We start from the raw sequence: 72,089 nt of genomic DNA, 5'->3' as shown, positions 1-72,089 counted from the left end.
AGTGTTGGAGTTCTAGGTTGGCTTAAGGATAAACTAGAATCACTTCTTGGTGGAAGAGATTGAAATTGTTGAGGCCAAAACTAATCAATAGGAACACCTGGGCTTCTTTCGGTTGGTCAAAATAAGCTATGGTTAACCGTTATGATTTCTCCATTGTGGGGAAATTTCAAACACTTATGGATTAGACAAGCAATAGCCTTCATGGAAGATAGCCAAGAGTAACCTAACTTCATACGGAATTGTTTAGATGAAGGAAGGACAACAAAGTTGGCATCTATAGATTTAGTGTGAATCTCAATAGGGAGTGTGATAGAACCAATGGTAGGACAAGAAAATCCATCAAATAACTTAATGACCACATTAGTATCATCATAGATTGGTTTATGCAAATGTAATGTGAAAAGATACTCCTCAGTGATGACATTAACCATGCAAGAGGGATCGATAAGCACACCACGACAAGGTTTATCTTGAATCTTCGCAACTATGTATAAAGGTCCATCAGGCACTCTAATGGTCTCGCTCGAGTCAAATGTGATACATTGATCTTGCGGTGTTTCTTGTTTCTCTACCATATTCACCAAATTTAGAGTCGTGGTAGTGAGATCAAAAGGAGAGAAAGAGGTATGTTTAGTCTCAATCATGTTAGAGGTATGCAAGGGTAAAGGATCAGTAAAAATATTAAGATTTTGATTAGGAGGAGCTACTGATTTGTTTCCCTTATCATTCACACCTGCCACAGATATAGTATTATTATCAATCAGGTCCCAAGTTTTACTTTTTAATGCAAAACATTTCTCAGTATCATGACTAGGTTGACGATGAAATTGACAAAAAGAATTATTATCAAAGTAAGGTGAGGCCACCTTAGAAGGGTCAACTGGTTTTATTGGAGGAAGTTTGATAACATTTCTTTGTAACAACTGAGACATAATTCTATGCAAAGATTCATTCAAAGGAGTAAATTGTCTTTCTCTTCTAAAAAAATTAGAAATAGGAGGCACACCAGTTGTAGCATTCACATTGTTGTTAATGATGGTGTCATTGAATTTGATGAAGCCTTTATTCGGTTTGAAATTCACAAACAGTTGTTGAGCACTCTCACCCTTATCACCTGGAGCCATAGAAGTAGATTGCTCTAGTTGATTCACGGTCAGTTGATAATTTTGAAGTGTTGCACAAAATTGCGGAAATGAAGTAAACTCAGAAAGGAGAAGTTTGTCCCTAATGTCTTTTTGAAAATTAAAAATGAAAATTATTTGAATATCATTATCAAGAACTAGAAAAGATATTTGAGAATACAAATTCTTATATCAACCAATGAAATCAGTCACTTTTTCTTTAACACCTTGTCTACAATGCATTAAATCAGTCAAAGTAACTTTAGGACCTATGTTCTTTTGAAATTGTTGAATAAAAGCATTTGCTAAATGTTGAAAAGAAGTAATAGAATAGGAAGGCAAAGAGCAATACCATTGTAAAGCCTTATCTCTTAGTGTTCTAGTAAACAATTTAGCAAGCAATCTTTTATCATAAGCAAAGTCTGTACACAAAGTTTGGAATGTTTTGACATGTGTTAAAGGATCACCTTTTCTATTATAGAGTTCTAGTTGAGGGACTTTAACATGTTTAGGAGGGACAACTCTAACAATCTCAAGAGAAAGTGGGCTCGCAACATCAAATGTGGGCACACTAAACTTGGATTGACTCATAGAAGAAATTTGTTGTTGCAATGATGAGACAATTTGGGAAAGGCTGTTAATGGTTGCTTTGGTTGAAGAATTTATGTTAGACATGTTTGATTGAGAAGGTGGTGTGATGTTGTTGAAAGAAGGTATTGATTGAGAATAAGGTGGAGGAACACTATGGTAAGTAGGCCTAGGCGACGATTGAATAGGAAATGAGACACCAAAATGAGGGATAAAATGATTGGATGAATTGCCCCCTTGTGTCACATTAAGTGGTTGAGAAACAAGAGGAATACTTATTGAAGGCATAGATAAAGATGGAGGATTTATTGAAGAAGAGGGATTTCCCCCATGACTAATATTTGTAGGTATAACATTTTGAGTTGATGTAGTCATGATGTTTAAGTGAAAGTAGGAATGCTAGTTATTGAAGTGGTCAAAGGAATAGAATGATTGATTTGTGTAGGAGGTTGTGAATAACATAATTTATTAGCACAACTCTTTATAGGCATGACATTAGAATTAACAATATGGGCAATGCTACACAATATATCAAACCTAATGGATAAGGCCACCTTGAATATGTTTTGAAAACTGAAATTGGTTGAAATTGATTGAAATTTACACAAAATCCAATTGAATTTGAAAATAAGGGTTTTGGATCTAACCATTGAATTTTTAAATTTTGAATTTTGGAAAAATGGAGGAAAATTGAAAGTTTGAATTTTAGGCAAGAAGACAAGGCTGAAAATAATTCCAAATCTGAAAATTAAATGTAAATTGAATTTTTGCACAAGTGGAAGTTGTTTTTTGAAAATTAGGGTTTTGACAATTAACCACTTAATTTTGTAAAATTGATTTGCAAATTGAACAAGACAAAGAAGAAATTGAATTTAATGCAATTTTCGGATCTAAAACAATAGATAACAATTTTTGCAAAAAACAAGTTCAATTCCAATTTGAACAACTAGGGTTTTGAATGAATTAACCACTAAGTTTTGCAAGAAAATTAAACTTGTAAACGAAAAATATGCAATAATGTGAAATGTCAAGCATGTAAGACGTCGGGTTCACCAAAATGTAATGGGGTAAAAAGTGATTAGAGGATCAAGTGGAAAGCTTTACCCTCCTCAAGAAAGGAGTGGAAATTTCACAAAGGATCCTCTTCAACCTCTCACACACATTACATTAAAAGAGGGGGTTGAATTCACTAGATCTAATATCAATGGAAAGATATTGAATGCTAAGTGATTTGACAATGAATTTGAGAAATAAAGTAACCCCTCTTTTAGAATGCACAAGTTGAATTAAGAAATTTGAGGCTAAGTATAAAGATGGTAAAGAAATGATTATAACTTGAGATAGAAATGCGAGATGAAGCTCTGAACCCAGAATTAGCAGTAAAATGCCAAGACAAAGCTCCCTATAAATTTAAGTGAAAGTTGTCAGGACCGGGTTGAAAGTGTACTTGGTCCTTCGAAAAATCCACGCACCGAAAAGGATTTTTTTGTCTCTGAAAATGAAGCCTAAACCTACAAGTACAGTTGCGCAACTGTAACCTACAAATAGAAAAGAGAGGAAATGTTGTTAGGATTGGGGGTTTGCCTTTGTGTCAAACCTCACTTTGGAATTAACCAAATGATGAAAAATACTTGCAAGTAAATGAAAGGAAATGTACGAAGTAGAATTCACCTCAAGAGAGGATGCAATTGAAATGTAGATAGAGTTGTTTGAAAGGATATGTGAATTGAATGCTTTGAATGTTGATAAGGATCTCCTCTTCAATGGTTAAATCCTTGACTTGAATGCAACACCTAGCCTTGAAAGGAGACTTGAGATGCTCAATACTTGAAAGGAATGCTTGGATGCTTGGATGCTTGATTTTGCTTGTTGAACTTATTGAACTTTATGAACTTCTTGACTTGATTGAACTTATGTGAATAGGAGGGGAAATTCTCCTTATATACTTGCCAATTTAAAGGGTTTGTAATTGATTTTCCATCTTTGGCCGACATAGGAAAACCTTTTTCCGCTCATGATTGACAAGTCTAATGCAAGGTTTAGGCCAAGGGGACCCAAAATAGGGCAAGGACAAGGGTGTGGTGCCCATGTCCTAGGAGGCAGGGGGGCCACGCCCCTGTCCTGCCCTAATTTTAGATAGAAAGTAGGAATAGGTAGTGCGAGGTGCAAGAAAATGCATGTTTTGTGAGGTATGAGCATGTCTCGAGTCTCCAGTCAGGCTTAGGGATTCACTTCACTAATGTGAAGACCCAAATGTGGTTGAAAATTGCAACGTCACAATTTTATGACGCTAGGGTATGTGTACAAAGATGGTTGTCAGAAAAGTGGACACCACCCAAAAAAAGCATGGAAAAACAAGTAGCACGTACGCGGTTCTAAAATTTGAAATGACCACGTACATGCTTAGGTTTGTTGTTCCCAAGCCTAGAGAAGGTAGCGCGTACGCACTGCTTTTAGGGAAAGTAGTGCGTACGCGCTACCTCTAGGAAAATGAGCGCGCATGCACTACTTATAGGAAAATGAGTGCGTACGCGCTAATAATCCCAAAAGAATTGTGTACGCGGTGCCTGTCAAAAAAAGTTTAAAAGAAAAAATTGGGTCTTATTTTCCTGTGAATAACACATTTTTAGTTTGTTTTTTTCTTTATTTTCTCTCCTAAACTGCGAACGGGGTGCTAGATTTCTCCTCCAGACACTATGGATCAAGGTTAGTTTTTGTTTATTTTTGTCTTTCTTTCCCGTTTGTTTTGATTAATTAAAAAAATAGGTTTTCAGGGCCCGAAACCTTTAACAAAGGAGATTAAAATAAGACACCAAAAAGTCCAGTGCTTAAGAACCTCATACAAAAAGATTGGCAATAAAAACCAGCAAACCAAAAGGATAGCTAAATAAACAACAACAAAGAAACAAAGAAGGCACTACATAGTTATTTTCTTCAATAGGTCCTCCGCATTTTTCACCAGCTCGTTGTAAGAGGCTGCGACAACTTTCAGGTCTTCTAGGTCCTTGTTAGGTTTCTTTTCCTTCTTTTTTCCTCTAGTACGGGTTCTGGGACCTTGAACTTCCCCTGTTCCTTCAGTATCCGGGTCAATATCCAGGATTTCCTTTTCTTCATCCAGTTTATTGATGATAGTGTTGGTGTTGTTAGCTAAAATCTTCAAGATGATTAGGCTCTATTCAGTAATGCTCTTCAGACACTCCTCAATTTTGCCGACTTCGCTAACTGTATCTGAGATAGATTGGTCATTAACGTCAGCAAGATTTTTCCTTTCCAGCAAATCCTTCTCTATTTTTTCAAACCTGGGGTTGAAGGCATCTCTTATGTTTTCGGCTTTAGCAATGGTACTTTTCAAGTCCTCTATGTAATTAGCCATGGTCTTCCCTTCCCCAGTATTGATGGTTTCCAAAATCAGGATTATTTTGCAGAGTTTTTTGTTTTTGTCCACAACTTTCTTGTAACCATGAGTAAGCCACCCCATTGTATCCATGAAACCTTGCATACCCTCTGGGGGAGGGTTAGGGGGGGTCAACTTTTCCAGAGGTTGTCTATTCCTTTTTAGGGGTGTCTAGGGTAGTAGTTGTGTCTTCAACCCTGAGAGCCTCTTCCATGGTCTCCTTCTCCAGAATCTGATCGGCTTCCAAGATCCTTACCTGCTTGTGGACTTCTGGTTCCTTAACAATCTCCTCCTTCTTCTTGTGATTTTTCCTAGTCTGGGTGTGAGCTTTTGTTTTCTTCTTCAGCAACCCTTGGGGGTTCTCCTCCTTAGAGTCGTCTGATACCTCCTCCTCTGAAGAAATGCTAATCTAGGATCTACCTCCTTCTTTCACGTTTGTTCAATTTGTTTTACATTTTGAATTTAATATTATAAATTTTGATTAGGTTTTTTCATTTTTTGTTTCAAAAACTAGATTCTTCTAATCCACAACAAGAACAACCAAATGCACCTCCTAAAAACCCACAAGATACACCGCCAATTCCTCCTTTTGACCGCACACCTGAAACACAAGAGCAATTAATTAATCAGTTAGGACAAAATACATCTAAAATCAATAGACTGATTGTTAAATTGAAAAAATCCTAACTTGAGCATCATCAATCCCTCGCCACTAGCCTAGAAACATTAGCTAGTGGTGCCATAGTTGTTTCCACATAAATTACCAAATGGGGAAACTTTAGAGATAGGTATCATCAATTCTATGCCGATGGGCTATCATACGAGGGAGTAAAAAACAAAAATATTAGTAAACAACAAATATGTTCCCTTTTCGTTGATCCCAAAACTGGTCAGTCATTACCTCTTAATGCAAAGAGGTTTCCCATACATTGGTGTACCAATGTGCAGATGAAGAATTTTTTTGATAGAGGTGGTGGATGGTCTTTGATGATCCACCTTGTAATAATTATGAGGTGCCATTATATTTTTTGAGAAAAGTATATTGTGAGTTTGTGCTCAATGTGCGCCCAAACTATTTTGACATGATAGAGCTCCATGGTAGAGGTAGTGGCTCTGCCCAAGATAGACCTGGAGCCTATAGGTGATTACCCACAGAGAGTCGTTGCCCCCTAGCACCCAAACCCGAGGTGCATCATGATGTCCCGGTAGAGCTGAAAGAGTCGATGGAGCTACAGACTCTTTAGGCGGCCACACCATTGATTGGTGCCATCATCCAGGATGGGACGTTGTTAGCACACCCTATTGTATTGGATGATGAGCCATGAGTTGCTCCAGGTGGCAACAAAGAGCCCATCCAGCATATGTGTGTCAGTTGCTTGGGGATATTCTCGGGGATAGATGATGCAGCTGGTGTAGATGGATCCACATCTCATCCATGCACGATTTGCGGGAGTAGATGTCAGGCCCGCATGACTGAGGATTTCGCACTGATAGATGAGTTGATGGACATGGCGTTTGCCCATGAGCGACAGACATAGGTGTGTTATTTTAAATTCATAGCATTTTATTTATTAGTCACTTTAAATTTGTAATTACATAAATGAATTTTCATTTATACATCGATTGAGACAAATAATATGCATTTGAGGATGCAGCAGCGGTATCCCACACTCCTCCCCCAGTTAGTATAGCTGCAACTTCGATGCCTGAGGTATAAATTTTGTAACATGTTAAAATAGAATAGTACACTTTGAATTCAAAAAAATACAAGATATACTAACTATCTTTAATGCTTGGTCCAATTTTTTGTTTGTAGGTGTTGACAGGGGACCAAATGTCCTAGATTGATGACATCATGCTCTCAGCGATTGATTTTGGCCTACAAGGCTATACGGTATCATATTTTGTACAACCATTTTTATGTATTGTTTTGATGGAATATGCAAGTCATTTCATTTTAGATTTTTAAAATTATGTTTAATATATTATCTATACTAATATCTCATGTTAATTTTGGTTTTTTAGGGTTCCCCCTTCGCGTCTAGGGATTGTCCTAAGAAAAAGAATTCCTTGAAGACGCCAAAATGTGGGAAGAAGGTAATTGAACACATTTTTAGTTGTACAATTGTTTGAAAATGTTGAAATAAAGTATCAATTGGGGTTTGTAGATTGATTAGTGTTTTTTGTCTATTTTACATGTACAATGGCCATTGAGCTATGTGGATTTGTTGAATGCACCCGATTCGCCCGTGGATCAAGAGAGGGCAGAGGTATGTATCTCTACTTTATTTTCTTGATTTCATGATTATATGCACGCGTACATGTGAACTTGTGATATATTATAATCTTATAATTTTTTTCATACAGGAAATATCCATACCTATTTCATCAATGGCAAACCCTCCTCCATGCACTAAAGAAGCAGTACACTTTTGTTTGATATATTACATTAATTGTTTTTAACCTACAATACTTATTATATTAATTGTATTTAATCTTTGAACATTTTTTGTATAGGTAATAGCGACAGTTTCTCCATCAATGGTGAGCCATTCTGAGTCCATTGGAGAAGCATCTCAGTCACAAGTACGTCATTGTTCTCTATATTATAGCTTTTAAGTGTTTTTGATATATTTATGTTAGTACATTGTATTAATTATACATTTAATCTACAATAGACCCCTTCACGGTATGACCATAACGTGGATCCATTTAAGTATGTCTTCAAGAAAACTCCTAAGAGTGACAAGGAGAGGAGAGCAAAGACATTAGCTCCTAGATCAGCCAATGAGGTAATCTGCATTTCAATTGCAAAGGAATTATAGTTAAATGCATAGTTATGTTGTTAATTGTGAGCTATTTTTTATAAAACAATTCTAACTTGGCTTTTGAATTGTGGTTTTGCAGCCATCTACAAAGCCGTGTACTACATCGAAGAGGCTTGATTTTGATGATCCACCACAAGTTTAGGATCATATAGTGTTAGTTTTGGTCATAAAATGACCAATACATGTAGATACTGAACCAAGGGAAAATATCTTGGTGCAAGGTTAGATTGTTAATTCAAATCAAAGCACAAAACATGGAAAAAAAGACATAAAACAACAATCTATGATATGTTGACAAGAGAGTTCTCTTGTTCCTCCGATATGAACTCTTGATGAAGCCAAGAATGCGCCTCTCCTTAGCTTGATTGGATTGGTCCAATGCAGATATGTGGTTGGCTCTCCAAAGTGTGCACAAATGAGGATGAAGATGGATAGATGGATGGAAGAGTGAAGTTGTGGATGAGGATCAAAGTGGCTAAATATGCAAGTGGGGATGATTTGGCTAGAGTTTGGGTATCTAGATGGATTTCACTAAGCAAATTAGCAACATGCACTTACAAGATTTGGAGATGATATATGAGGGAATGGAGTCCTCAATTTATAGGAAGAGAGGAGGAGAAATGAAGGGCTAGGATTGACCCAAGATGGAGGGTCAGGATTTCTTGTGAGTCAACACAAGGCCCAAGAGGAGGTGTGGAGACCAAGAGATATGCCTTAAAGGTATTTCTTGTCTCCACACTCCTCAAGGTTCATTGGGAAGACTTCCCAATGTGCCTAGGGAAGAACACGTGATAGGATATTCCTTGAGGGATAAAGATAAAGAATTAAAAATTCTTCAAAAGGGATGCTCATGGGGATTGGAGGAATAAGGAGGAATTAAAAGTTCCTTGGAGGATGGGATGTCTAGAAGAATGTGATATTTTGAAAATCTCACATTCACTTAGGAAAAGAGCATTTAAGGAGAGTAGTTGGATGGAAGCGACAAGGAGTTGACTTTGTGGCTAATCATGATGATTAGCCACTAGCAACTCATTAGGAGAGGGATTAGAGGAAAGATTAGGCGGGATTAGGGTAGATAAAATTTGTAGAAGGATTTGACTAGGAGAGAGAATGAGTGGAGGGAATTAAAAATTAGAAGAATAATGCTAAGTGAGTTTAGGGAGTTTCTAGAAGAATTTATTAGGTTAATGATGGATTAAGAAAAAGGTGATTTGTAGGAATCACTTAGGTTAACTAATTAATTGAAATTAATTAGTTAAGAGGAGGAATTTGAGGAGTTTTAATATTGAGGATTTTTAGAAGAATAAAAGGGGATTGATCTATTAAATAAATCAATCAACAGACCATAGTGACAATATTAATTATAATTAATATTGAGGAGGAATTAAAAATTGGCATAATTAATAAATTAATTATGTCAGGAACTTTAAAATAATTAAAATATTATTTTTAAGTGTCTATAGATATATTCTACATTTTTATTGTATATCGATTTGGACATAGTTGCGCCACATTTTTGTAATACTTGTATTGACTTGGCAGACATGCCTTTTATATATATATATATAAATATCGATATTTGATCCAATAAATGTGTATAGAGTTCATTATTTTGTATTCATTGTATTTTGTGGTTGTCCTTTTATAAATTTAATCCATCATTTGCCTATGTAATCAACAATATGAATATAAACAACAAAAATATATGATATAAAACATTGCAATTGTGGAATATGATTTGATAAAATTTCTAAAATGTTGAATTAACTCTAAAAAACTCCTTGTATTCAGTTCATTATTGTGTATTTATTCTATTTGGTAGCCGCCCTTTTATAAATTTAAATGAATATTTGCATATGTAATTAACAATATGAATATAAACAACAAAAATCGACAATATGAATATAAACAACAATATGTGTTTGGTGCGAGACCACCCTCACACTCGCAATGGTCAAATTGTGTTCATCTTGTGCACAAACCAATGTCATGAGAATTTTTGAGTGGGTAGGTTTATGCTAGGCATGCCCCTGTCGTGCATCTTAAAGTGTTAGAATGTCGAGAGTCATACCACACCGATGCGATCTCTCAAGTGCCCTGAGTCCAAAAAATTGTCAAAATTTGATGGATTGTTTCTTCAAATCCAGGACACATATGGTCAATCTATTTGAACCTGTGGGGTTGCGTGAGGCTCCTCTTATAATGGGCTATCTTGATTTTTGATGACTCAGAGCCATTTTCAATTGGTAGCATTTTTTCGCTTGCTACAAAAACCGTCAGTTGCATGCAATGCAAAGTTGTAGGATTGGCTATAATTGATTCAACTCATCATGTGCACAAACCGACATTACAAGCATGTTTGAGTGGGTAGGTTTATGCTAGGCATTCCCCTATCATGCATCCCAAAGCGTCAGAACGTTGAGAGTCATACCGTAACGAGGCGATCTCTCAAGTGTCATGAGTCCAAAAAATTGTCAAAAATTGACAGACTGTTTCTTCCAATCCAGGACACATATGGTCAATCTGTTTGAACCTATGGGGTCATGTGAGGCTCCTCTATAATGGCCTATCTCAGTTTTTGATGAGTCAGAGCCATTTTCAATTGGTAGCATTTTTTTCGCTTGCTACAAAAACTGTCAGTTGCATGCAATGAAAAGTTGCAAGATTGGCTATAATTGATTCGGTTCGTCATATGCACAAACCAACGTACGTCTAGGTGGGTAGGTTTATGCTAGGCATGCCCCTGTCATGCATCCCAAAGCGTCGAAACGCTGAGAGTCATACCGTACTAGGTGATCTCTCAAGTGCCATGAGTCCAAAAAATTATCAAAATTTGATGGACTATTTCTTCCAATCCAAGTCACATATCATCAATCTGTTTGAACTCGTGGGGTTGCGTGAGGCTCCTCTAAAATGGCCTATCTCAGTTTTTGACGACTCGGAGCCATTTTTAATTGGTAGCATCTTTTATCTGCTGCAAAAACCGCCTGTTGCATGCAATGCAAAGTTGCAGGATTGGCTAGAATTGATTTGGTTCATCGTGTGCACAAACCGATGTCACGAGTGCATTTGGGTGGATAATTTTACGCTAGGCATGCCCCTATTGTGCATACCAAAGCACCAAAACATCGAGAGTCATACCGTACCGAGGCGATCTCTCAAGTGCCCTGAGTCCAAAAAATTGTCAAAATTTGATGGACTGTTTCTTCCAATCCAAGACACGTATGGTTGATTTGTTTAAATCTGTGGGGTCACATGAGGCTCTTGTATAATGTCCTATCTCAGTTTTTGATGACTCAGAACCATTTTCACTTGGTAGCATTTTTTCGCCTGCTGCAAAAACCGTCAGTTGCATGCAATGCAAAGTTGCAGGATTGGCTAAAATTGATTCGGTTCGTCATGTACACAAACCGACGTCATGAGCGCGTCCAGGTGGGAAATTATACGCTAGGCATGCCCCTGTCATGCATCCTAAAGCACTAGAACTTCAAGAGTCATTCCGTACCGAGACGATCTCTCAAGTGCCCTGAGTCCAAAAAATTGTCAAAATTTGATGGACAGTTTCTTCCAATCCAGGACATATATGGTTGATCCGTTTGAACCTATGGGGCCATGTGAGACTCCTCTACAATGTCTTATCTCTGTTTTGACAACTCAGAGCCATTTTTAATTGGTAGCATTTTTTCACCTGTTGCAAAAACCATCAGTTGCATGCAATGCAAAGTTCTAGGATTGGCTAGAATTGATTCGGTTCATTGTGTGCACAAACCGATATCACAAGTGCATCCGGATGGAAAATTTTACACTAGGCATTCCCTTGTTGTGCATCCCAAAGTACTAGAACGTCGCGAGTCATACCCTATCGACGCAATGTAGAAGTTGCTTGACAACTTTTTTTGACAATTTTTTTGACAACAATGACATTTTTTCTCAAATTGTATCTAGTCTCAATCTATGACCCCTATGACCCGATAATGACTCAAATAATTCTCCATGATTATACAAGAATCAAGAATGCTCATGATTGACCTTATCACATCACATATACTCAAAACATAGTCACAAAATATTGACACACAAAATAGTCACAAAACATTATCACATATTATTCAAAAAATTGCCTCTAAATATGGTCAAATCAGCTCTTGGCTATTTGATTATACAAAAAAATGTCTTACAAATCATCTCATGGGCTTTTATACAAAATTTGGTATTACAATATGTGTGATTCAGCTCATCGCCATTTTAATATACAAAATTTGGCATGTACATATGTACAAATCAGCTCATTGCCATTTAAATATACAAAATTATGCCCCTAAACTTGTAAAAATCAGCTCATGGGCATTTATTTATAAAAAAAAATGAATATAGAACAATACATCGACGATTTATACAAAATTATCAAAATCATTCTACTCTGAGCCTTTAGGATCGGCTCTAACTCGTATTGTGTCAAGTATTGCCTCGTGGTCAGATTCACGAACTTTACATAAAATCTTGTTATGAGGTCTACCACGATACTTCATCAAATGAATATTTGTTGTAACAACAAGGTTAGAGAAATGAAGAATATGTCTGTGTGTTTCAAAGTCCTCGAACAACCAAGCATCATAATTCTTGATAGGGTATCTTTGAAGCCATGTTCCTATCACGACAACAAACCCTATTGGGTACACAATACCCTCTCCATCAATGATTGTGGTTGTTGTAAGGAAAGCAAGTGCAGAATTCGCTTCCTTAATGTCAATTCACAGAGGAGAAACAGACTAGTGTAGACAAAACTTCAACATTTACTGAATATTGTACAAGTAAAAATGCGCACAAAAAACAACACAAAGAGATAACACACAGAGTTAACGTGGGAAAACCCTTTCGGGAGAAAAAAACCCACCACCAGCAAATGATTGACTTTATTAATAGTATGTTAAAACAATACAATAGAGTCTCATTTGCAGATTTCCTTCACTCTGTTACACAATCATTCTAGACATACAAACAACCGGATCAAACTCTTCGCAGAACACACCCTCAGCTCTCAAGATTTCATCCTCTCATCCAACCTTTGGATTACTGTCGGTTTTCAATACCAAATGGCTCGGTGGTTCATCAGAGTAATGACCCCAATGGCTCAAAGTCTAACCATCTGCCTATGTCAATCTGCAATCATGAAAAACAATTATCCCACATGCAGTAGACAACCGTGTTGGTTCATATTCATTTACACCGACAGTCTCATACATAGTATCTAAGAATCGATCTTTTGGATCTCGGTTTGACCTCACTCCCACAATCGGTCTCCGCTCCATCGGCTATTGGCACAACATTCAAACGGTAAAGCCAATGGCCCGATGATACTCGATCGCCTAAGGCGACTCCATCGGGTCACCGGTATATCTTTCCAAAAGATACTCTGACCGCCGATGACAAGGAGTGGTCTTCATTGGGACATCGGAACAAGAGCATAACTACTATCCCAACCGCCGATACTGAGAACACGGACTCATCGGCTCATCAGACCAAGTTCAAAACTGTTATTCTGATCTGCATTGCTAGTCCGGTAAGATGACTTCATCGGGTCATCGGAACACAAAGAATAACAGTATGCCGATAAGCAAAATAATCGAGACCGGTAAAGCGAGCTTATCGGGACATCAACATGACATTCAAAATATCAAACCGATAGCCGATAGGTGACCCAAACCGAGACCGGTAGAGCGGGCTTCATTAGGTCATCGACATACTGCTGCATAAGTTATTCCGATACCCGATAGAAGGGAATACATCGGCAAGAGTCATGCCGATAGAGCTCACAAAATCCTTCATACTGTTTCATCAGCATCCCAATCAGTATGGACTATTGTCAATTGAATTTGAGGCACATTTTCCAACAAACTCCCACTTGACGAGGAATTCACTGGACCGAGATACCATTCCAGACATTACTGACAGACATGGGTACGAAGACCCATAGAATTCGAACACCACCTGAACTTGTGTGTGCTCACTGGTTTCATCAAGGCATCTGCAACATTTTCCAGAGTGTCTACCTTGTTAAGATAAACTTTTCCATCTTCCACCATGTCATGTACAAAATGATACTGAACATCAACATGCTTCGACCTGGCATGGAAAGTAGGATTCTTTGCCAAACAAATGGCACTCTGACTGTCACTCCAGACTTCAATCTGCCCCACATCAAAACCAATGTCAGAACTCAAACGTCTAAGCCAGACTGCTTCTTTGCAAGCATGTGTGGCTTCCATGTATTCTGCCTCTGTAGTGGACAAAGCAACTACAACTTGCCGCTTGCTCATCCAACTAACTGCTCCACCATTCAGGACAAAAACTTATCCATTGGTAGATCTCCTGCTGTCAATATCCCCTGCCCAATCAGAATCCATGTAACCACAAATGCTGAGAGTTCTTTTTGAATCCTTTAGATTACCATGATAACATAATGCAAAATCTGAAGTACCCTTCAAGTATCTAAACACTCTCTTTACAGCATCCCAGTGTGATCTCCCTGGATTCGACATAAACCTGCTAAGTACTCCCACTGGTTGGGCAATGTCTAGTCTTGTACAGACCATAGCATACATCAGACTACCTATAGAACTTGCATACGGTACATCTTTCATGTCTTCAATCTCTTTTGGAGACTTCGAACTGTCCAACACAGACAACTTAGTTCCCTGCAAGACGGGAACAACCTATGGTTTACAGTCAGACATATGAAACCTATCAAGAACATTGGTTATGTATTTTCTCTGGCTGAGCCAAAGTTTCCTCTTAGACCTATCTCTTTTGATTTCCATTCCCAGAATGTAATTTGTTGGTCCTAAATCCTTCATTTCAAATTTCATACAAAGCTGATATTTTAAATCTGAGATCATACCTTTTGTGTTTCCTATGAACAACATGTCATCTACATACAAAGCTATGATAAGAATCCTATCACCATCAATTTTGTAGTAAACACAATGATCGGCTTTGGATCTCACAAATCCCAAGGACAAAACAAATGTATCATACTTCTGATACCACATTTTGGGAGACTATTTCAAACCATACAAAGACCTCTTGAGTTTGCATACTAGATGTTCTTTACCTCTTTCCACAAAGTGCTTAAGTTGGGACATATAAATTTCTTCTTCAAGATCACCATGAAGAAATGTTGTCTTCACATCCATCTGCTCGATCTCCCAATCATATGCTACTGCAAGTGACAAGAGAAATCTAATAGACGTTAGCTTAGCTACAGGAGAAAAGATTTCCCCATAGTCAATACCTTCCTTTTGCAACCAGTCTTGCCTTATACTTGTCAATGTTGCCATCTGAACTATACTTCTTTTTGAATACCCACTTATAGCCTACAGGCTTTCTGTCTTTAGGCAATGGCACCAAATCCCAAGTTCCATTTTTATCCAATGATGACATTTCATCATTCATGGCTTCCAACCAGGAATCTGAATCAAGCATTTCAATTGCATCTTTTACAGTCCTAGGCTCATCAGTATCTGCAAGTATCGCATAAGCACAATTAACTTTCAACATAGAGTGACTGTACTTATTAGGTGTATACCTTTCAGGTTGTCGCCTCTCTCAAGTAGATCTTCTCAACTCTGGTGTTGAGGCTTCTTGAGGTTCACCAGGAGGCTCATTATCATGTTCTTCTTTAGAACTACTTGAACTACTTGAACTCTCCTCATCTTCAGGTATCTCTGGAGATTCTTCTTTGACTGGAGGTACTTCAACCTCAACTTCTCCTTTCTTTTCTATTTTGTGATCTAATGACTTAGGCTTTATTTCATGAAAAATCACACTTCTGCTGAATAAAACCTTTCTAGTCACTGGATTCCAAAGTTTGTATCCTTTCACACCAACTCCGTAGCCAATGAAGATACATTTTACTTCTTTGTTATCCAACTTAGATCTATTCATTTCAGGCACATGATCATATGCCTCTGCACCAAAAACACGTAGGTGCCTTAAAGAAGGTTTCTTACCAGACCACGCTTCCATAGGTGTTTTGTCAAACAACGCTGAAGTAGGAGAATGATTCAGTAGGTAACACATTGTAGCAACTGCTTTAGCCCAGAATGTTTGTTCCAACCCAGCTCCACTCAACATGCTCCTAGTTTTCTCCATTAGAGATCGATTCAATCTTTCAGCGACTCCATTTTGCTATGGAGTGTAAGGTACAATCTTATGTCTTTTAATTCCATGATCAATACAATACTTGTCGAAATATGCACTACAAAATTCACCACCATTGTCTGTTCTTAAACATTTAATCCTTCTCCCAGTCTGATTCTCAACAAGGTTCTTAAACTCATTAAACCGACTGAACACTTCTGTTTTACTTTTAAGAAAGTATACAAATGCCCTTCTTGAATAATCGTCTACAAAGGATACATAGTATTTAGACTTAGACAAAGAAGGTACATCCACTGGACCAAACACATCAGAGTGAACATTATCCAGAATAGCAAAATATTTATGAGAACTGGAATAAAACTGAACTCAGTTATGTTTTCCATAAATGCAGTGTTCGCAGAAATCAAACTCAAAACTACAATCATCAAGACCTTCAACCAGATTCTTATTCTTCAAGGATTTTAAACTTTTTTCACCTATGTGGCCTAACCTGTTATGCTAGAGCATTGTTTTCTCAGCAGGAAGTTTAGCTTCCAATGAGTTTGCATTATGTATCCTTACAGTTGTCTTATCAGACTTTTCAGAAGTTACATTACAACATATAGGTTCAACATTTAACTTGTATAGTGTACCAATGCGATCACCCTTTTCCAATACAATGGAACCCCTAGTCATTTTGCAACCACCAGACACAAAAGTAACTTGAACTCTAGCATCATTAAATTTACTTACAGAGAAAAGATTTCTTACCAGACCTGGTATATGAAGAACCCCATTGATTCCCTTCACTCTACCATCTGGAAACTAAATTTTGATTCTGCCTCTCCCTACAATCTCCAATGTAGAATCACTAGCAAGATATACCTTTCCACCAGCATACAGTTCATACTTCGAGAACCATTCCTTGTGGGACGTCATATGGAAAGATGTGCTAGAATCTACTAACCAGGTGTCATCTGTGGTAGGCACTGCCAGGACTACAACAAAAGCATCAGCATCACTCTGAGAAGACTCAGTGTCAGAAAATTTCTTCCTCTTCTTCTCCTTCTTGCAGTCCTTTTAGATATGCCCTTTCTCCCCACAGTTCTAACACTTCACCTTTGACTTCTTGCCTGGAGATTTAAAACTCTCTTGAGACTTGGACTTCTTTTCTTTCTTCTTGTCTTTGTCCTTCGATCTGCCTCGAACAGAGAGTGCATCCTTTGTCATCTCAGAAGACTTCTTTCTCATTTCTTCTAACAAAAGAGTATTAACCACCGTATCCATCTTGAACTGGGTCGTGGTACTACCAATAGCCATCACTAAGTGTTCCCAAGAGTCAGATAATGAACACAACAACAACATGCAACGTTCTTCTTCCTGAATGGACACACCAACAGAAGTTAACTGTGCAAGAACCATGTTGAATGCATTCAAATGATCTACCAATGATGTCCCTGCGTCCATCTTCAGAGAGTACAATTTATTCCTCAAGAAAAGTTTATTCACCAAGGATTTTCCTTGATAAATATCACCCAACTTCTCCCAGAGAAGATGTGCAGACTTCTCCTCATGGATGTTTAACAAAACAGAATCAACCAGACATAACCTGATTAGACCCCTTGCCTTCCGGTCAGCTAAATCCCAATCTTCTTGCTTCATGCCTGAAGGCTTAGAAGTTGCAACTACAGCACCCTAGAGATCTCTGTCGACCAGCAAGTCTTCCATCTTGAGTTTCCAAAGTTCAAAACTGGAACCATTAAACTTCTCCATGTCTATGCGTCCTGATGTACTCGTCATTTCAATCTGTAAAACAAGTAGACACTCTGCAAGACTCCCACTGAGATAGAACTGACACAAAAAACCAACCCAACCCAACAAGGATAACAAAACGGGACAGGCTTTGATACCACTTGTAAGGAAAGCGAGTGTGGAATTCGCTTCCTTAATGTCAATTCACAAAGGAGAAACAAACTAGTGTAGACAAAACTTCAACATTTACTGAATATGGTACGAGTAAAAACGCGCACAAAAAACAACACAGAGAGATAACACACAGAGTTAATGTGGGAAAACCCTTTCGGGAGAAAAAACCCACCACCAGCAAATGATCAACTTTATTAACAGTATGTTAAAATAATACAATAGAGTCTCATTTGTAGATTTCCTTCACTCTGTTACACAGTCATTCCAGGCATACAAACAACCGGATCAAACTCTTTGTAGAACACACCCTCAACTCTCAAGATTTCGTCCTCTCATCTAACCTTTGGATTACCATCGGTTTTCAATACCAAATGGCTCGGCGGTTCATCAGAGTAATGGCCCCAATGACTTGAAGTCTAACTGTCTGCCTGTGTCAGTCTGCAATCATGAAAAACAATTATCCCACATGCAGTAGACAATCGTGTCGGTTCGTATTCATTTACACCGACAATCTCATACATAGTATCTGAGAATCGATCTTTTGGATCTCAGTTCAACCTCGCTCCCATAGTCGGTCTCCGCTCCATCGGCTATTGACACAGCATTCAAACGGTAAAGTCGATGGCTTGATGATACCCGATCGCCTAAGGCGACTCCATCGGGTCACCGGTATATCTTTCCAAAAGATACTCCAATCACCGATGATAAGGAGTGGTCTTCACTGGGACATTAGAACAAGAGCATAACTACTATCCCGACTACCGATACCAAGAACATGGACTCATTGGCTCATCAGACCAAGTTCAAAACTGTTATTCCGATCTGCATTGCTAGTCTGGTAAGATGACTTCATCGGGTCATCGGAACACAAAGAATAACACTATGCCGATAAGCGAAATAACCAAGACTGGTAAAGTGAGCTTATCGGGACATCGGCATGACATTCAAAATATCAACCCGATAGCCGATAGGTGACCCGAACCGAGACCGGTAGAGTGGGCTTCATCAGGTCATCGACATACCGCTGCACAAGTTATTTCGATACTCGATATAAGGGAATACATTGGCAAGAGTCATGCCGATAGAGCTCACAAAATCCTTCATACTATTTCATCGGCATCACGATCAATATGGACTATTGTCAATTGAATTTCAGGCACATTTTCCAACAATTGTCAATTTTATTTTTGGCTCAACACAATGACACAAATAGTAATATGTTCCTTCTTCATTGTTCTCTTCTGCAACAACTGCATACATAACCTGCATTTTATAAAGTGTTAATTAATACCAAAAATAAAGTATGATGTACAACAAAATGAACCAAAAGGAATACTTGCAAAAAAATTAACTCAAAAAATCAGATACATGGTCAAAATCCACTGATGTCTTCATCTGGCTCAATTGTAGTGCTTTGGGAAATTGATATGAATCAATGGGAACCAACGGTCTACAGGACCATTTGTCAACCCACTCTTGTGATTCACATTCTTCCCACAAACAATACATGCATGAAGAGAAAAAACATACCATCTCTCTCGTATAAATTACCAGTGAACTTGAATTTGAACTCATAAATGAGTGCATGTCACTCGATCCTGCAACTGTACAACAATCTAGATAGTTTTCAATGTTAGATTCAGTGATCAACCAAAAATATCTATGAACCATTGACGTACGTGGATTACCTAGACCCATCGAAGACTTACACCATTGCACAATTATTTCTGCATCTATCAACTCAGCACCACCTTCGTACTTCAATTCTTCTATAGGTAGGGCTCTTTTCACACATGCTCCTTCACCATCATGCTCTCCCTTACCATGTCCAACCTCAGTGAAATCCAAAAATGTTGTACACCACTTGTCATATGCATCCTTGTCAACCAATTAAACATCCTTGCATTCTTGAATTGTGTGGTGCAATTATCTAACCATATTAAGTGTCGGTTGTATCGTATGTTCCTTTCCCTTAAACTATCATAGAAAACTTTAAAGCATCCTTGTACAAACTCCGATGAATGAGTACGATCATCACTTATGTAGAAGTGATACTCTCTTACAACCTTTCTATCCTCCTCTGTGCTATCATCTGCATGCATGAATGCTATGTGTACAAAAATAGAAACTTGTGTAGACTGATAATACATAGATTGCACTTTATTTTGAGGTTGTAGTGTATAATTTTCAACGAAATCAATGATAGAGACAATGGTGCCAAGAGGAAATGTGTCCTTACATAACTTGAATTGCTCATCTAACCATCGAGCTCTATGTGTATTCATTATGTAATCATAAACTAGTTTCTCTTGAAACATTTTCATAAATTCACCTACACATATATCATTTTTCACTAGCTCACATCTCTTCAAATGTTTTCCATCTTTAACTCCATATGTGACTGTCTTGTATTTTCTGAAAGAAACTAGTTTCGTACCAATTTCATGTGTTATCTCCAAATATACGCATCTTGGTAAACATTGCACACCACAAAACAAGACATCTTATAATAAATGCAATCATCATGTCTTTTACATAGCACACTTGAAATAAATTCTCTTATTGACTTAGGAGGTGCTTGTATATTGCATTCCTACAAAACATCGTTAGTGTGCAAAGTAGAACAAATATGATGAAAAATATCATAGTGCATGGAAAATTCAATATGCATCCTACAACAACACGTGGTGCATACATGATTAATCTTAATATAAAAAGGTTTTGCCATTTCAAAAAATCCTTGAGAAATTCTTATTTGAGGAAACTTTTGAAGGAATCTTTCATAAAATTTAGTTTGAGTCATATCCAAATAGTGTTTGGCATGTGGCTCATGATTTGTAGACCCAATTCACCTTCTAACAACATCTCTTTGGTTGGGCAAAACTCTTGTGTTGTCATGCCAAAATTTTTCAATTACTGTTCTTAGTGCTTCAACAACAACCTTGTCTTTGCATGGTAGTCTACTAGAGAATGCCCAGATGTTAAGTTCCTCTATTTTTTCCCGCCTCTTTAATGCTTTACTTAATGTTGTTCTACTAACGTTTAATGACTAACATTTTTTGCTTATCAAACGATCTTTTTTTATTTTCTTGCTCATTATGGTTGATGTAATGACACGTCGAGTAGCATTAGAATCTTTAGTACGTGATTTTGAACCAATAGCTTGATACGCATCAAATAGATTTCTCACAATAGTTCTTTCACTGTTACTTTCAGATGATCTTAGGCCTAGAATTTTCATTGTCTCTCTAAAATTCAAATTTTTAATCATTTGAACAATTAATTGACATCTTGCGGTTTGATTTAAGTTTTCAAAATAGTTTTGCCATATTCTTTTAACCATTCTCCTACAAGTTCGTTCATTCATTTTATTGGGCATTGGCTTCAATATATTCTCATCAATGTTAATTAGATACTTTGGTTTCCTACAAATGATTCTAGGAGGTGTTAACATCGGTGCATTATTTACATTCAATTCATCAAATAGAGGTGTATGTTCATCATTTAATTGATTATTCAATGCGGTATCTTCTTCAATTGCATTAGGTTCATACGGTAAATCAAATGTCTCTTCTTTAATTGCATTAGGTGCATTACGTTCATTTGGTAAATCGAATTGAGATGTTGAGGATGACATACCTTCTTCTCCCATTGTTCTTATGCCACGTAATTTCTTCATACGCTGCCTTTGTCTTTCCTTTTCAACCTCTCATTGTTCCATCGTTCCTCACTTGCTCTTTCCCATGGTTGATGTCGATTGTATTAAATATAATCATATTACATATATATGTAAACAAAAGTTCATAAACAAACAAATAACCATAAATATGCATCTTATCACTATTTTTTGGAATCAAATTATTAAAAAATCACAATACTATTGACAAAACTAATAAGAACAACAATTCAATCGTTTGAAATCATGCAAAAACAAAAAAAATCACTTACTTCTATGTATAAAATAGTGATAGAAGTGCAAACACAGTTCAAGTGGTGCCTTCAACGACCTCAAAAACTTCTTTTAAGGCCATTGAGGCTCTTGGGCAACTAAAACTATGTCTATGTACTGCATACGCATTGCACTAATAACCGCGTGAGCGTTGTTAGTCCATAAAATGTTGGCAAGCCCAACAGTATTTTTTTTCCCGTTCTGTACTAATAAGTAGCGCTTATGCGCTCCTAAGCCTAAAAAATGTTATCGCAAGGTAGCGAATAATGGGCTCAGTACCCCGTATGCGCTTACAAGTAATAAGTACAGCGTACATGCTCCTACGCCTTAAAAAAGTTATGGCAGGGCAGTGAACTAATAGGTTCAGTACCCCGTATGCGCTATTGGTAGTAGAAAAAATATGAATGAAAAGGGAGGGAGGGGGAGAGAGAGAGAGAGAGAGAGAGAGAGAGAGAGAGAGAGAGAGAGAGAGAGAGAGAGAGAGAGAGAGAGAGAGAGAGAGGAGAGAGAGAGAGAGAGAGAGGAGAGAGAGAGAGAGAGAGAGAGAGAGAGAGAGAGGGGGGGGGGGGGGAGAGTAGGGGGGTGAAAGGGAAGGAGGGAGAGAGGGAGAGAAGGAGGGGGGGGAGGGAGAGGAGAGGGGGGAGGGAGGGAGAGAAGAAGGGGTATGGAGGAAGGGAGAGGGAGAGAAGAAGGAGGGGAGGAGGGAGAGGAAGATAGAGAGAGAGAGAGGGAAGGAGGGAGAGGGAGGGAGAGAATGAGGGGGGGGAGGGAAGGGAGAGGGAGAGGAGAGAGAGAGAGAGGAGAGAGAGAGAGAGAGAGAGAGAGAGAGAGAGAGAGAGAGAGAGAGAGAGAGAGAGAGAGAGAGAGAGAGAGAGAGAGACCCTTAGAACACAATATGACCCCTAACAACATCTAAGGGGTCGTAGGGTGTCCTAAGGGGTCATATGACACTATATTATCCCTTAGCACACAATAGGACCTATAACAACACCGAATAGTGTCATAAGGGGTCACAGAAACACCATATGACCCTTTAGAACACCATATGGTGTTGTTATGGGTCATATGGTGTCCCGAGGGGTCACACGACATCCTATGACCCCTTAGGACACCATATGGTATTGTTATGGGTTGTATGGTGTCTTAAGGGGTCATATGGTGTCCTAAGGGGTCACAGGGACACCATATGACCTCTAATGACACCTAAGGGGTCATATGGTGGGCTAAATAAATGATATTTTATTTAAAGTTATGAATAGAACATCATACAATAGAACATCAGTAGTTTAGTTTTGATATAGCTAAGTTAGACCATTGTCAGCATAAGAGAAACTCCAAGTGAACAAACAATGAGGCTTTGCTAAAAAGAAAGTGTAAGAGCTTGACCTAACCCTAAGAGTACTGCCTAAGTTCTAAAACATATGATGCTATTAAATTTGCAAGGCTATAGGACTGATCTCGATTGTGACTATAGGAATTACACACTTGATTTCTTTCATGGGTATGTACCATTCCAAGCCTTTTGACAAGTGATGATCATCATATACTACCACTACCATGCATACAACAAACTTTAATTTCTTTAGGTGACAGGCATTGTGTAACAACATGGAAACTCTCGCATACCCACCACTATCATTCTCCAGGACATCATTTGTGTTACTCTCCCTCTTTCTCTTCCTACTGGTTGTTTCCTTTTGAAAAACACATTGTAGGTACTTTGACTCATCATGTTGCTTTGTTCACACTATTTTCCACATCTGCTCTGCTCATTAAAAACACATTTGAGAATAAAATTGCTGCAGGTTTCCTTGTTTGTCACGGTAATGCACCTGTGGTTCAATTTCAAACCCTATTCCTCCTATTCAATATACACACACAAATCCATCAGTCAATTTTATTAGGAGAGCATACATGATAAAAATCAAAGAGGAAGTTGCAGACAAGAAATAAATTCACTTACTTCTATAGAAGTGCAGACACAGTTGCAGTGGGGTATGGAGGGAGGGAGGGAGAGAAGAAGAGAAAGAGGAATTGGGTATGGATGAAGGGAGAAGGGGAGAGAGGGAGAGAGAGAGGGATGGTGTATAGAGGAAGGGAGAAGGGGAGAGAGGAGGGATGGGGTATAGAGGAAGGGAGAAGGGGAGAGAGTGAGGGAGAGAGAGGAATGGTGTATGGAGGAAGGGAGAAGGAGAAGGAGAGAGAGAGAGAGAGAGAGAGAGAGAGGCACCTTGTATGCGCTTGAGAGGGGGAGACAATACACTTATATGTGTATATATATACTTAATATATTATAGATTATAATATATATATATATATATACACACACACACACCCAAAATTTAAAGAAAAGTAGCGCATACACACTTCTTACACCATAAGTACCCTGCACGCGCTTTTTATACCATAAGTACCCCGTACGCACTTTTGACTGTTTAGGCTTGGAAATAGGCCTAGATGACAAAGCTACGGTTTGGAAGTTTGATTTCCCTCCATTTCTCTCATTTTTGACATGTTTTATTTTATCAACTTGGTTTATCGACTTTGTCAACATCAAGTTTACACTTCATCAAGTGGGTATTTCTATTGTAGACACCTAAAAGCTGCACAATCAATTAAGTGAATTTTATTCATTTAATTATTCTTAATTCTTTCAATTAATTAAATTAAGATTTAATTAATATCCCTATTCTTCTAATCACCTATTAATTAAATTAAGATTTAATTAATATACCATTCTTCTATCTAAGCCATTTAATTAAATTTACATTTAATTAAAATCCCCCTTCTAGCCCATTTAATTAAATTTACATTTAATTAAATCCCCCCACTTGCAAAATCCTACAAATGCAAGTTGCAACCACAATTGAAATAAATTAATTTTATTTTAATTAAATTCTATTTTCCCCACCCACTTGCAAAATCCTACATCTCCCACTTGCCTTCTAAATCCCCTTCCTAAATTCTTCTAGAACCTATCTAATCCTAATCAACTAGCCTAAAACCTCTCAATTATCCTCCTTTCCCTAAATTTGAGGATGTCACTTCTCAAATTTGGAGGAAAGTCTTCCAAAAGCAATAAAGCCTTTATGTCTTCAACAAGCTAACTTGTTGATCTTCCCCAAATTTGGAAGGACTCTTACAAATTTGTCCCCAAAGTCTTCATACCATTAATGGTTAACTCAACCCTCTAGCATGATTAGAGACTTTTTTCTCTTAACTCAACCTTCATCTAACCCAAGTGTCTCATCAAGCATTCATTGCTTTGACCATGGTTATCCCTTTAACCTTTGCCCAAGAGTTTACCTCTTGGGTAAAATCTTTAATCCAATGGATAACCTTAACCTAACCTTAACCCTTACCTCCTAGGGTAACCATGAGGTCTTCTCAAGCATTTAATGCTTCTTGCATCTCCTCTCAAGCAGTCTCTTGTTGACAATTGTCACCATTTCATTGGTGAGAATTGTGAACATGGATTGATTAACTTTCAATCCTAACCCTTGTTAAGATTATTCAATCTCAACCTTCCATTGCCCTATTTTCCCTATAAATAGAGCCCATTCCTTCTTCAAAAGGATGAAGTCTTTGTGCATCAAACTTATAGTCTCATAACATTAAGCATATTATCTCTCTTTGATAGAATAGCATGTTAGATCATTTTCATAGCATTCTAATCTTAGATATATCATGTTAGCTTCATCTTAGTATCATTTTCATACTAGTTTAAGCTTCATATCAATATCTTGCATCCTATCACCATCTAGTTTCATATCTAAATCATCACTAGGATCTTGGTTGCATTCCATTTAGATCTTAGAATCAATTTAATCTCATTCTTCTAGGTTGTCATCTTAAGAATCAAGTGCTCTTCCAAGCTGAGAGCCACCTTGAATCTTGAAGATCCTTGGAGATAGAGGAGCATGGAACAATATTAAAGAGTTTAGATTCATTTAACATGTTTTGATTGATTTCTAACTTCTAATGCAATGTTTCATGTGTGTGTTTGAATTATTTCCTCCTATTGCAGGTTGATACCGCTTTTCCCGCATGCATTTTTGGCGCCCACCATAGGGTACGTCCCCAAAAATAACATCACTTTTCATGCAGGTAGAAGACAACAATCATGCCAAAATATTAGAATAGCATGTTCAAAACTTTCTGTAGCGCATCTGTGCTAAACCTTAGCGCATCCATGGCACATATTAGCGCATAGGAACCATCTTTTAACACACCTGATCTTCCTTTTAGCACATATCCCTGTCTATTATTTCAGCGCATAGGAGTTCTGTTTTAGCGTGTTCGAGCCACATAATAGCGCATAGGTACTTTTTCTTAGCACATAGACATCATTTCTTAGCACATAGACATCATTTCTTAGCGCATCTGTGCAATACTTTAGCGCATATATCTGACAGAGGCAAAAATTTATAGCAAAGTCAAAAATTAGGCTTATGGGAGGACAAATATATGGAATATAACATTTAAGTATAAGTGACATTTCCTCTTCTCTTTTCTCTTTCTTACACTTTAAGTTATATTCCATATATATTGTCAGGATATTTGAGAGGGGTTTCGGACCTCTACGAGTTGTAATGCAAAATCTAATTTTTGGAAGATCCTCCAAATTTCATACTTAGTCAAATTTTAGGGCATTTCAAGATCAGGATTATAAAATTTATAACCAAGATCAGAATTTAGGCTTGTGTAAGCCCACACTAACATTTGATCACTGACTATGTGTAGGTTCTAATCTTTTTGTGCAGGGGAAGGAGTTAGTTTAGAGGCTTCAAGTTTCTTTTTTTACTTTCTTTCAACAAAAGTTGGTTAAAAAGAACTCACTCTCCTTTTTGCAAAAGTTAAAATAAACCTCATCATTTTATTTGGATGCATAAAATGAACTTCATTCCTTCCTTTTTGGTGCTTAAAAATAAAACTTCATCTTTTCCTTATTGCATGGTAAAAAGATCAACAAAGCAAACCTTTCATTCCTGCAAGTTAGGAAAAACATTTCATTTGGGGCTCTAAAAAGAACAAGCAAATTTACTTTCTGCAAAGCTTAAAATGAACCTCACCTTCCTTTGGTGTCTAAAAGGATCCATTTTATTTTGCAAAGGTAAAAGAATCTCATCTTTATTTTGTGCAAAGCAAAGAGGGAAATTCTTCCCTTCTCGCCTTTAATTTTTTTGACCAAATCACGATTTTCATTTTGTTGACCAAAATCACGATTTACTTTTGTTGACCAGGCTTATTTTTCAAAGGTTTTCAGAAATACACACTTTGCTATGAAGGGTTAAAAGGAACACCATGCTTTTTGGAGCAACATCTCCAAGTAGAAGTTAGCAAATCATTGTCTTGAAGGCTAAAAAGAACCTTGTTTGCCTCGTCTCGAAAGTGGAAGGTACATGCTCTCCCCTTAGCTGGGTGATCAAAAAGCCAAACCACTCTTAAGCTTTCTATACTTCAAGCATTTAAATCCTTTAGCAGGCCTGCCTTCTCGAGGGGTTGAAAAACTCTTAAAGCCATTTTTGGTCGATGTGAAGGGAACGACCTAAGTGGGAAACAGATTTGACACCAAGTGTTCCAACCCACTATAATCAAAAGTGGAAAGTGACAAAAGTCCTTTTCAACAGTTGCACACAGTGATTAGCCTTCCCCCAGTATCCTTGAGATACGTAAAACCTTTGTTCTAAAGGTTGGGAAGCCTCCTAAGGGAGTTTATCACTGACGACCGAACAAGAAGCCTGATTACGAACTTTAGCATAGAAACTTTGAACCGCCTCAGTATCCAAACATTGGCAATATCATAGTGCAAGGGTGGGGAAGAATCCGCCCCCAAGATTACTCACCATATATCTCCCAAGATAACTACTCAATTGTGAAGCAATTCACTTTAAGTTAATTTCTAGCAAAAGGCAAAAAAATGGGCGCTCCCTAGGGGGTGACAAGGTTGTTTGAGCTGACGAAGTATCGAGACTAGTGGGCTATGATATTGTCAATGACCCTTGAATAAAGAGTCTATTTGATGTGTCTTTTGTTGTAAATCAAACCAGTGATAACATCGAGGATTTGAACACATCCTCAAAAGAACATACACTCAATGTTTAGCATTAGGATGACCATTGTCTTCATGTGTGCTATGTATTCTTGTCACAAATGTTAAAATATCTTGCAAAGTATCCAACAATAAAACTCAAAAGTCAGTTCAAACAAGGAAAAATCATAAAGTGGAGAAGATTTCCAAATCCAACAAAACATCTTTTGAGATGGTTATCAACATTTCAACTATCTTTAGGAAAGAATTTCATCCAACAAGATTAGGGTAATATCAAACCAAGTAATCAAGAGTTTATCTATTTGACTTAGTAAGCTTGAGTATCCAAAAATAAAATCATCCATCAAAATCACAAGTGTTAAAAATTCCAAAAATCGCAGAAAAACAACCAAGTGAAAATATATCAGGGCAGTTTAGCGCATTAGAGCAACTTCTTAGTGCGTGGGGAAATTATTTTAGCACATTAGACCTTCACCTTAGCGCATTAAGTCTTAACATTAGCGCTTCATAGAAATCCAATTCTAGCAGTTTCAAGTAGTGCATTTTGAAAACAGTTTAGCGCATTGAAGCATCAGCTTAGCGCGTGGAAGCCAAACTTTAGCGCGTAGGGTTTAACAATTAGTGCATTCACGGCCCATGTTGGCACATGACCTTTTTGAACCAAGGAAAAAGCAAAATAAACCAGTTAGCACGTATCAGGGGGCAGCGTAGCGCATGAAGTCTTTTCTCTAGCGCGTTGAGAATTTTTTTTAGTGCATCTAGTCTCTGGCTTAGCACATGGTCAAAACTTAGAAAACCAGAGAGAAAAACAAGCCTTTTTGGAAAATTTTATCAAACTTATCGAGTATCCTTTCAAGTCCAATATCAAACGCAGTAATAAGAAATCAAATCAGCAACACCAAAGAAATCATTTCCAAATAAAATAAATCAGTCTTAGAACAAAAGTTGTCAAATCCAAAACTAGCTAAAGATAACACTTTTTCTTATCAAAATCAGGTTACATCATCACACTGATCAAAAGGTCTACCATCCAACAGATTCTATCAAACAAACAACATACCAAGTTTAAAACTTAAGTTGTCAAATCAAGTTTCCATATCAGGAGACTTTATCCATATCATTTGACACACTTTGTCGTGAGGGGGCATCTAAACCTTCATTTGATAAAAGTAGACTTAAGTTTCCAAACGAAGTATCTCAATCCAAACATCGAAGGAAACCATTTATCATTCGTGTATGACCACTCCTCATATTTTGAGACGAACAAGTCTTCATCAAAAAACTAAGTTAAAGAAGAGACAACCTAGTCCTAGGACCCTTATCAACAGGAGAAAATTTCTCTACATCAAACTATCAAAAATATCAACTTTTATCATTCGTATGACCATTCATCATCAAACCGAGAAAAATGAAACTTGGTCAAAGGAAATGAGTCTTAACATAAATCAAGATCAAGATATCATGGCTCTCCAATCTAATCTCATTTTTGATCAAGATCCCACCTATCAAGAATCTTATGATGATCCCCTAATCTTTTGGTATTCCATCCCTGATGATCCCCTTTCACCTCAAGAGAAGAGTCCCATTCAACATCCACCTCCTAAGCAAGAGCATGATATCCCTTCCATCTCCTCCAATAATCTAAGTCCAAATCAAGAGGAAAGCACAAACTCAAATGATCCTACTCCATGTCAAGATCAAGATCAAGGAATCTCTTCATCCTCCAAATCTATCTTAGGTCCTTTCATTCCAAATTCAATCTCTTCATCCTCCAAATCTATCTTAGGTCCTTTCATTCCAAAGTCAAACTCTTCTTCCTCCAAATCTATTTCAGGTCCTTTCATTCCACAATCAAACTCTTCATCCCTTCCATCCATCTTGGGTCCTTATCTCCCTCCATCACTAATCCATCATCTCAAATGATCCATAAGCAAGATCAACAAAGGAACACATCTTTGAACTTCTTTCAACCCTATATCTAAACATCTTTCCAAAACTATTCTTCTATCATTTTCTTTACCTATTTTGGGTCCTTATGTCCCAAAATTTTATTTTCCTCTATCTCTTCATCACTTCTCAAGTTGTGTACCAACACTCATTCCGAATACATTTCCATCTATCCTCGCAAAAATCTTCAAACATTCTATCTATTATCCAACACCTCTTTTCTATCCTTCAATCCCTATCATTCATCTGTGAGATAGGTGTTTGTGTCATTTTGTCACATACTTGCCCATGCTCGAATCTAATGTTCAGTCCCTTTCCTAGATATCTATTCATGAAATGCTTTAGAATCCGAGGTTGTTCCTCTTTAACATTTTCTTTGGTTGGGATACACACTCAATCCAGAAAAGACCCACTTATCGTATCTTGGTACTGACATATTTTGATTACTATATCTCATACACTTAATTGATTGTTCTAAATCATTGTGATCTCTTAAATTGAAGACATGGCTAGTGAAAAATCTAAAATCTTGCTTCAGTGCCACTGTAATTATCAGACCCATGTAAGTTTCATCACTTACAAGCCAATGCAAGAAAAATAAAGAGAAAAAAAGAAATATCAAAAGCATGAGCAAGAAAATGAATATCAAGAAAAGCAAAATGCAATGAAATGCAATATTAAAATGATTGGCTATGGGAACATGCAAGTAAATCCATCGAGGCTATGGACGCCTGGCTGGCAATGGAGCAATATTTGTGAGATTGCAGTGATAATCTCGTTGAGGCTATGGACTCGCTGGCAGTGAGGCTCTATCTAGTATGCTTTTGAAGTCAGGGTGACTCATGTAGCTAGCCATGTTGGATTCTGAAGATTACAATGATCATATGAGCTAGAACGAACCCACTTGTACACACATGGGTAATCAAAGACTAAGTACCTTGATCCAGTTTGGGATTCTTCTTCCCTTTTGAGTCTACTTCCTAGTTGCTAGAAATGTTTAGTTGAATTTCCTAGAGGTTCTAAGTGTGGGTTGGGTCTCTATCTTTGAAAATTTCAAGAACACTTATTTAGATGGTGCAAATTGTTAGGGTTTCAAGCAGATCCAAAGCAAATATGAACTAACAATTATATGCAGATTTAAATACAAAAGATAAAGAAATAAAACAGGACACAGATAACACAGAGATTTAACGTGGTTCACCCAGAATGGGTTACGTCCACCATACACAGCCGTCCAATCTTTCTTATTATCCAACAAAAATAGTACATCAACCTTACGATGCCTTAAGCATCCCAGCCGCTTATAACATGCGTTTTTAGGGCAACAAACAAAGTCGGCCTTTTTAGGGTTTTATTACAATGTTGGTTTTCATCAACGAAAAAATGGCAAAATTTTTTTTCTTGGGGGCTGCTGCCCCCGAACCCCCGCTTTTCTCAGGGGTTGCCGCCCCCGAACCCCTGCCCGGGGCCTAGCCCAGCCGCGGACCCCGGCGAGGATATGTGCTGAGTGTACAGTACTTTGCTGATCAGTCACCACATTTCAACACAAAATGTTGTGACAATCTTACATATCACTTTTTGCAAATGGAAACCTCTATGCTTGGGGGAAAAGTTCATCCACTCTATTTTTCCTAGCATATCTCCTATTATCCTTCCTCCAATATCCATTACCCTATCTAACTTCATCATTATCTAATATCTTGCTTCACTCTAATCCATATCCCTATTCCTATCTATTCATTTCTTCTATCATCCAATGCTATCTACTATCTTGCTACACCTCTCCCATTATCCTTCCTCCAATATTTATCCTATCTATTCATTGCTTCTATCATCCAGTGCTATCTGTGATCTTGCTTCACTCTAATCCATATCCCTTATCCTATCTATTCATTTCTTTTATCATCTAGTGCTATCTACAATCTTGCTTCACCTTATCCATATCCTCTTATCCATATCCATCTATCTTATATATTCATATCTTCTATCATCCAGTGCTATCTATGATCTTGTTTCACCTCATCCATGTCCTCTAATCCATATCCTCTTATCCATACCATCTATCCTAGCTATTCATTGCTTCCATCATCCAGTGCTATCTATATCCTATCTCCATCCATATCCCCTTTTCCATCCTTGATCTTGATTAAAACTAAGGACAACAAATCTATTTCCACCTCAATGGTCCAGTCATCCATTCATAATATCCCCTGTCTTTCTATACATTGGGGCAACCAAATAGATCTTTCTTCTAATCCAAAAACTCAAAAAAATTAAAAAATCCAAAAAACTCAAAAAATCAAAATATCCAAAAAACTAAAAAAAATGAAATATCCAAAAACTCAAAAAAATGAAATATCCAAAAACTAAAAATCGACAAAATCGACAAAATCAAATAAAAAATGAAAATCAAAACCTGAATGCATGACCCATCCATCAAATCAAATCAACAATAGGAAAACTCTCAAAGTCTGCAATCAAACTGATCACATGTCTTGTTAATAAATTCATTACTCGAAATCAACATCAACATCAAACATGTCTTATACATGGATAGGTACACTCGAAACTAGACAGATCTGTCTTATACGGGGTACTCACTCTTTGAAACCAGACATTCTTATCAATCATCGAGTCTTGATAATCAATCCATCTATCAACATCAAAATCAACATGTCTTATACAAGGATAGGTACACTCGAAACCAAACATATCGGTCTTATACGGGGTACTCACTCTCTGAAACTAGACATTCTTATCAATCATCGAACAAATCAAAACAATGACATAGATCAGTAGGATTGCTAGATTTTATTCTAGTTAGCCTTATCTTTATCAATTGATGGCAGTACATGTTTCAAGTCATATTGTACATATCATATCCACCCATCTGAGACATCACCAGAAATTCACAAAATGCTTATCAATCCTAGACATACTTAGTGTAGTCACTGTCCTTGATTTATCTGAATTAGCTATCCAAATTATATACCACCATGGCTTGGTGATCAACGTACATATCCTAGCCTCGTCGGGGGAATTTTGCCTTTAGGGTTTTCAACATCAGACCAAACTTAGCAAGACAAACAAGGATCAGAACAACCAACAAATTACAAATGACAATGCAAGAAGGCTAAACATCATGGAATTGAATTGACTAGAACTAAACAAAGATCTATTTGCAAGATGTTTTAATTGACAAGAATACATTCCAAATAGCATGCATGCTTACTTATAGTTGTTAATTTTTGCTTATCATATCTCCTAAGTGACTCAAGGATCTCTCAACGACTAGAGAAGAAAGGAAGGAATGTGATGTTTTATTTGTCTTCTATCTGTGAGTGAAGTCTTTTATCATGCAAATTTGTCTTATGACGTGATCAGGTAACATATCATTGAAGATATTTCGGATTTGTATGGGACAAAGGTTAACTCTTGTCTGTTTATACGTAAGTAATACTCAGGTCATCTTGGTTCAATTATACCTCGATGCTTGTGTCGTATTGCAATATCAAAATCCATGTAAGCTATACTCAGGTCATTATGGTTCAATTATACCATGGTGCTTGTATCAACTTTCAACAAATCAAGGCTCAATGATGAAAATAAAGGAAGCACTGGCACTTTGATCACAATAGATGAAAACATTGAGAACGAGAATGCATATTAAGCTTTGCATTAGATGCACATCATTATCATCTTAATCTTGCATTAGGTTGCATATCATCTTAATCTTGCATTAGTATCATTTCATTATCATTATCATTATCATAAACATCTCACAATATTATCATCTCATAAATCAAAGCAATGCATCATCACATTTTTCTTATCAAAATCAAGAGCATTATTATCTAAGCATCACCTCATCCTCATAGAATCTCATATCAAAACATAATGCATATCATTCATCATTGCATCCCTCACATGCATATCTATTGCATCATCATGGAATCTTTCTTCACTTACATATCTTCATCATTCTTCCAAACTATCTTCTATCATGTCTTATACAGGATGTATCTTTTCTGAAACCAGATGTTTTGATCAGCTCTTATACAGGATGTATCTTTCCTAAAACCAGATGTTTTGGTCGGTCATATACAGGATATATCATTCCTGAAACCAGGTGTTTTGATCGGTCTTATACAGGATATATCATTCCTGAAACTAGATTCTCAATCATCCATGTCTTATATAGGTGATATCATTCCTGCAACTAGATGCTCGATCATCCATGTCTTATACAGGTGATATCATTCCTGAAACTAGACGCTCTATCATCCATGTCTTATACAGGCAGTATCATTCCTGAAACCAAATGCTCAATCATCCATGTTTTATACAGGCGGTGTCATACTTGAAACCAGACTTGATCTTAATCTGGTCAATCTTAATCTCAATCCAATCAATCTAAGCAATCTTATCAAACCCATGCATGTCATCACTATCCACTCTTCTATCTTTCAAATAGCATTATTCTTCTTTCAAGAGATCATTCATGCCTTTTGTGCACGAATGATCTCCCAAGGGGGCATTATCATATCAAATCTCGACATCAATTTCATATCAGTTTCATATCAAATTTTCATATCAAATTAATTCTTCATATTTGGAGCATCATCAATATCGTTCATTAAATTTGGGGCATCATATCGATAAATTCCGATAGCATATCCGACAAATTTTCTTTGAATCAACATGTGCTCACATATCGATTCAAAGAGGGGCAAAATGTAGACACCTAAAAGTTGCACAATCAATTAAGTGAATTTTATTCATTTAATTATTCTTAATTCTTTCAATTAATTAAATTAAGATTTAATTAATATCCCTATTCTTCTAATCACCTATTAATTAAATTAAGATTTAATTAATATACCATTCTTCTATCTAAGCCATTTAATTAAATTTACATTTAATTAAAACCCCCCTTCTAGCCCATTTAATTAAATTTACATTTAATTAAATCCCCCCACTTGTAAAATCCTACAAATGCAAGTTGCAACCACAATTGAAATAAATTAATTTTATTTTAATTAAATTCTATTTTCCCCACCCACTTGCAAAATCCTACATCTCCCACTTGCCTCCTAAATTCCCTTCCTAAATTCTTCTAGAACCTATCTAATCCTAATCAACTAGCCTAAAACCTCTCAATTATCCCCTTTCCCTAAATTTGAGGATGTCACTTCTCAAATTTGGAGGAAAGTCTTCCAAAAGCAATAAAGCCTTTATGTCTTCAACAAGCTAACTTGTTGAGCTCCCCCAAATTTGGAAGGACTCTTACAAATTTGTCTCCAAAGTCTTCATAACCATTAATGGTTAACTCAACCCTCTAGCATGATTAGAGACTTTTTCTCTTAACTCAACCTTCATCTAACCCAAAGGTCTCATCAAGCATTCATTGCTTTGACCATGGTTATCCCTTTAACCTTTGCACAAGAGTTTACCTCTTGGGTAAAAGGTTTATCCAATGGATAATCTTAACCTAACCTTAACCCTTACCTCCTAGGGTAACCATGAGGTCTTCTCAAGCATTTAATGCTTCTTGCATCTCCTCTCAAGTAGTCTCTTGTTAACAATTGTCACCATTTCATTGGTGAGAATTGTGAACATGGATTGATTAACTTTCAATCCTGGCCCTTGTTAAGATTATTCAATCTCAACCCTCCATTGCCCTATTTTCCCTATAAATAGAGCCCATTCCTTCTTCAAAAGGATGAAGTCTTTGTGCATCAAACTTATAGTCTCATAACATTAAGCATATTATCTCTCTTTGATAGAATAGCATGTTAGATCATTTTCATAGCATTCTAATCTTAGATATATCATGTTAGCTTCATCTTAGTATCATTTTCATACTAGTTTAAGCTTCATATCAATATCTTGCATCCTATCATCATCTAGTTTCATATCTAAATCATCACTAGGATCTGATGAATACTAAGAGGGGGGGGGGGGTGAATTAGTATGCCAAAAATCTTTGCATTTAAACACTTTACAAGACTGACAGTAAACCAATAAAACAGTTTAGCAGACAAACCGGTTAGCACACATGCAAACCAAATAGAAAATAATGCATTCACCCACAAAAGCACAAACATCATAACACATGAGATTTTGACATGGAAACCCAAATGGGAAAAACCACAGTGAGTGGGAACTCACAAGTAACTATCTACAGAATAGGAACCAGACCAGTTAAGGTCTTACAATGTTCTTTACCAGAACAGATCCTGTTAGGAATCTCAATCTCTGTTAGGAGATAAGTCCGATTAAAGACTACCTTGCTAGAGGATTTTAGATCCACAGATGTTAACTACCTTGTTAGAGGATTTACAAAAGGCTTTTGGGCCTACCCAGTTAAGGGCTACAGACTTGTCAAAGATGTGAGTAATCAACAAGTGATTAATCTAGCTAATAGCACAAACTGCTTGGTTAGATCCTTGATAGCTCGTTCCTAATGCATTCCAACATTACTTCAGTCTTCTACACATTCATACTCTCTCTAACTCCTCAAACACCTTAAACCCTAGCCACAATATCCACTATCACAACAACAACATTATCAACAACCTAAAACCCTAGACATGATGTCCTTATAAAGGAATCTGATTTCATGTCGGTCCAATAGGATTACATTACAATTTCCTAGGTTCAATGAACCTGGACATACTTGGTAACACGACACAAAAAGCACCGTTAAATTGTTGGCACTATCAAACAATCGGTGGATGGTAACTCATCACAAAATGCTGGTTGGTAACTCATCACAGAGTATTACCGGTTCATACAAAATACTAGTTCAAGGAAAATGCCGGTTGCCGGTTTGACAAAAATGAAGACTGGGAAATATGTGTTCTGCCGCTTTGATCCTTCATGCCACTTGAGATCCTCGAACCGCTTGGGGTCTACATACTACTTCAGACTGAGAAACACATTCTACAAAACACCAATATTCTAACGACTATAATACAACATACCGGTTAGAACAAATACCAGTTGTGCTCTAACTCATACATATAAAGGGGATCTCAATGCAAGTGTGTGTCCATCAATGACAATCACAACATAAACATAAAAAATGCCAACAATCTCCCCCTTTGGCATGGATGGCAACACTTAGGAAAATAAAATTTTGACATCTAAGTGTTTTACAACAAAATCATGCCATTAGCAAAATTGCTCCTCCTAAGCATATACACTATCCTTTTGACAATACAATGTATAACAATTTTGCATAAAGAGCATAAACATTGAGATATTCAGAGCATATATCAAAATTTTGATTACCAGATACTTCTCCCCTATACTTCTCCCAAATAGAATTCTTCTCCCCCTTTGCCAACAATGACAAAGTATAGTTGAACAACCCTATTTTCATTTGATATTAAAATAATAAAAGTTTATGACAATAAGGAATAATACTTGTCAAAAATAGATTTAAAGTCTTGCAAGAATTGTTTCATCAATAAAGACCAGGACTCAAGTAGGGAGGTGGCTACTTCTTTCTCTGTCTGCATCTGGGAGACATGTTCTTCCATGGCATCGATTGTGCTCATCTCCTGTGTCACTGTTAAGGCATCCAGGTTTAGATAGCACTTCTGAAGAATTTGCAATCGTGGGAGTAGAACCAATTGTAGCTCCTGCAAATCTCTAGATCGGGTGCTGATCTCTTGCTCCATTTTTGCTGACTGGATGTGAAACCGGTGAACAGTTTTCCCATAAGTTGTAAAGGAATCATAAGGTGGCTTGAATGTGCTCATGTAGGACTGCAAGTCTGTTTGAAGCTTTTGCTTTTGAGCTAGCACATCATCATAGAACAGATGGGGTTGGTAGATCTTGCCGAGTAGCAGATTCCCCTCATCCAGAGCGTCCCTTATATCCTTTTGTTCTTTTTGCAGTTCAGACCAGAGCTCATTCAACTTCTTTACTAGAGCTGTATTAAGAGCTTTTTGATGCTCTTTCTTGACATTTGCCTCTGCTGCCTCTTCTAGGCTCTGCACCTGATCATCCACTACTATGCATAGGAGCTTAAGTTTAGCTAGTGATGATTCAGTGTTGGGAAGGTTAGTACCGGGTATCGAATCGGTAAGAGTGTTCACAGCCGCTTGAATTACATCCTGCTCCTTCTTCCTCCATATGTTTTCAAGCCGTTCTTGGGTAACTTTGATGCTCTACATTAGCTCCATTTCAGTTGCAGACTGGAGGTCGATAGGACTGGTGAGGTCAGCCGGTTTGGCTTGACTACCGGTTTCCTTCAGAGTCTCCATCTGGGTTCTCTTTTCCGCTTCTCTTTCCTTATCCTCTTCTACTTTTTTCTTCTCCGCTTCTCTCCTCTTCTCCTCTACTTTTTCTTCCTCAACCTTTTTCCTCTCAACTTCTATCCTCTTCTTCTCTGCTTTGTCTTCCTCTGCCTTCTTCCTTTCTGCTTCCTTCCGCTTCTCCTCTTCTTTCTCTTCCTCTTCCTTCTTCTTTTTCTCTGCTTCTCTCCTCTTCTCTTCTTCCTTATCTTCCTCTTCCTTCTTGTTCCTCTTTGCTTCCTTCTTCTTCTCCTGTTCCTTATCTTCATGTTCCTTCTTCCTCCTCTCTACTTCCTAATTCTTCTCCTGTTCCTTGTCTTCCTCTTCTTTCTTTTTCCTTTCATCTTCTTGCTTCTTTTTCTCTTCATCTTCTTTTCTTTTCTCCTCTTCCTCTTTTCTCTTTTCCTCCTCTTTCCGCTTCTCCTCATCTTCATCCTTTTTCCTTTGCTCTGCCTGTTCCTTTGCCTCTTCTTATCTGTCCTCAGCTTGCTTATCAACCTGTTTATCTTATTGCTCATGTCCTGTTGCCTCAGATGGTGTTTCCTGAGTAACATCCTCTATGTCCATAGCATCAACATCAATAGTGTCGATCGACTTAACAACCGGGTTTCCTTCATCATCAAATGCTTCATCTGGTTGGCTTCATCCACTCGATGCATTTTCAGATCTTCTAGAGAAAGGGTGTGTGTATTCTTGAGCACTTCTTTACCCTTCCCTTCAAGTAACAGGAGTCTTCTTCTTCACATGAAGAAGAGGCCTTTGTATTTGTTCATCACTTCAAATAGTTCTGAATTTGATACATTCGGAAAATGTTCAACAAAAACTTTTTCTCTCATTTCTTGTTCCTGCTCTATGGAAATGCACCATTTATTATCTAAGGATTTATACAAAGAATCCGGTGTCTCAGATCTAATTTCTGAAGGCGACTGGTCATTAACACATAAATACTGAATTATTTCTTTTTCCACCGCTTCCTTTTCATCATCATTAAAGTCATCAAAACAATCAATTAAATCATTCAATACTTTTCTCCTAATGTTTTTGATAGTTCTTTGACAATGTGTCAAAGGTTTGTAGGAGGAGATGTCAATATTTACCGGTGCCGATGATGTCGGTTCATTCTTTGTCTTTTTCTTTGCTTGACATGTCTTCTTTGGTTTTTCCTCAGACACAGTTTCTTCTGAGTCTGGAGAGGTATTCCTTGTCTTCCTCTTTCTCTCGAACACTTTAGCAGGTGCACTTCAGGTTTCTTTTTAGCCGGTGACCGCTTGGTCACTGCAAGACTGGCTGTAGTAGCCGGTGCCGATGTTGAAGGCATTGTTTTTGCCTTCTTCACTGAAGGTTCTTTTCCTTTCTTTGCAGAGGGTTCCTCAACTAGTGTTATACTTTCTAGGTAGGTGCCGGTTCTTTTTGCCTTTGGATCAAGCGTTGAGGCAATAAGGGTAGAGGCATATCCTTCTAGCATATCATTCATTACCTCATAGCCCATAGGCTCCACTTTCTCCTGTCTGGGCTCAACAACCTCCATTATGCATTGATCCACTTTAATGGTGAAACATATATCATCTTCATATTTATTGACAATATCCCCTGATATTCTCACCCTCTGACTCATTTTGCTTCTGAACTCATCAAAGTACTTGTTCAGAATTTTAGGGTAACTGGTACCAACTACTTGAATGCTTTCCTTGATTTGCTTGGTTACCGGTTGGTCAGCAAACCATTGGACATCACCTACTCCTAAAAAGTAGCCTTGGAAGTAAAAGAATAGCCCAACCAGTAATTGTCCAAACTTGAACCTTAAAGCATTATCCTATTTGATAGATTTCAGATTCAATAGGAGTTGCCTTTGCTTACCGGTGCATAGGTCAAATGATGCATCCTCCTTGATCATCTGATAAGCAACATTTACCACTGCAACCGATACATAGTTAATTCTACTAGCTGAGAATGCCCGGTATCCAATCACCATACATGCATATTTCACCAGATCGTCCTTGATAGAATTGACGATCATACCTCGTGAGTCGCTCACTGAACCGGTGAGATTGGACATTTCAGTTTTGCTTACCGTCCTTAGGGCTGACACTTCCCCTGTATTGTAGAAACCAGTGATGACATGAATTTATTGTGGTGTTATATCATGCGTTCTTTCCAGGTACATCTTGTCATCATGAACTCTGCTTAGAATGATCCTAATGTGATCATCTGTGAAATCCTCCAGAAAATAAACAACATTGTGGAGCTTCTTCTTCTCCAAGATACTATACTCTAGTTTGATCTTTTTATCTTGTCCACAGAACAAACCTAGTTGGGAGTGGATAGCTAGAGACCCTAGGTCTTTAATCTTTCAATCTATGTAATCAGAAATCCCTTCTTCTACTATAACACCAGTTGAAACTTGTGATAGGGCATTATACTTAGACTTGCATTGAATAAAACTTGCAGACTCGACAGATGCACTAGAATTGGTATGAGATGCGGAAGCCATGATAGAAACTTAAAAACTCGAGAAATGCCTTTTGAAACACATGAATTTAGGGCATTCAGATTCTCCTTCACTTCACACTCCATCAGTTGCAGAATCACCGCTTTGCATTCTTCACTTGGCCGTTTGCAATTTGAATTTGAATCTCCTTCGCGGTTTCTCAATTTCTCAAAATCTTAGCACAAATCACCTTTTCTTCGCTCAAAAACTCATAGTGAGAAATGATTTGAAAAATGATTTTAAGCATATTCCTCACCTACCGCCATTAATGCTCCTCCATTAGGGCGTAAACCCTAATTTTCCTTTTAACATTTTTGGTCTTCCGCCAACTAATAGGTATCACATACCGGTTAAGGTCTTTTACCGGTGTAAACTAGGGGTTCGAAACATTTCGCCGTTTGCTCCCCCTAAGCTTTTCTGAAGCTTAGTTTTCCATTTCCGTGATTTCCACACTAGGTGCAAAAACTGGTTCCTCTTGTAACACCGCTGGTTTCTTCTTCCAGGTTTTGTTCATGTCTGCTTGAACAGTGTCAACATCAATGTTTCCTTTCGGAATGACCGGTATATCATCAGATATGTTCTTTTTTGATCTATAGAATTTGGCAATGTGACCCGGTTTGTTGCAATGATAGTAGACCAATCCAGGTGCTCTCCAAGGTCCATTGTTCATGTTCCCATTCTTCCTTCTGCATGTTGCAGCAGTGTGACCAAGACCATGACAGATCATGTAGTTTTCTCTCCATCTAGTTGCTGCTTGATAGCCACCGCTTCTTGGCTGATGATTGAAGGCATTAAATCGGTTGTGATTCCAGTTCACAAAAGGTTAAGGACCAACTCCTTGGGTCCTCTAAAGATATCTCCCAGTGTTATTCATAACAGACCTGCATTCAGATGCTCTATGCCCAAACTTGTTGCATGCATAACAGTTACCATTAAATCTATAGGATCTAGGTTTATCATTTAGGAAATAAGGAAAATTGTTGTAAGCCTTACTCCTACACACATTTGCAGTATGTCCTTCTTTAAGACAGTTAAAGCAGACAAGTTTAAACTTTTGCTTACCTTTATCCTTTGATGTCGGTTGTTTCTTTGATGTTCCAGCATTTGTACCAGAGGTCTCACCTTCCTCATGAGTGAAATAACCAAGTCCTTTGGTATTCTTTGCCGGTTTGGCAGATTCAAGCTTTTGCTCTAGCTTGACAGTACTCTTGTTGAACTTAGCAAGTATTTCCTTTAACTCAGAGAGTTATTTGGAAATAGTAGCATTTGTTTCCATCAGGTTTTCATTCTCAGAGATGGCAATGTTCAGTTCCCCTTGCATGTCTTCCTTTTCCACTTTGCTCGCATGGAGTTGAGCAGTTAGGGCACTGATCTCTTGTTTTAGCTTGGAGATCTCATGATCTTTGTCCTTCACCAGATCTTCAGCTTTCCTCTGGTTCTCAAGCTCTTGACACATTCAGATAGTTAGTCCTTCCAACTCCTTTCTCAGGTTGGAGTTTGATTCATTCAACTTATTTACTTCTGCAATTAGGGCTTCCATGTCTGCTTCATTTGAAAAACTATTTTCAGATAGCTCCATCAACTTTTCAGCATGTTCTCTCCTTTTTTCCTGAGAGACCTTATATTTTGCCATAAGTTCATCATAGGCTTGCTCAGACTGAGTGAGCTAGTGAGTAAGTTCCCTTATAGAGTATTCCCCCATATCTCTTTCCAAGTGGTTAAACTTATAGAAAGGTAGGCTCTGATACCAATTGATGAATACTAGGAGGGGGGGTGAATTAGTATGCCAAAAATCTTTACACTTAAACACTTTACAAGACTGACAGTAAACCGGTAAAACAGTTTAGCAGACAAACTGGTTAGCACACATGCAAACCAAATAGCAAATAATGCATTCACCCACAAAAGCACAAACACCATAACACATGAGATTTTGACGTGGAAACCCAAATGGGAAAAACCACGGTGAGATGGAACTCACAAGTAACTATCTGCAGAATAGGAACCAGACCGGTTAAGGTCAGAATGGTTAAGGTCTTACAATGTTCTTTACCATAACAGATCCTGTTAGGAATCTCAATCTATGTTAGGAGATAAGTCCGAATAAAAACTACCTTGCTAGAAGATTTTAGATCCACAGATGTGAACCACCTTGTTAGAGGATTTACAAAAGGCTTTTGGGCCTACTCAGTTAAGGGCTACAGACTTGTCAAAGATGTGAGTAATCAACAAGTGATTGATCTAGCTAATAGCACAGACTGCTTGGTTAGATCCTTGATAGCTCGTTCCTAATGCATTCCAACATTACTTCAGTCTTCTACACATTCATACCCTCTCTAACTCCTCAACCACCTTAAACCCTGACCACAATATCCACTGTCGCAGCAACAACATTATCAACAACCTAAAACCCGAGACATGATGTCCTTATAAAGGAATCTGATTTCATGTCGGTCCAATAGGATTACATTACAATTTCTTAGGTTCAATGAACCTGGACATACTTGGTAACACGACACAAAAAGCACCGTTAAAGTGTCGACACCGTCAAACAATCAGTGGATGGTAACTCATCACAAAATGCCGGTTGGTAACTCATCACAGAGTATTACCGCTTCATACAAAATACCGGTTCAAGCAAAATGCTGGTTGTCGGTTTGACAAAAATGAAAACTATGAAATATGTGTTTTGCCGCTTTGATCCTTCGTGCCACTTGAGATCCTCAAACTGCTTGGGGTCTACATATCGCTTCAGACTGAGAAACACATTCTGCAAAACACCAATAGTCTAACGACTATAATACAACATACCGGTTGGAACAAATACCGGTTGTGCTCTAACTCATACATATAAAGGGGATCTCAATGCAAGTATGTGTCCATCAATGACAATCACAACATAAACATAAAAAATGGCAACAGGATCTTGGTTGCATTCCATTTAGATCTTAGAATCATTTTAATCTCGTTCTTTAGGTTGTCATCTTAAAGAATCAAGTGCTCTTCCAAGCTGAGAGCCACCTTGAATCTTGAAGATCCTTGGAGATAGAGGAGCATGGAACAATATTAAAGAGTTTAGATTCATTTAACTTGTTTTGATTGATTTCTAACCTCTAATGCAATGTTTCATGTGTGTGTTTGAATTGTTTCCTCCTATTGCAGGTTGATACCGCTTTTCCCGCATACATCTATAATTGCCACCATATTTTCACCCATCTTCTGAGCTTTCTAACCATATAAATTTTTTTAAATTTGAACAACAATAATATATTATTATTGAATTTCTTTTACCAGTGTCTCCATAGTTCTCACAGACATAGGTGCACTATTTTTTTAATAACTTTTGATATATTTATCCAAATTTTAAAAAACTTTATATATTATTGTAGTGCACTTGATTCATTACAATTTAAAAAAAATTTGTTTTTTTCGATTTGTTTAGTGCAACTTATGCTTCGCGCATGAACATGTACCTAATTTTTAGGATGTGCTCGATTGGAAAAATCATAAAAAAAAAAAACTCAACAAAAAAATACACATCTTCTAGTGCTCACTCTTAACTATCTTTCTGCCAAAGGATTTGTCAAAATACTAAATCTAACTATGGCTTTTTTGAAGCGCACGTCAGACACGGTGTTATGTTTTTCAAAAAAAAATCAGAGTCTATTTTTCATGCACGAAGGATTTGACCCCCTTAATCTTATCTAATTTTGAAAAAGTTTAGTAGTTTGGAAACTAGATTCAGAGTACTACAATATTTATTCTTTGGTTATCTTCATATCTTGAGTGGATGACTTTCAAATTTTGCCTCCAAGTTAATCCTACATGACACAAGGACTGAATACTAAGTAGATTGATTAAGTTTGGAATGTGTTTAACCCTCTTTTGTAGTTGAATAAGTAAAGTGCTGAAATTGAACGCAAAGTAAGTGGAAACAGTGAGCTACAAATTGGGGATTTCTTTGTGCACCTGGATTTGAGAAGTTTGAGATGATTTGGAGCTGTTGTGCTAAATATGCCAAAAGTTGCAAGGACCGTGTGTTCAGACCAGATCACCCTCCTATTGGTCCTTCAAACTTTTCGCACATCAAAAAGAGTTTTTTTGTCTCTGCAATTAAAAATTAAATTCCAGAAGTATAGTTATGCACCTTCTTCCTGCACATAGAAAGAAGAAGAAAGGGGTTGGGAATAGGGGTTTTCTTAAGTCAAATCCCGGTTTGGAATCAACCTTAGAAGAAATACTACAAATACTTGGAATAAATGATGTAAGGGTATACCTTCAGATCTGCAATAGATGATGATGATGTTGTTCTTGTTAGATGTAATCACATATGTTGTATGAAATGACATGAACATGACAAAACCCTAACACACACACATTCTTGCAAATGAATGATTTAATCATGCTCTAGTGGATAGATGAAAAATATGAATCCTTGAGGAAGGATAGATTATGATTGCTTGAATTCTTGATGCTTGAAAGATTGAGATCCAATTCTGCCTTCATGAATGTATATCGTGTGTTATCCTGTCAAATGAGAGGGAAGACATCCTTATATACCTGCCTGTCATCAAACATTTAATTTTTTGACATAGGCTGACATGGGGGATTTATTTCCCGCTCAAATTTGAGATAGGGCCTAGAGGCCAAGGGTCCAATTAGGGAGGACCAGGGCATAGCGCCCTAGTCCTACCCCAAATTGGGATAGGGACAAACGGTTGTGCAAGTTATAAGATGCAAATATGAAGTTTGGTTGCATAGGGGAGGCATAAACAGGTCTCAATCAAGCATGGGGATGAGATCGGTAAGGTGAGGGCCCAAAATGCAGTCAAAATTGCAAGTGGTGCAATTTTAGGTTGCTACAAATACAAATCCAAGTGACCTTTGGGAGATTGGTGGCCATCTAGTTCCATAAAACTGATATGTCTTTATAGTCATTAGATGCATATAAAGAACATATGCCAAATTGATCTTCTACAAATTTCAGAGTAACTCACACCATTATATTACAAGGGGAGGTACCATGTTGTTCAATGTTATAACCCCATTTAGGATGACTTAGAATAGCAGTACCCCCTTCCCTTTTTCATAGTCTGAGATAACAACTTTAGATTTTTCCTAGATGAAATTCATGACATTTTGTGCTTGAAAACCAACCACTTTGATTTATTTATAGGAAGTCCATATTAGGCCTAGAATTACAAAATTCTCTAACCACATACTTTATATCCTTAGATTCCAACCCTCTAACATTCTAGCTACATATGTCAAAATCCATTAAGATTAGGGAGGAGGGGGATTTTTTTAATTTTTATACAGCCTATTAAAACACTTGGGGATCTCTTTTCCCTTTTTATTTTCTTCTCAGAACCAAATTCTGAGTTAGCTTATTTGCCTTTGAGTTTCCTCTTTACCTGAGATCAAATTCTTATCCAGAGAAATGCTTTGCATACAAGAATCTTGAATTCTAGGGCTCAAACTTGCCACCACTATCTCTTTACCAAAGGCTTCATTACTAAGCTTGTGGGTAGAGTCTATGGCTTGTAATTCTTCCAACTCCATCTATGGAGAAGGACACAAAATTTGTTTGATTCTAGTAGCCTTGGCCTAAATTGAATCTAAGGCAAGTTGTTGAGAATTCTTCTAGGACTGAGTGGGATTATTCCTCTATCATGATTGAGGATAAGAGTGGGATATAGGAGAAACTTATCCTTTAGCATGTATAACTTCAATCTCTTCCTCAAACAAGGGGTCCACTAAGGACACAATGCACTTATTGGCCCTTAGGGTTTTTGAATCTTAAACTTCATAGGAGGATCTTCTTTTTCAATCATCTCAATATCATTAAGAAATTATGGGTTAGTCATATACCTATCAATCACCTTATCATTGGCTTTTGGTCCCTCTTTATATAGAGGTTGTTCTTTGTTTTGTTCTTTATTAACACTTTTTTTTACTTCATTGGGTTTGAAGGCCCCAATAGGTCTCTATTTGATAATAGGACAATATTTTCTAGGAATCCCATTCTTTTTACAATAGAATCAAGCATTTAGAATGCCCAAAATTTCAATATCTAATATATAAATCTCATTGTCAATGTTCATAAAAAAAATTGTTTGAAACAATAGCCTCTAGGTATAAAGTTAATCAAACCCTAGCATTTAGATGAGGTTGTGTGACTCTGGATTCCTCAATTTGCATCACATTGTCTATGAGCTCCAATATTTGTGGTAAAAAATTCTAGTATTGGGGTGGAACACATTTAATTTCAAGCCAATTGGGGGCCAACCTTGCTACCACCTCCTCCAAATTTCCTTTTGGAGTCTATGGGAAGTCCCTAAACAAAGTTTGACATAAATTCCAAATTTTTTTTTTAATACTCGTTCTTGCATATGGTGAGTTCCAAAAAAAAAACAAATAAGCCTTTCTAAACCATTCTGCATAAATTTACTTGAATACTCATCTTTTTTTTGGAAATCATACTAATCTAGTCATAAATAAACCTTCAAGAAGGTATCAAATTAGAGTCAAGGCAAACAAAGAACACAACCACATTCCTCAACCTAGTCTCTTTAGCTTTTAAATCTTTTTATCATGTCTTCATTTGGAGAAATGGAAATAATATTTGATGCAGAGGAAGACTCCTTACCATTTTTTCCTCCATTGTTGTCTCCTCCTTCGATAATGCCTTTGTTTCAACCTCCATCTAGTTAGTTTCCTAGAAAATTTTTGCCTCCTAATATGAACAATTCATGGCTAGTCATACTCCATGAAAGCAACTGTTGGAGGACATGGGGCCTCACCAGAGTCCACAACAAGGGCTCCTTTGTAGGATGATTTATGATGTGACAAAGATTATGTTTGATAGCTCTCTTAATATTATTATTATGCTTTGGTTTTTAGTAGTTCCTTATTGTCTATTGCATGTGATGTTGTCTGGAAGTATTTGTGGCATTTTTCTAAAGTTTGTTGCTTACAAATAGTGTGTGCACTCAGTTGCACTATCATGGTGTTTGGCTCTACATACTATCAAAGTTGTATGTTATGACTTGTTATATGAGAGTTAAGTTAAGCTAAATATGAAGTATCATATTTCAAAGTTTAAGAGGTTGAGCTTTAATAGACAGAAAGTTAGAGGTGACATAGTGTTTAATGTGCTAGTTGGATGCCTATGCTAATGTTCTCGATGGATGCACCAGAGGATTGTAAGGTGCACTAGCCAGAGGTAGTGTGTTGATGTTCATTGGGGCTAATAGAGTGTGTGATGAGTAACATGTATCATGTCTCTATTGTTGGATTCATGTGTGTGCTTTTGGTGTTGAACACACATTGGATGCTAAGAGGGGGGGGGTGTGAATCAACAAAAAATAAATTTTGGAACTCAATAGCACAATTAATAATTTTAATCAACTTAACCATACTAAGAATAATTAAACAAAAATAACATAAGGAATCACACATGAACACCAAAGATTTATACGTGGAAAACCCAAACAAGGGAAAAACCACGGTGGGGGTTTAACTCATAGTATAATTCACTATATATAAATGATTATAAAAGATAGAGCTAATTGCTCTGAACTTGCATGCCAAGGCTAACTGCTCGTGGGGAAAAATATAAAAAGGACTTGTAGACCTAAAGCTAACTGGACTTAGGGAAAGATACAAAATTACAGATATTAAAAAATGAATTATATAAATAGAAGCATCTCCATATGTTGATTACAATCATTTTTAAACCTCATACATTGCTCTCACTGAAATATCCAAATCACAACACTTACATCCACTGTCACTTTTACATTGCAATATCATCACATCGACATCCTTACAGGCATATCTCGCATATTCATTATAAAAAAACTTGCTTGTATCTCTCACATCCACACACACATTCTTTTCATAAAATCATCATATATATATCAAACCAGAACAAAAATCATTATCACCAAGTCAACCAAAAGATAGATTGTAACATGTACACACTTTTCTGACCCAAGATATACATCTGGACCAATAATAGAAAACATGAAACATAGACTAGTCCTAAAACAACATCCAACATGCAACACTGAACCAAAAGAATACCTCTCACGGAATTACCAAACCGAACATATATCACATTCGATTCTGATATTATGAGGTAAAGCTTATACCAATAAAAAAGAGAGAGTCTGGACCAAAACAAATAAAACCTGGACCATCTAGAACATGCTTCCAACTGTCTTTATCATTAATAATAGTTTGTTATCAATTGAATTAATTTTGAACACAATCTTCCTATAACCAAAAAATATAAAGTGAAAATTATCCACACATATCGACCTCCGGACCAAAACCATATCAACCCATACTCCAACAACTTCTCAACATTGTATCCAATACAATAGATGTCTAAACCATAACATATCTAGACCACACTATTTGAAATCAATGACAACAGAACACATGTTTGTAACAATCTACCCCTTTGTCATTGATGGGAAACAACCAAATTTTTTTTCACAGAATAATCCTTTGAGTATCAACCACCAACAATATTACCCAAATTATGATAACAATTTCCCCTAACAACAATATTACCAAAACAGATAACAAAAATATTTTTCAGTATTTCTCCCCCTTTGCCATCAAAGATAAAGGCCATGAAAGAAACACCAAACCATTATAAAACAAAAATCAAATGTTCAAAGTCATTCAACTAGATATCTTTAAACCGCTTCTTCAATTTGATCATTGAGGCCTTCCAAGCACGAGTAGAAGCATCCAGAATTCTACTGACTTTTGTAATCAATGCATTTATTCATAGCATCATCAAATGAATTTATGTCCTAGGAAACCTTTTCCACATTATTTTCTTCCACCAACAATCTCAAATAAGAAGAAAGTAACTCAATATCTGCTCTCATCTCTCCAAACATTCTTATAATTTTATCTCTCTGACTTCTTATCATAGCTAACTAATTATATACAACTCTTGAGCCTTATCCCTTTCTTTTCCATAAATATCAAAAGATACTATAATTTTAGCCATTGCAACCAACTGAGATTCAATTCTATCTCTTCCATCTTTAAATTTCTATGTGGCAACAAGCTACCTTAAACAAAACTTATACAATTTTCAACTTCATCAATCGATTTCCTTAAATTCAACAAACTAAGAATAAACATTTGATGCCTTCCTACATTTCTCTATCATCATCTCATGCAACTTTTCTTTAGTAAATTCTCCCTTAGTATCATCTTCAACCATTCTTTATATTAGAAACTCAATAAGATCCTCTGGAACATGGTCAACAATATCAATAGCAACCATATTATTCTGCACCAAATATTTCTCAAATGCATTCTCAATAACATCCTACTCATATGACACATAATTATGATATGAATTACCAATATATTATACACCTTCAAGCTTCTCAATCATTTCCAACACCTTTTCATATGTAACATCATCATCATCATTAGACACTTCTTCAAAAACACTCTGTACCTTTTCAGCTACAACATATTGAACTAATTCATGTCCTGCCTTTATCTCTTCTCCCTCATCATCATTGTCAATATTCACCTGCGCGATTTCCTTCTTCTTCGAAACTCTCTTTTCCTTTTTCTAAACCTTGGAAAAAGAAGTAGAGGCATCTCTAGAAAGTCTCCTTGATTTCTTCATTTTCCTCTTCGGCTCCATCAATCTAGACTTTCCAAGAATCTCATTCCTTGTTCCAAAATTCTCTACACTTTGATCCTTTGGTATCATCAGAAGTTTCTATACTAATCTCATACACTCATATTTAGAAACCTCATAAGGTAATGAAGTTACCCAAGAAAATTTAGGCACCATGGCTTCTATAAATCAATCATCCTTGTCATTCTTATACCTGTCCAAAACCTTGGAAGGAATCTGAATCCTCAAAACCAAAACACTTATGAACTTTTCAAAGAAATTTATGCATATCTTAGAAGTATCTTCCAAACCATCTAAATAACTTTTGATTTGAGACCTAAAGGTCATATCAGTTCTCCATGCAATATTCTTAACACCAGGCAAAGTATGCAGAAAATAGAAAACTAAACAAACAATCAAAGAACCATATCAAAATTTATACATCTGTCATGACCCAAAATTAGATTATAAAATTTGTAACTTAAATTAGACATTTGTACATGATAACATTTTGATATTTCGATTATATTTGAAGTATTTGATGACATTATGATGTTATTAAAGACATTATGATCGTACTAATGACATTCTAATATGATGATGATACATTTTTAACGTGATGATTGTCATTTTAAATTTAGTGATTTTTATGATACTATTGAATGATATATTTTTATCATGATGATTTGACGACTATGTCAAGTGTGAAGTAAATGCAGGGTCGAGCGTCGAAGGTAGACAAATAACCGAGGAGGATTCTGTTGGCATTTTGAGTTTGTTGGTATTTTGCATAGAGATTGCATTAATGATATGTTGTCATTGATGTTGATTAAACCGGTAATGGTATTCATGTTATTGCTGATATTGTTGTTTTTGATATTGGCTAGTAACCGGTAAGAAAAGCTTTGTGGAAGATGTTGTAAACTGGTATGTAAAGTTTGGAAGTTGAATAGGTAAACCGGTGTAAAAGGGTTAAACCTTTTTATGCAATGTAACCGGTAAACCCTATCAGTTGTTAAACCCTAACCGATCAAGTTTGTTGGTTTATTATCTGATGAGCGGTAATGATGGAGACACATGTGATCATTGTATGAGGATAAGTTCAAATTGTTTTGGCGCATTTATTTTTGTCTAGGGAAGGAGCAAAGTGGATTGCATCTAATGCACAACGCATGATGAGTTACAAAGTCCGATGAAGCGGTGATCATGGAGCAGTTGAAATTTTCTTGAAGAATGTGAAGAGATTGTCATGATTTCTAACGGTCAAGATTGTACCGACTTGTTTATAATCTTGATGATGAGAATTAGGTTTTTGTTGTGTTACCAACCTAATTGATTTGTATTTAAGGTCGATGAAGTTGTTTGTAAAGGTTGTTGGCAAGATTGATAGAAACCTGTTGAGTGTGTAGTTTCCTAACCAATGAATGGATCTACACTTTGAGTGAAGGTAGATTAAAGCTTAGAAGGATCTGATCAAGCAAATGTAGTGCTACTCAGACAGATCAAGAAAACCTTTGTTTTCTAACAATTACAACAGAAGTGAAATCCCTTAACCAGGTAAGCTCTAACAAGCTTGGTTACTTATTAAATCCTCTAACAAGGTGGTCCATTAGCTTGGATTCTTAAATCCTCCAGCGAGGTTACTCCTAATAGGGTATTGTGCTTTTCATCAAGGCATATTTGTAAATCCCTTAACCGGGTGATTCCTAACCGAAATTAGTTTTTAACAAGACTTATTGTAAAGCTTTAACAAGCTTGGCTCCTAACAGGGCGAACTTCAGAAGAGTTCAGATAGCTATCCTTGTGAGTCTCAACTCACCGTGGTTTTTACCTATTTGGGTTTTCCACGTATAAACATTTGTGTCAAGTGGTGAATGTTTTTGTGGTTATGATCTTATTTGTTGATTTGGTTAACTTCTGATAAGGCATGATAACTAGAAGAATTGAGAGATGAATATGTTAAGTTATGATTAAACATTGTTGATGCTTACAAGATTAAAGTTATTTATTGTTAAGTTGTCATAATAGTTAAACCGATTGATGTCAAGTATTCTTATGAATATTGATCTTGACTGAGATATGTCTACTTTGTGTGATTGAATTTGAGTTTGGGAACTTTATATCAGTTTTTCAATATACTAATTCACCTCCCCTCTCAGTATTCTATTGGATATTTATTCTTTCATCATACCATCAAAGTCTTCTAGCTTGTCGACAGTAACTCATGGAATATGGCATGTGCACACACACACACACGTGTAATAATTAAAAAATAAATTCGATTTGTGAAAATCAATAATAAATAATATTACAAAATAATTGAAAACATAAAATATTAAATCTAAATGTTAAATAGGAAATTTCAAGCAAATGAATTTAAAATATTTAATGACTTAATATTAAAATTTAAAATAAAATATGTGATTGTTGGGAGTAGAGTCAAACTAATTATTATTCCTCAACTCTGTACTGGCTAATCAATCCAATCCCACTCTTGATCAACTCTTTTAACTGGCAAATCTATTTGAGTTTTCTCCCATTCAAATTTTGAGTTCTCAAAATCCAGATCCACAATCGATGGTTCGAATCTCTCAGCAAGGAAAGATTATAATCCAAAGAGATATATCTCTGTCGGTATTGGGATCGTCTTGAGAAAGTCAACTTCATGTGGTATCACCCTTCCTTTCTTACTTATTTTCGTAGTTTATCTTTGGGGTCGACAGGCTCAATTTGGGTGGGAAAGCAGTTGGTTAAGGCGTTCAAAGTGTGAAGACCCACAGCTACCCTCACCTCCTCTCACCACAAGGAACAACATTGCCCTCTCCACGTCATTTTCTTGTCAGGCTGCAGACATTATGTACGGCCTGCGAATACTAAGTTTCATTTTGAGAGAGGAATCGAACAGTTACGTAGGTGATAAGGAGGTAGATGCCTCCTCTTAATCTCCTCCGTTCTCACAATCTCCGCAGGCGTTGGAAGAGAACGATCTCACAATTTTAGCAGGCGTTTCTTTGATTGTATACTTTTTCATCTCCGAAAGTTATAGTCTAATAATGTTTGGTTTCTGAAAGTCAAGTTGGAAGGATTGTTAGGCACAAGAGGATACCATCTCCTCCCTTTCACATTCTACCATGGTTTGATTTGATTTCATTTTGGCATAGCTCGGTCTGCTAAATTGCTACATCTTGCCTCCTCCCTTGGTCTTATTTCTTTCTCTTTGATTGCCTCTTGGATCGCTTTACATTTTCATTAATAGAAGATTTTAAAATTTATCCTTTACTGTTATATTCTTTTCATAATCAATTTCTCTTTTCTCACTCTGCAGATTACATGGTTTGAATTGCTTGATTTTGATTTCTTTATTGACATAGTCGAATTGTCTTTTGCTTGATGGTTTTTATTCAGTTTTGCAGAGGAGTAGATTTGACAGAGCCAAATTGAATGTGGATAGAAGAGATTCTATCACCCAATATAAGTTTGAACGCCCTCTTCCGACTCTCTTTTTCTGCATTTGTTTGTATGGGTCAACTTGCCTTTGTTTTTTTTTCGATTGCTTGCCTGGTTTGGTCGATTCTTTTCTTGGATGAATAATGAATGGTTCTGCAGGGCCAAATTCAGGTAACAAGGAGACTATTGTTCCATTCTAAATTCTGCAAATTTATGGTTTGATTGTTTGATTCTTTCATTGTTGTTTTGGATCAATTTGGCCAATTGGTTTACATTTCATGCCTAAATTCTTTTCTAGCTTAGTTTTCATTGGGTGCTCAAAGTTGGGTTGTAAGACTTACAAGACCAAATCGACTCCTCTCTTTTAATATCACAATTCTACAATAACGATATATATATATATATATAGCTTCTCAAATTTTAATGTTTACTTCAATAAGAACGTCTTTCCATTCGGGTAAGATTGGGTTTTAACCGTTGTTTATTTTCAATTTGGAACTTAATAACAGTGAATATTTATAATTAAGAAATAAGGAGAAATTATAAATATTCTCTTTTGGTCTATAATGGATTTAAAATTTCATCGGATCTATATACACAAGATGTGTTTTCAATTGAATGGAGTCTAAATTTCATAATAGGGTGTAAATGAAAGAGAAGCAACACACATGATACAATAAAACATTATATATATATATATATATATACCCGAGAGGGGTAATTTTTATCTTGTCAATGAGGGATGTAAATGGATAGGGTGCTTGGTTATGGGTCAAATAGGGAAGGGTGTTTACACCTACCCCAAAAGGGTTAAAACTTGGCCAAGTTATTTATTTCTCCCTGCCATATCACATGTACATAAGTTCAATCGGTTAGGTTGTTAGTCAATACATGCATGCACAGGTGTCCTAGGGTAAGTGCACAAAGATGGTGGTAAAAAAGGGGGGTATAAGTAGACACTTTTTTTTTTTTTTTTTCTTTCTTCTGAAATCAGGTGAACCTGAACTTGGAGGCAAAATTTGAAAGTCATCCACTCAAGATATGAAGATAATTAAAGAACAAATATTGTAGTACTCTGAATCTAGTTTCCAAAGCACTACATTTTTTCAAAATTGGATAATATTAAGGGGGTCAAATCCTTCACGCATGAAAAACAGACCCTGATTTTTTCTGAAAAACATAAAATAGTGTCTGATGTGCGCATCAAAAAAGTCATAGTTAGATTTAGTATTTTGACAAATCCTTTAGCAGAAAGATATTTAAAAATGAGCACTATAAGATGTGTATTTTTTTGTAATTTTTTGTTGAGTATTTTTTTTTAATGATTTTTCCAATCGAGCACATCCTGAAAATTAGGTACCTGTTCGTGTGCGAAGCATAAGTTGCACTAAACAAATCAAAAATAATTTTTTTTTAATAAAAATTATAAAGAATCAAGTGCACTACAATAATATATAAAGTTTTTTAAATTTGGATAAGTATATCAAAAGTTATTAAAAAAATGGTGCACCTATGTCTGTGAGAACTATGGAGACACTGGTAAAATAAATTCAATAATAATACATTATTGTTGTTCAAATTTTTAAAAAATGATATGGTTAGAAAGCTCATAAGCTGGGTGAAAATATGGTGGCAATTTTAGAAATACCCACTTGATGAAGTGTAAACCTGAAGATGACAAAGTCGATAAACCAAGTTGATAAAATAAAACATGTCAAAAATGAGGGAAATGGAGGGAAATCAAACTTTCAAACCGTAGATTTTTCATCTAGGCCTATTTCCAAGCCTAAACACTCAAAAGTGCGTACGGGGTACTTATGGTATAAAAAGCGCGTACGGGGTACTTATGGTGTAAGAAGTGCGTACACGCTAAGTTTTTTTAAATTTTGGGTGTGTGTATAATATGATATTGTATATATAATATGTGTATATACATAATATATAATATATATATATATATATGTATATAATAATATATAATATATTAAGTATATATATACACACATATAAGTGTATTGTCTCCCCCTCTCAAGTGCATACAAGGTGCTTCTCTCTCTCTCTCTCTCTCTCCCCACTTCTCCCTTCCTCCCTTCCTCCATACCCCATCCCTCTCTCTCTCTTCTTCTCTCCCTCCCTCCCTCCATACCCCACTGCAACTGTGTCTGCACTTCTATAGAAGTAAGTTAATTTATTTCATGTCTGCAAATTCCTCTTTGATTTTTATCATGTATGCTCTCCTAAGAAAATTGACTGATGGATTTGTGTGTGTACATTGAATAGGAGGAAGAAGGGTCTGAAATTGAACCACGGGTGCATTACCATGACAAACAAGGAAACCTGCAACAATATTCTTCTTGAATGTGTTTTTAATGACCAAAGCAGATGTGGAAAATAGTGTCAACAAAGCAAAATGATGAGTCAGAGTACCTGCAATATGTTTTTCAAAAGGTAACAACCGGTAGGAAAAGAAAGAGGGAGAGTAACACAGATGATGTCCTGGAGTATGATATTGGTGGGTATGCGAGAGTTCCCATGTTGTTACACAACGCCTATCACCTAAAGAAATTAAAGTTTGTTGTAAGCATTGCAGTGGTAGTATATGATGAACATCACTTGTCAAAAGGCTTAGAAGGGTACATACCCATGAAAGAGACCAAGTGTGTAATTCCTATAGTCACAATCGAGATTAGTCCTATAACCTTGAAAATTTAATAGCATCATATGTTTTAGAAAGGTAGTACTCTTAGGGTTAGGTCAAGCTCTTACACTTGCTTTTTAGTGAAGCCTCCTTGTTTGTTCGCTTGGAGTCTCTCTTATGCTGACAATGGTCTAACTTAGCTATATCAAAACTAAACTACTAATGTTCTATTGTATGATATTCTATTCATAACTTTAAATAATATATCATTTTATTAGCCCACCATATGACCCCTTAGGCGTCATTAGAGGTCATATGGTGTCCTGTGACCCCTTAGGACACCATATGACCCCTTAAGACACCATACGACCCATAAAAACACCATATGGTGTCCTAAGGGGTCATAGGATGCCATATGACCCCTCGGGACACCATACGACCCATAAAAACACCATATGGTGTTCTATGACCCCTTAGGACACTATTTGGTGTCGTTATAGGTCCTATGGTGTGCTAAGTAATCATATAGTGTCATATGACCCCTTAGGACACCCTATAACCCCTTAGATGTTGGTAGGGGTCCAATTGTGTTCTAAGGGTCATATAGTGTCCCATGACCCCTTACCACACCATGTCTTATGGTGTCCTATGACACTTAGGACACCTTAGGACACCATATGGTGTCGTTAGGGGTCATATGGTGTCCTAAGGGGTCATATGGTCTCCAATGACCCCTTAGGACTCCATATGGTGTCGTTATGGTCTCTCTCTCTCTTCCTCTCCCTCTCCCCTCCTTCTTCTCTCCCTCTCTCCCTCCTTCCCTCTCTCTCTCTCTCTCTCTCTCTCTCTCTTCCTCTTCCTCTCCCTCTCCCTCCCTCTCTCTCTCTTCCTCTTCCTCTCCCTCTCCCTCCCCCTCTCTCTCTCTTCCTCCCTCTCTCTCTCTCTCTCTCTCTCTCTCTCTCTCTCTTCCTCTCCCTCCCCCCTCCTCCTCTCCCTCACCCCTCCCTCCCTCCCTTCCACCCACCCTCCTCTCTCCCTCCCCCCTCCTTCTCTCTCCCTCCCCCTACTCTCCCCCCTCTCTCTCCCTCCCCTTCCTCCATACCCCTTCTTCTCTCTCTCTCTCTCTCTCTCTCCATACCCCTTCTTATCTCTCTCTCTCTCCCCTTCTCCCTCTCTCCATACCCCTTCTTCTCTCCCTCCCTCCCCCCTCTCTCTCCCTCTCTCTCTCCCTCCTTCCGTCCCTCTCTCCCCCCCTCTCTCTCTCTCTGTCTCTCTCTGTCTCTCTGTCTCTCTCTTCCTCTCCCTCCCCCTCCTTATTCTCTCCCTCTCTCCATCCCTCACTTCTGCCCCCCCTCCTTCTATCTCCCTCCCCCTACTCTCTCTCTCTCTCTCTCTACCTTTTCATTCACATTTTTTCTACTACAAATAGCGCATACGACATACTGAACCTATTAGTTCATTGCCCTGCCATAACTTTTTAAATGCGTAGGAGCACGTACACGGTACTTATTAATTGTAAGTGCATATGAGGTATTGATCCTATAAGTTCGCTACCCTTCCATAACATTTTTTAGGCTTAAGAGCGCATACACGCTACTTAATAGTACAAAATGGAAAAAAAAAACTGTTGGGCTTGCCAACATTTTATGGACTAACAACCCGCACGCGTGCATATAATCATGAAATCAAGAAAACAAAGTAGAGATACATACCTCTGCCCTCTCTTGGTCCACGGGCGAATCAGGCGCATTCAACAAATCCACATAGCTTAATGGCCGCTGTACATGTAAAATAGACAAAAAACACTAATCAATCTACAAAACCCAACTAATACTTGATTTCAACATTTTCAAATAATTGTACAACTAAAAATGTGTTCAATTACCTTCTTCCCACGTTTTGGCATCTCCAAGGAATTCTTTTTCTTAGGATGAGACCTAGACGTGGAGGGGGTACCCTAAAAAAACAAAATTAACATGAGATATTAGTACATATAATATATTAAATATAATTTTAAAAATCTAAAATGAAATGACTTGCATACTCCATCAAAACAATACATAAAAAGGGTTGTACAAAATATGATACCGTAGTCTTGTAGGCCAAAATCGATCGCTGAGAGTGTGATGTCATCAATCTAGGACATTTGGTCCCCTGTCAACACTTACTGTGTGGGAGAAAAAGTGACACTAAGCAAACATGCCCTAATCTCACTTTCAAGCACACAGTTGTGGAATACGAAAGAGCCTAGAGGTATCACACAATTGGCTACTTCTTCTTGTGGAAGAGAGAGCCACGGGCTACCTATTAGGATTTCTATTCCTTTGTTGCAATTGAAAGATGAAATGATGCAAGTTCAATCCCTAACCCCAAAGTGCAAGTATGAACTAATAACAAGATTGCATAATTGAACTTAAACAATGGAAAGCTGTAAACACAAGGACAAGACAAGAATGCAAATGCATACCCGGAGTTAAAATCTGACTGAAATGTTCGGGACGGGGGTGTGGGCGCCACTGTCCTGATTCTGCCCCTGAAACTGCTCCGAAAACTGCTGTTTTTGCACTTTGGAAAAGCTGTCAAAAATGTTGAAAATGCTGTCTGTCAGGAGGACCAGGGCGCCCAGCGCCCTTGTCCCAGGGACCAGGGCACCCAGCGCCCCTGTCCTAGCAGGACCAGGGTGCCCCACGCCCCTGTCCTGGTCTTTTGCTCTGCAATTTGGTGGGAAGTGCTGTCTCGGCCTGCTTCTCCGGATCTGTAACCTGTGGCGTCGTCCGAGTCCCGAAACCTGCACTTATATCTGAAAAGGTGTTTGGGCGGCTATATAGGGTTTTGCCTTAGTCAAACCCCCGCTTCGGTGATTTCCACCTCCACGAATAGCCAAGTTGTATTGTAAAAGTAATGTGTGTGCAGACCTTGTGTGTGTGTAAGATCCTAAAATGCAAGTAAGCAAACTAGAGCAACCTAGAAAGTAAACCCTAATTGCTTGTAAATGATAATGTAAATGCTCTAAATCAAGATGCAAAGTGATCTAAAGCATGAATAAGTAATATATTGAAGCTTATGCAAAGACATGAAAACAACATGAAATCATACCCAACCCCCAAGGGAGGGGTACAAGCCAATCTTCAGTCGGTAATCTCCTATTGTTCTTCAATGTCTTCCAAGCCCTAAATGGATGAATGAAGTTGATAAATGCTTGATAGATGGATGTTGAATGTTGTTGAAGTCTTCCAAGATCTGCTCTTTCACTGCATATGAGGTCCTGAAATCAAAAATCGGATCCCTTCAAATGAGGAAAGAGAGCTTTTATGTATGAAACCCTAGGTCGTAAATTCATATTTTGGCCAACCTAGAGATTGAATATCCCGCCAATTTCTTGGGGTTAAGCTTTATTTTATGATTGGATCGCGCTCCTAAAATTTCGGGAAAAATGTCCGAGACCATGTTGCACTCCGGGCGCCACGGTCCCGACAACTTTTCACCAAATTTTCAGGACCGTCGGATATGATGATTTTAGAGAGAATCCCGAAGTTACAGGTGATTTCGAGATGTTTTGACCCCCGAAATCAAGCCCCCAAGTTCAAAATAGGACCTAATTGGGGTTTTTGATTAAATGATGTATTGGAGGAATAAAATGAAAGGGGCACACTTTAATGAAAGGGCCCAACTTTATGATATGGGAGATGATAAAATAGGACCTTAGACCTAATTAATTTAATTAATTAAGTGATAAAGGGGAAATGCAATGCAAAATACAAAATGCGCCAAGGCAGGTGCTAAACTAGGTGTGAAATTGTACCACCCTAGCAAGTGCGTACAATTTACGACGCTACACTTACAAACCAAAAATTGGACCAAGCATTAAAGATAGTTAGTATATCTTGTAATTTTTTTGAATTCAAAGTGTACTATTCTATTTTAACATGTTACAAAATTTATACCTCAGGCATCAAAGTTGCAGCTATAGTAATCGGGGGAGGAGTATGGGATACCGCTGCTGCATCCTAAAATGCATATTATTTGTCTCAATTTAAATCGATGTATAAATGAAAGTTCATTTATGTAATTACAAATTTAAAGTGACTGATAAATAAAATGCTATGAATTCAAATCAACACACCTGTGTCTGTTGTTGATGGGCAAACACCATGTCCATCAACCTATCTGTCAGCACGAAATCCTCAGCCGTGCAGGCTTGACATCTACTCCCGCAAATCATACACGGATGAGATGTTGATCCATCTGCATCGACCGCATCATCTATCCCTAAGAATATCCTCGAGCAACTGACACACATATGTTGAATGGGCTCTTTGTCACCACCTAGAGCAACTAATGGCTCATCATCCAGTACAATAGGGTATGCTCATGATGTCCCATGTTGGATGATGGCACTAGTCAATGCTGTGGCTGCTCGAAGAGTTTGTAGCTCCATCAACTCTTTCAGCTCTACTGGGACAACTTGATACACCTTGGGTTTGGGTGCTAAGGGGCAGCGACTCTCTACGGGTAATCGCCTACAGGCTCTAGATCTATATTGGGTAGAGCCGTCACCTCTACCATGAAACTCTCTCATGTCAAAATAGTTTGGCCGCACATTGAGCACAAACTCATAGTATAATTTTCTCAAAAAATACAATGGCACCTCATAATTATTACAAGGTGGATCATCAAAGACCATCCACCACCTCTGCCAAAAAAGATTCTTCATCTGCACATTGGTACACCAATGTATGGGAAACCTCTTTGCATTAAGAGGTAATGACTGACCAGTTTTAGGATCAACAAAAAGGGCACATATTTCTTGTTTACTAATATTTTTATTTTTGACTCCCTTGTATGATAACCCATCAGCATAGAATTGACGACACCTATCCCTAAAGTTTCCCCATTTGGTAATTTGTGTGGAAACAACTATGGCACCACTAGCTAATGTTTCTAGGCTAGTGGCAAGGGATTTATGGTGCTCAAGTTTGGATGTTTTTAATTTATCAATTAGTCTATTGATTTTAGATGTATTTTACACTAACTGATTAATTAATTGCTCCAGTGTTTTAGGTGTGCGTTCAAAAGGAGGAATTGGGGGTGTATCTTGTGGGTTTTCAGGAGGTGCATTTTGTTGTTCTTGTTGTGGATTAGAAGAATCTAGTTTTTGAAACAAAAAATAAAAAAACCTAATCAAAATTAATGAAATTAAATTCAAAACGTAAAACAAATTGAACAAACGAGAAAGAAAGGCAAAAATTAACAAAAACTAACCTTGATCCATAGTGTTTGGAGGAGAAATGTGGCACCCCGTTCGCAGTTTGGAGGATAAATATAGCACCCCGTTCGTGGTTTAGCAAAGAAAATGAAGAAAAAAGGAAGTAAAAACGTGGCTGTCATGAGAAAATAAGACCCAATTTTTTTTTAAAAACTTTTTTTTGACAGGTACCGCGTACACGGTCCTTTATGGATAAGTAGTGCGTACACACTCATTTTCCTATAAGTAGCACGTACACGCTCATTTTCCTAAAGGTAGCGCGTACACACTACTTTTCCTAAAAGCAGCACGCATGCGCTACCTTTTCTTGGCTCAGGAACAACAAACCTAAGCGTGTACGCGGTCATTTCAAATTTTATAACCGCATATGCGGTGCTTGTTTTTCCATGTTTTTTTTGGGTGGTGTCCACTTTTCTGACCACCATCTTTGTGCACATACCCCCTACTTGTGTATGATTTGTGGTATGCGTGTTTTCAAGATTAGTCTTCTTTCATTTCATGAATGTTTGTTTAAGTTTGATGCATACTTTAAGTTCACATTTATTACGTATGAACCATAATGTAAGCATTTCTCTTGATAAGTTTCTTCGAGAGCATGACGATTAGATTAGATGTTTGTTGTATATTTTTCATATACATTAATATGTGGTTACCTTTATTTTAACTTATTCGTATGTTGTCATCCCTTATTCATAACTTATGGATTTTATTATGAATGCACTCATATTAATGGAAATTGTTATTCGTATATTTAAATGCATAGTAGATAACCAAAATATTGCATTTATGTAAATATAAAATTACTTAGATTTAATTTAGAATCATTTATGTTAGTTGTTCTAAGGTTAGGACTAGCGGGTCCTTACACCATCTCATCCTTAGTCTTCTTTAGATTGTCAAACAATTGCCACTTTAGAATCTCAAAGAAATGATATTTTGCATTCTCTCTAGCTATTATATAAGCCATATGAACTCTGGTAGATGCAAAAGAACAAGTTCTCTATTCCTAAAATAAATTTGTAATAAATTCTCATAGTTGCATACCTGACGTCTACATCTTTGATAGTGTCAATTCTCAATGCTCTTCCATTTGATACTACACTAGTCAAACGATTCACTTCAACATTCTTGATGGATTTCAACATCGACACTTCATCAGTTACACATGACCATGTCACAATATGTAACACCTCTTTCACAATCAAGTATGGTTTATCAAGCCATATATGCTCACCATGAATTTTTCTAAGAATAATTTTGATATTCTCTTCATCTTCAGACATCAGAAAGCTATTCCAAGTATCCAATCCCTTATATCCTAGGGCATCAAATTCATTTTTCAATCTTTGTCTTGAAAGTCCTAATGTTTTCATGATCATACTCCTCTAAAGAAACATGAGTATAATTAGAAACATTTCCTTATGAATAATTCAATCATCAACAATAGAAAAAGATCCAACAAAATCTATTTCTGATGGAATGAAAGGTTTCAATTTATACTTAGGTCTTGGTTCACCATTGATACATACAATTTTAGCTATTTCATCAATTCTCTACTCTACAAACCCTTTTCTCATGCTTTCACTTGAATTCACTCCTTCACTCTCCTTTACTTCTCAAATCATAGGTGCACAAATGATCATAATCTCCAAAATAAATACTCATGAATTAGGTCTTCAAAAAGTTGATACACTATTTGTTGAACCTTTGAAAATTTCATCTAGGCCACTAGATAAGTTCAAAACCTCTGGAAAATAATTACACATATCTACCATGCTGAGAGGAATCTCAACATCAAACTGAGAGGGTCTAAAAGATCATTGAAGCTCCTCTTCAGACCCACTATCTGAGTTAATTACTGAAAGAAGGAATTGCATCCACAATAGATATCAAACCACCTTCAATATCTCCTTTGGGCTTCTCTTCTCATTTCTTTACCCATGTTGTCTTTCCTTTCCCTTGAGACTCCACTCTTTTCTCCAGACAAGCATTCCTTCCTTTACGGCTTTTGCAAAAAATTTCAATATGTCCAACAACATTACAATTATAACATATGATTGTTCACATTTCTCCTGAAATTCTTATTCTTGTATTCAATAGCTTTGTGCCCATGTCCATTGCAAACATAACAATATCCATTGAAAGATCTAACAATTTTGTTCATATTCATTATGCTCCTACATTCACTAGCCTTGTGTCCAAACTTGTTGCAATAATGGCAATTTCCATTGGAAGAATAATTCCTTATCTGATTTCTGCATTCACTTGCTTTGTGCCCTACTTGATTGCATGAAAAATAGTTTTCTTTAAAAGATAAATACCTAGAAGAAAGTGAAGGAGGTCTCTAGTCTATCATAGACTTCTAGAAATTCTAACTAAGCATGAAAATCTTCTCATCCTTAGTAGCATTATTCATCCCTTTATCATTTTCTTCATTGTTCTTCCAACATTTACCACTATTTTTAAATTGCAAGACAGATTCTTGTATCTCTCTTCCACCTTTCAATCTTAAACCATTACTAATTTGATCTTTGGCATCTTTGATCTCCTTTTTCAGATTTGCCACTTCCTCTTCAAGTTTCAAGCATTCCTTAGTCTTCTCATCAAGCTTTGTTTCATATTCATTAATATATCTCTTTCCTCTATCCACTAAGCCCCTTAAGAAAGCAATCTTCTCACACTAATACATTTGGCCTAAAATTCTGACGGAGGTTTCCAACAGAGAAGGTATATTGTGACCAAATTTGATTTTTTTTTTGAAAAAATGTCTGAATTCGTCGGAATTCTGATGATAGTTTCACATTTGGTTTCGACGGAGAAGGCATTGGTAAATAAATTTGTTTATAAAAAAAAAAAAAGTGCTCGTGTTCGTCAAAATTCTGATGACCACGTGCATTACTTAAAAAACAAAACAAAAGAGGGCAAGCTATTTGCTGAATCATTAATCTCGCCTAGACTTTGTTGACCTTTGGCATCCACAAAGACATTGGGCACTACCAGTTTCCCCAAATCCAAAACATAAGCATTAGAAGGAGGGAAACGAAACCTTCTGGATTGAGGTCACCCAGGATAGGTAGATAGGGCCTCCCACCCACCTCGACCCTATAGTTTCTTTGGTGATCTCTCAGATGGGCCTATAGTTTCTACCAGACGATCTCTAATCCTAAGAATCGATCTCTCAATTTCCATAGTTGGGGGTGGGGGATGCACCAAGATTCGGTTCAAGAAAAAAGGTAGGGGTGTGGGTGCACGGACTAGCTTAAAGATGCAAATGTCAACTTGTCTCTTTCTATGCAAGTGCAGTGACTAGTATATTTGTAGCTCTGCAACCTCTGAGGTAATCAACCAATTCATTCATAGGTCTCATTTGATTATCCATCAAATTATATAAGATGTTCATCAATCCCTCTTCTTGAGGTATAAGTTTGTCCAATTGATTGTCTCATTTTTGTGCACTTAGTAGAGACTTGGGGTTTCAACCACAACTAGGGTTGTTGTTAAGCTAGATCAGGTGCAAACTCAACTGAATAGGACTCATCAAAAGAGTACAGAATTAAGAAAAAATAAAGCTCGACTGGACAAAATGGTATCTAGGCAAGGAGACCAGTAAATAGATAATGTTTAAGACTTAAAGCTAGGAAACTGGATGTAGCAAGTCACAACAATGCTAGGAATTAGAGTTTAAGGGAGATTGTTAGGACTTGGGGAATTTTATCACTTAGGCAATTTTTCTTGGCAAGCGAAAGATAGATCAAAGATCCTAGGAAAATTGTAGGGATTCTATTAGGAACCAAACAAGAAAATAGAAGATAAGAACAATTTTTTGATATTAAACAACACTATCATCTATAATCATGAATCCAACAAAATATAATTTTATTAATCATATATATGATTATGTTGTGTCAATTCTTGAACATTCCTAAATACCTATGACATCATAATTATCATCATTTTTGTACTCGTACTTATCACTAAACCAATAGTCGTAGTCTCACATGCATACCATCAATATCCTCAAACCAAAAGACAAACTATGTACATGTCTCCATCAAAGTTAACACTAAAAATACCTATAAACTTTTATCAAGAAACACAAAATCTAATACCATCATATCATTCTTCTAAAAACATGTACCCCCACACTTTTTCCCCACTAATTCATTAGATGTATCTAACAAATAAGCCTTGAGAATCTAAGAGCGTAAGATTAGATCACACTTGCAATTCAATGCAAATGGTTGATTGTGTAATTCTAAAAACTACAAAATATATTTTCTATTATAGCATTAAATATTTTTCTAAGGTATATCTATGTTAAGGAAATAGTATGATGCTACATGATACTTTTTTTAGAGCCTACCATGCAAGGTATTGAAGCATGAAACTTAACTCTTATTAGGCAATACCCTAGGTTGAATTGACAACAATAAATGTAGATAAGAAGGTGGCTAGGGTTGTCAATATAAGTGACAAAAATAAATATTGTTAAATTGTTTTTCAATGTTGTTAAAGTTCAATGTTTATTTAAATGTTTGACTATGTCTAAAAGATGCCTTTATGGAAAGCTTTGATTGTGGGGTTGATAATGAGTATCAATAGTTGATTATTGATTATTGTTGATAACTAATTTTAGATAATGAGGAATAATAATTGAAACCTAAGAGATTGTTTTATTTCCATTTGATACTTTGTAATCTCTTCATTGTGTTTCTTGATTATGAGAATACCCTATTCTCGCTTTTGGACCTTATTCACCAATCTCAAGAGATTCAATCAATTGCTGAGAATATCTATATTGCTATGGAGAGGGTCCCTACTTATTGTAGGATTCGCTAAGGCATTTGTCTCAGTCACAGATCTATTTATCATTCTATAGACATTATCTATTGGTTTCATGCTAATTTGGATTTTCTTTTAATTCTTTCTAGCCAAAACGATCCACAATAATTAGTAGAACTATTCTAGAGATAGCTTAACGTGGAAGTGGTGTTGCAATGTAGAAAATATCTCAAGTCATCTTAATGGCAGTTATAGACAAGAGTTATGGCCTTGACAAATGGGGGTGCCAAATAAATAATTTATCAACAAACATTTTCAATTTTCCATTAGGTTTGTCCTTATTTGAATGCTCATGTAATTATCAATTTTGTGTTTTATTTTGTTCAATTTTTACTTTTGGTACAATAAATTTCTCAAGTAGTGTATTGTTCCCCAAATTACTAGCCTAATTTAGATAAGTGATATCACAACCTAGTTTCTTTTGAATGTATCATAAAATGTAGTCACATATTGTATATTTGAATTAAATACGAGATTCAATGGTATTGAAGAACTAGCTGCTAACTCCTCAAATTCCTTCAATTTGTTGATCTAGGTGGCTTGAGGAAAACACAGATCAAGGATGATGAACCGATTTGTGCTGATGCTCCGAAGTAACCAAAATAAGTAGTGGGACCCATTGGAAAGTTCATTTGGCAATTGGACTCCCTTCAGAGCCTGGGTAAGTTGTGACATCCCTAAGTTTGATGGGAAAATTGATTTAGATGTTGATGATTATATTTATAAATTGGAGATGTATTTCTTTGTAATTTCTTAGATTAGAGAAAATTATGTATGCCCTACTTAAATTAGAATTCTAGCTCAACAATGTTGGATTTCTAGCTTGCTAGCCAAGGAGGAGTTGAAGGAACTCCACTTGATTTAGTGATCGAGGTGAATTTCAGTTTGGGTGGTTTCATGGAGGTCATCAAGGAAGATTTTTCCAAAAGATACAAATGAAGAAAACTAAATTTTGTGGCAACTCTAAGAGAAAATTTGTATTTGACTACATTAATACTTAATAACAACTTGAGAAGTTGATTCAAAAGGGTCATATTGACCAACTACTTTTGCTTTGTGGAAGCCCATTTTGTACTTTCCAAGAAGAAGATGGGTCATGGTGATTCAAATCGACTATTGGGTCCTAATCAAGACCACTATCAAGAACAAGTTTTTTGATCCCTCAAATTGTTGACCTCTTGAACCAGCTCTGAGGAGATGAATTTTTCAACAAGATTGATTTGAAATTAGGGAACCATCAATTCCTTGTTGAGATAATTAATGTTTGGAAGACTTTATTTGAGTCCAAGAAGGGCTTGTTTGAGTGGTTATTTATGCCCTTTGGCATAATCACTACACCAAAAACATTCATTTGGATGATGAATGATGTACCTAGATTCTTCATAGGTTGTTTGTGGTTGTCTACTTGGATGACATTATTATGTTCACAAAGATATGGGAATAACACGTGACAAGTTCTTTCGAACTTGCATCAGCTTAAGCTTTATGCCAATATAGAGAAATTATCTTTTAGCATGGAGAGGATCTAGTGCTTCAAGTACATTGTTGATGAAGATGGTGTACATGTTGACCTAGAGAAGATCTTGATCTATAAAGAATATATTGTTCCTAGGATTCTCATAAAACTCTTGAGTTTCTTGGGGCTAACCAAATTCCACATTAGGTTTTTGATGACATTTATTCACATTGCATTGCCTCTAAATATGCAACAAAATGGGGGTCTAAGAAAAGTTCATATGAATAGGGCCACAACAACAAGCATTCACTCAATTGAAATAGAAGTTTTGTTCAGTACCACTCTTTGTTCTGTCTGATTTGTAGCAATCTTTTGAGATCAAAATAGATGCCTTAGAGCATGTATGGGGAGCAATATTGGCTAACATTAGCATCTAGTTTCCTACCATAGTGAGACGTTTTCTAACATAGTGTGTAGGCACCTAAAATATGATAGAAATTTATTCTATTGTTTCGGTCTGCATACAATGAAAGGACTACATATTGGAAGGAGACAATCATCCATACTTACCACAAGCTTCTGCAACTCATGTAGACTCAAGGTGAGTTGCAAAATGACCATCAAAGGTGCTCCATATACCTACAATGGTGAGCCATTTATAACATAGTGTCACTTGAGACTTTTTCTATTTACCATATTAAGATGTTTTATAACATAGTGGGTAAGTACCTAAAATATAACAAAGAGATATATGCTTGACTTATCTTTCATCTGCAGCTTTGATAACAACACTTGGTTCTTGCAAGCATGAAACATTAGAATGACCTTAACTTTGGGATGTGACTCTTTCCACTTACCTTTCTTTTTGTGAATATGCATAACACTATTTTGGAAATGATAATATAGATCCTCATCAATTAAAAAATAATTATAATGGTGAAATTTATAATGGTAACATTCATAGACCTTGTGTAGGTTCCTCCAAGTCTAAAGTAAGGAGTTTTAAGCCTAGATACATTTATTTGGCCTTGTCATGGCCATCAATGAATGTGAACCCTGTCTTCACAAATTATGATTAGTTTCCATGATACTTTAACCTATTCTCATGGTGTTGGCTCAATTCATATTAGTTTTCCCAAGCCTAGAAGCCAATTAATGTACCCAAGGGTGTCTAGAAGAATGGACTGTATGATCATTGACTTTGTATGTTGAAACCATTATACATGCCCCTACCTCTGCATCTGTGTGGGGGAAAAAGTGAGACTAGGCCAACATGTCCTAATCCTACCTTTTGTCACACATTACGGAATACGAAAGAGCCTAGAGGTATCGCACAATTGGCTACTTCTTTTTGGTGAAAGAGAGAGCCACGGGCTACCTATTAGGGTTTCTATTCCTTTGCTGTAATTGAAAGGTAAGATTATGCAAGTTCAATCCCTAACCCTAAAATGCAAGTATGAACTAATAACAAGATTGCAGAATTGAACTTAAACAATGGAAAGCTGCAAACATAAGGACAGGACAAGAATGCAGATGCGTACTCGGAGTCAAAATCTAAGTGAAAATGTTCGGGACGGGGGCGTGGGCGCCACTGTCCTGATTCTGCACCTGAAACTGCACCTGAAACTGCCACTGTGCAACCTGGAAAATTGTCAGAAATGCTAAAAATTGCTGTCTGTCAGGAGGACCAGGGCGCCCAGTGCCCCTATCCCAGGGACCAGGGCGCCTAGCGCCCCTGTCCTGGTCTTCTGCTCTACAACTTGGTGTGTGGTTTCGTCTCTGTCTGCTTCTTTCAGATCTGCAACTTGCGGTGTCGTCTGAATCCCGAAATCTGCACTTATATCTAAAAAAGGTGTTTGGGCGGCTATATAGGGTTTTGCCTTAGTCAAACCCCCACTTCGGTGATTTCCACCTCCACGAATAGCCAAGTTGTATTGTAAAAGTAATGTGTGTGCAGACCTTGTGTGTGTGCAAGATCTAAAATGCAAGTAAGCAAACTAGAGCAACCTAGAAAGTAAACCCTAATTGCTTGTAAATGACAATGTAAATGCTCCAAATCAAGATGCCAAGTGATCTAAAGCATGAATGTAAGTGACATAATGAGGCTTATGCAAAGACATGAAAACAACATGAAATCATACCCAACCCCAAGGGAGGGGTACAAGCCAATCTTCAGTCGGTGATCCCTTATTGCTCTTCAATGCCTTCAAAGCCCTAAGTGAATGAATGGATTTTATGAATGCTTGGAGGATGAATGTTGAGAGTGGTTGAAGTCTTCAAAGATCTGCTCTTTCGCTGCATATGAGGTTCCTGAAAACAAAATTCCGATCCCTTCTAATGAAGAAAGAGAGCTCTTATGTATGAAACCCTAGGTCTTAATTCCAACTTTTGGCCGACCTAGAGATTGAATATCCCGCCAATTTCTTGGGGTTAAGATTTATTTTATGATTGGATCGTGCTCCTAAAATTTCAAGAAAAATGTCCGGGACCGTGTGCACTCCGGGCGCCATGGTCCCGACAACTTTTCACCAAATTTTCAGGGCCGTCAGATATGATGATTTTAGAGAGAATCCCAAAGTTACAGGTGATTTCGAGATGTTTTGACCCCCGAAATCAAGCCCCCAAGTCCAAAAGAAGGCCTAATTAGGGTTTTTGATTAGATGATGTATTGGAGGAATAAAATGAAAAGGGGCACACTTTAATGAAAGGGCCCGACTTTATGATGTGAAGGATGATGAAATAGGACCTTAGACCTAATTAATATGATTAATTAAGTGCTAAAGGAGAAATGCAATGCAAAATGCAAATTGCGCCAAGGCGGGTGCTAAACTAGATGTGAAATTGTACTGCTTTAGCAAGTGCGTACAATTTACGACGCTACATTTAGCCCCCACTTTAGCGGTCATATGAGTACTACGTGCATATGCAAGCTAAAGTACAGGAAAGTAAACATTATTTGAAAAAGGATATATCCATAAGTTCGTCGAACGAAGACCCCAGCGGTATCTGCAGTACACAGTTAGGAACCGCACCCTACAAAACACACGTTAGATTGCAAAATCACCTAATGCTTACTAAGGAAGGTGATGAAATTTGTGAGTAGAACTCAAGGGAACGCGGGTCGGCATGATGATTTGTTTTCCCCATTTCGAGTACAGGTAGAGATATGGAGGGAGAGAGAGTGAGCTCTATCAGAGGACCTTCAGTGGGCACATCGTGATCTAGCAGCAGCTCAGGCCGAGGCTACCTCGTATCGCATGATCCTTATGGATAGGGATCGTAGGAGTTCCTCTTAGAGTCACTCACGATCTATATCACGCTATACGCCTATGGGTCCACTTGCACAGCTGGATCAGGAGGGAGCATCTAGTCGTCACTCTCCAGCCACCAGCCCTAGGGATAGGAGATGATCTTATGATGTAGGGTAGGTCACATTTTGGATGTATAGTGACCTACCTTTGTATATTGATCCACATATATATATATATACATGCTTCTTTGTCTCAAACGTGTTATCTTTAATGTCTAAAACAATGTGTATTTTGATTAAAGTTAATACATTTGGTAGATGTACATGTATGTTCTGAATTTAATTTCCATGTGATTGATTTCTCAATGCTCCATGATTAAATTGATACATGTGTGACTTAATTAAAATATTTGATCAAGTACTACATTGATGATAGGGAAGAAAATATGTGTTAAGCCTACGAATCATATAACTAATGTGATTTAATTTGAATTTAAACACAACATGACATGATTCAACTTAACACATAAAGACATTGTATAATATGCCAACATAATGAAAAATGTAAATCTTTTGCAATTTACATAAATGAATTCAAGACAAACCATAAAGTAAAGAAACACGCTTGTCAGGAACGAAGCAATATAGATTAAACAAAACATCATTTAATTCTATTTGCTCTAACAAAGATATGCTAACATATTATCCAATTTTGAAGAAGTGAGAAAGGAAATAGATGAATGATAAGGAATGAGGAATTAAGCATAGTATCTACACAAGTGCCT

The sequence above is a fragment of the Cryptomeria japonica genome, chromosome 9 (assembly GCF_030272615.1).
Source record: "Cryptomeria japonica chromosome 9, Sugi_1.0, whole genome shotgun sequence".
In the NCBI taxonomy this organism is placed as follows: Eukaryota; Viridiplantae; Streptophyta; class Pinopsida; order Cupressales; family Cupressaceae; genus Cryptomeria; species Cryptomeria japonica.
This window is presented reverse-complemented; position numbering follows the sequence as displayed.